The sequence below is a fragment of the Pinus tabuliformis genome, chromosome 9, assembly GCF_031772625.1.
Source record: "Pinus tabuliformis cultivar Carrire ecotype Pingquan chromosome 9, CPIR1, whole genome shotgun sequence".
NCBI lineage: Eukaryota > Viridiplantae > Streptophyta > Pinopsida > Pinales > Pinaceae > Pinus > Pinus tabuliformis.
Genome location: NC_142307.1, coordinates 835,228,424 through 835,300,512, shown reverse-complemented (window position 1 = coordinate 835,300,512; position 72,089 = coordinate 835,228,424). Strand labels below are relative to the sequence as shown.

Sequence of the window (72,089 nt, the reverse complement as noted above, 5' to 3'; positions counted from 1 at the left end):
GATTGACTGGCTCTCGGACCTGGGCACCCCAGCAACCAGGGCCACCCAGTTCCTTAGAACACAGAGTGAGGCCTGGCAAATAAAGACAATGCTAGCTAAAGCCTTGAGCATGCAAGGGGCAGCTTTGAAGGATGCTTACCAAGCGAATTCCATCACCTCAACCAAGAATTCTGCTAGGCTCGATAAGCTGGAAATCATCATGAACTCCATCACGGAGGAACTGAGAATGCTGGTTCAGAGCATGGAAGCTTTCATTTGGCTCTTCAAGCTTTCTGTTCGCCAGGGGCTTAATGTTGCTAATGATTTCCCAGAGGACGACTCCAAAACCACCACCATCAAACACCACAAGTCCTGCAGTGCTTCCAAGGAAGATGATGGAGCTGGTCCAAGTGTTGCTGCTACTCATGAAGTCGCAAAAATCAACCAGTAGATCTTCAAGGAGACAGTGTTCTACAGCGAGTTACAGTCTACCCTCTGCTGTTTAGTTTTTCATTTCTGTTATCTTTTGTTCATACAATGTGGCAGAACATTCAAAGGCCTTCTCTGTTAGTTTTGGCTTTAGTTATGTCTGGCAGCCCTGTGTGGTTGGTCGTTATATGGTTCGATCCATGTTTGGCCAAGGTTCTGTTATGGTAGTTTAGTTTAAGCGCAACATGTTTACGGTTCCATAAGGCCTTTGTAAGCAGTCTTTTGTTTTGTCTGGTATGCCTTTCTCTATTCTCTCTGGCCATGGCAGACCCCTTTTGTAACCATATGTAATTTTTGTGATCTAATATATCAACCAATTTACACAAAAAAAAAAACAACAATAATAATAATATATAATATATTTATTATTTTTTCAACTATATATATAATGAATCTACTAAAAAAATATTTCATTATTTTTCTTATTATAAAGAAGATGTTCCCCCAGTCTATATATGGTTTATATATGGTTTATTGTATATGGTTGGAACAAACACAGGCTAAATCCTATGAAGCAATGTTTATGTTCTTAAGTAAGATGATGTTTTTAAATGAAAAAAATATTTTTAAATTGTTTGAATTTTTTACTAATGTGAAGAAAGAAAAAAATAAAAATAAATATAAGAGAAAAGTTTGATTTACTTAGAAGTGATTGGAAAAAAAAAAATTTGTAAAAAAAATTTATCGACAAATTTTTAAGGAAGGATATTGATAATTTTTTAGTGTTGATTCGCCGAAAATACGAAAGCGTTTCTCGAGCGAGATGTCGCAGAGGCCCGGGCTTCCTCCGTCGACGCCGCAGCCACCGTCCGCGACCTGCTGACAAAGAATAGCTTGGCAGAGGTGCGGGTTATCGGTTCTGGTCTTTAGTTTTTATTCTGTGTGGGGGCGAGGTGGCTGCCCTTGCCGCCTCTGCCCCCGTTTCTCGCCTCTGCTCTGTTTTGGTACTTTTCCTATGCAACGGTAGTTGGGTTTGTTTTGGTACTCGCGGGCTATCCTGTTGGAGCGTTGAGGGAACAGGGATGTGGAGGTTCTGACTCTGCATTGTTTCGTGCCGCATCAATGGCTGGTTTCACTGGTATTTTTTTGCTGGCTGCTGTGGATGTTTGGGGCAGTTGTTCTTCCTCTGGTTTCGTCTGCTTCTGGAGGAGAGTTTTGAGGGGGTGGGGAAGGAGTGGCTACCCTGGCGGCTCTCTTCCTCATTTCGTGCCTCTCCTTCTTGTCTGGGCAGCCTGATCTAGAGCATACTGTTCTCTTTTTCCCTCCACAGGAGCATTTATCTCTTAGCGGGGCTATGGTGTCGGATCTTCTTCTGGGTGCTGCACCTCTACTCTTTTTTGCTTTTTTTGTAATAGGTTTGGGTATCCGCTACAGGTTTGTTTTACAGGGGCACAATATTGGCCTTTTGGGTTTTTTTGGGCTCTGTTGTTGCAGATTTGCTGGGGTTCTCATAACCTATTGTTTGTTGCCTCGTCTAAGGACATTCTGGATACTTTCTTTGGGAGTACTGTTTTGTTGGTGGCCCTGTCCACATTACTGCATATGCTTCAAGCATCTACAATATGTAATCTTCTGAATCTTCTGATTAATGAGAATTACGAATTTTCTCCACGGGAAAAAGATTCGTCGAAAACACGAATAGAAATTTGAAAGCTTGAGACGCAGGAGGGGGTAGAGAGAGAATGTCTCTCTGATTCAGAGCTTCTGAAGGACATGTCGACTTGCGTCCCTGACCCTAGGCACACCAAGGGCAGGAAGAAACAATATCTCAATTCTACGACTCTTCATTGGCAAATGAAGACTCGACCTAATCCTAAGGCACAAACTAGTGGAGTAATATAATATCTTCGCATCGCTGGAAGATGTCAAGAGAATGATTAGGAACCGAAGGTTCTATTTAGATAGATTTGACTCATGCTTAGCTCATATAAAGAGCCACATTCAATGTGAATTAGATGGCAGGGAGTGGGTAGACACTCCAAGCTCCAATGCGAGGGCTCTGATAAATATCTCTTCTTCTAACAATCACTAGTATTCTCTGTGGAGCAAAGCATCGTGTTATGGCTCTTTGTGATGGCTTCGAGTTTGTTTGGAGGGGCATGCGATATTTCCTTTTGTCTTTCATTTGCATGGTAGTCTGCGAGAAATATCTTGGCCCAAGGCGATGGGTTTGTGGCAGCATGTATGGTGTGTTTACTCGGATGGTCTTGACTTTGAATTTTGGAATGAAGCCTCTCAACCAATTTTTTTTGTATCTGGGATGTCTTATCTGCACTTTGTGTCGTGACTGTGGGGTTGTCCCTTGGCAACAATAAGGCCACATATATTGAATTTTTTTGTTATGTATATTGTTTTTTTGAAGGTTGAGAAGGATTTTATGCAATCCAAATTATGATTATGGGTATCTCAATTATGAGTTTATGTACATATTGTTTTAGTGAATTGAGGCTCCTCTGTTTAGGTAATATGATGGAATTTGAACGAAAACTAAAAAATCCTTTATGAAAATTCTAGATTTTTTGTAATTCTATATATATAAATAATTTAATTTATTTATGAAATGTAATTCGGAAAAATCCATAACAACATCCATCTCATATTAACATAGATTTATAACACTTAATTTAATTTAAGTGAACAATGAAATATAAAATAGGAGAAATAACCCTTTATAAAGAATGTCTTGAACTTATTGCATTGACACATCAAAGGAGAGAAGCAACTTATATATTTTATATGATTATATTTATATCATGAAATTTAGTTTACAAAGTAATTGTATGTTAATGTGTTAGAATTTACATGGATATATTTGCATCAAAAAATTTAGTTTATTAAGTAATTGTATTGCGAAATTAAGTTAATTAAGTCACGTGTCTATTTATCATAAATCACCTTTTTATTAAAATATAAGATTTTGTTTTACTTAAATATTCTAATTATGTAATGTGTAAAGGGAATAATTATATTATAAAAATGGTAATGCATTATTCTTGTGATAAGATTTTGCTATAAGTTAATAAATACTTTGGTCTTTTCAGGTTTGATATGAATACCATTGTTATAATATACGATGAGATTTCATGGCAGACAATTATTTTACTAGTTGCAGATATGTATCACAAATAAAGGAAAATTATTTATTGTATAAGTTAACATTTTATAATTATCAAATTGCATATTTAATATCAATAAACCATAATCACTTATTATAAAATTCAATTTATTATAATGGTATGATGTGTATTTAATATTATTAAACTTTAAACAAATAAATAAATGTTAATTTGTTATTTAATAATATTTATTTATAGTTTATTGGGTGAAGAATAGATGGTGATGGGTGTAAGTTTATGGGCAAAAGTCTAACCATATTAAAAGTTAAGGGTTGCTGTGGCCTAGGCCTCAAGTGATTTTGATAATACATATACTATATTTTAAATTTAGTTTCATTACTCTAAAAAACTATAAAAAATGATCATAAAAATTAATTATTAAAAAAAATTAACTATTTTTTTTAAATTATTTTTAAAATCATACTGTCAATTATTACCCAATTTCTAAATATTTAATAAAATTATTATTAAATTGTCATTTATTTTCTAATGAAAACTGATCATTAACATTGTTAGATTAAAAATGATTAAATATTAAAGAATAAGTGACTTAAAATACAAGTTGTTTTTAGCGAGATTTTTTGAAAGTTTTTTTGGTGGGGTTTTTTCGGTCTAATTTTTCTAAAATCTAGTAAGAATTTATTGAAATCACAAGTTTGATGGGTAACCCCTGCATATTCAAAGTGCCCTAAAGATTTTTGAGGGTGTCGAATCCATATATAGTGAATAAAACCAATTTAAATAACACAAATCAAAATTTCACTTCAAAAATTTATATAAATTCTATCATCAGAAAATCTAAAAAATCACACTAAAAACAATTTTATTAAAATATAACATTCCCCTTTAATAATAATTATATAAATATAAATAAAATTAATTTCAATATTGAAGTAACATAATTTGATATTAAAATTTTAGGGTTCATATTTCATTGAAATACCTTTATATAAATGTAGAACATGGTATTAAGAATTTGACACTCGTCTTAAAAAAGAAAAGAAATGGACACTCATCATGAAAAGTTGTGCCACTTTAGAATGACTGATTTGTTAAAACCGGCATCATGGACTTTGCATCATGAAGAGTCGTTCTACATTAAAATGACTATGATTAGTTAAAATACAAAATATTTTGCACCATTTAATATATAATTATCACAATACATATCTTCGAAATGATGTATCATAACATTTTAATTAAATTATTTTTAACATTAAATTATTAATTTCCTACTCCTTTTCCAAATAATATAAATTATTAAAAAAATATTTCAAGTTGAAAGTAATTCAGATTTATGAGAATTTTAAATTTATCACAGCTTATATATATGTAATTTTTATTTATTTTTTAAATATTATTTTTCATTCATCATCACTTTATTTTAATATTTTATCATTTGTTTTTAAATGGTCTGAAATAAAAAAAATTAAAAATGTATTGAGAAAATATATATTATTGAGATAATTTTTTAGTGTGAAATAAGTGTTTAAGGTTTGGAGTATATTTTAAAAGTGTTTTTATTTGGGTAAGAGTTTAGTGTTTTTATTTGGGTAAGAGTTTATCTTTCTTGGACATAAGGAAACATGTTAAAGGCTCAATATTCAAAAATATTTGGCATGGGCGAAAGCCTGCCCCTTACAGACTACCAAAAGATAATTACAATTTGGTTGAATGATAGTAATAGCAACTAATGATGAGTATCCTCGCTATTAATGTGACCATTAAATTATCATAAATTTTCTTACTATTTTAATTTTTTTAAATACATATAATTATTTTATAAATTATTAAAAAATACAATATTAATTATTAAATACATGCATTGATTTTAATAATGAGAAATCTCAAAATAATATGATATATATATATATATATATTATTGATGATATTAAAAATAAAGATTTAGAATAATCATGTAAATAATTTTAGCAAAAGACAAAAATTGGTACAATTATAAATTATTTAGAATAATGAATTCCTTTGATTTTGATAATGACATATATAAAACAATGTAATGCATTTATTTTTTTTAACGATGAATTCCTTTGATTTTGATAATGACATATATAAAACAATGTAATAGATTTATTTTTTTTAACGATGAATTCCTTTGATTTTGATAATGACATATATAAAACAATGTAATGCATTTATTTTTTTTAACGATGAATTCCTTTGATTTTGATAATGACATATATAAAACAATGTAAGGCATTTATTTATAAATTATTTAGAATAATGAATTCTTTTGATTTTGATAATGACATATATAAAACAATGTAATGCATTTATTTTTTTAATAATGGTATAGAGAAAAAATGATTTTACCATAATTAAGTAGTTGTATTGATTTTAACAAGATATAATACAAAATAATAAGGTAAATTGATGTTATTCATAATATGGTGAAAATTATTTAATATAGTATTTGAAATGATATAAAGCAAATTGATTTTATGTATTGATTTATTTCATTTTTAATCATGGCGAAGCAATACCTTTTTTGAGTAATTTAGTCGAGAAGATCAAACGTAGGGGTTGTCACTATAACACCAAGAGTATATCTAACAACCTATAAGCCATCTATACTAATAATTTATGACCTACCAAGAACAAATTAAATAGTTGTATTGGTTTTAGAAGATATAATACAAAATAATAAGGTACATTGATTTCCTTTATTACATGGTGAAATTGATTTAATGCATTAATTGAAATGATACAAAGTAAATTAATCATATGCATTGATTTATTTATTTCTTTCTCTTCCTCCTTCTTTCTTCTTCTTCTTTTTGCTTTTGTTTTTAATCATGGTGAATTTGTAACTTCTTGGAGTAATCTCGTTGAGAAGATCAAACCTAGTAGTTGCCACTATAACACTAAGAGTATATCCAACAACCTAGAAGTTGTTATACCATTATAACACCAAGAGTATATCCAACAACCCATAAGCTAGATACACCAGTAATTTATGACTTAACAAGAACAAACACCAAGGGTATATCCAAGAACCAGTAAACAAGATATATTGGTAATTTATGACTTAGTAAGAATGAACACCAAAAGTATATCCAAGAACTAGTAAGCCAAATATACCAGTAATCTATGATTCCACAGGGGTGGAGGAGTGTACTCCTTGAGCATTATCACAGTGGGCCAAAGATGTCCCCTCTTGGTATTTGAAATTGGGTGGAAGGGATAACATCCCATTGTTCCAACCATTTGATCATCCCACGAAAAGGCATAGCCCATATTATTAAGGGAAATGCCTTTAACGATCCAATTTCAAAATATATATTACAAGTTGAAGTTCATCTATTGACATTTACACATTAAAACAATTATAACATTAAGAAGCAAGTTGTGTCGCCCTAACTCTCATTGACATAATCATCACTTTTCTTCTTTATGCTCATGACATAGTCTTTTGGTAAGAAGTTCTTACAATCTTGGTAACCAACCAAGCATCCTCCATGATTTATGTTCCAAGATGGGTATGATTGTTAATATTTGACAAAATAAAAGTCATGATAATTAAATCCAATAAGATCACATATGATAGTTTCATATATGACAACAACAACTTAGGGAAGTGCTTCACACAAATATATTGAAATTGATATCCATCACAAACTTAATTAGAATTATAACATCACGAAAAGGATAAATGGAAGGCAAAAAAACTTATTATAAACTAGAAAATAATTGTAAATCATAAAATATTTGGATATGGGATAAAATATTTTTTCTTTGAGATTATCATTATCTCTATCATTTTAATTGATGCGAGGTTTGGGGATGCAATATCTCCATGGAGTTGTGGAGAAAGATTAAACAAATCCACAAGCATAACTATAATCTCAAAATTAAAGGAAATACACCTTGTCCTATCCTCCTCATCAAAGCAACCCTTTCCATAATTGAGAGTATGATTATTACCATGCATCTAATGTATAAGAAGAAGTTATGCAACCTGGAAGATGAGACGCTTCCGAAGCTTGCTTCAAACTCTACCCAAAACCACATTTGCCTCAAGCATGGATGGCATAAGGATGTCTAATCTGGGCTAGACCATTAGGGAATAAAGCATAAGATCATTTTGTAGAACAAGGATAATATTGAAAATATTAATATATCAAAATTTCAGGAGAATTATGGCGTGATAAATAATTAGATATTAAAAAAAAGGATATTATAAGGAGGTGATCAACCCAAATCTTGAAAATCAAAAGCATCTCTCTATCTTGACTAGTGTACGAAAAAAATAAACATTGCTAAAATAAAAGCAAATTCTCATGAGTTCCATAGTGAAATTGGATGTTGGTCAATTCGCAAAACACCATGGGATGAAAGAATATCACCTTTGTAACACTAACAATATCTCTCTATCTTGACTAGTGTACAAACAAAAATAAACATTGCTAAAATAAAAGCAAATTCTCATGAATTTCATAGTGAAATTGGATGATGGTCAATTCCCAAAACATCATGTGATGAAAGAGTGACACCTTTGTAACACTAAGAAGGTTGAAGATGGAAATCACTTTCTCTTAAATTGTCCAACATATACTCAAATTAGATCTAAATTTCAAAATATTTGTCACACTACCAACCTCCTTAAACTTTTAACACAATAATATTACGGTGATCACATAACATTTCTCTTATTGTTTTTTGAGCATAAAAATAAAATTCTAAAGAATTATAAACAAAATCTTACCTTTTTAGGTTCAATAGACCATATTCGGTCTCTATAGATGTTAATAATCATCATCAATGTTAAATTATATAGAGTGCATTGATATATATCATACATCGAAATCAAAACCATGTAATAAAATATAAATATAATTATGAGGAAAAAAATAAAATATTAATATTGGAAAACAAAATAGATAGAGTATGACCTTCACTGCAATATTATATATCTCAATTTAAGGGTTTGAATTGTCTTTGAAACCAACTTCTTTTCTCATCTTATATATCTCAATTTAAGGGTTTGAATTGTCTTTGAAACCAACTTCTTTTCTCATCTGATTCGTATAAAAAGAAGCTAAAGACTTAGAATGCTCTTGCAAATCTATTGCTTTCTCATCTAATCCATATGAAAAGATGAGATAGAAAATTGATTTAGAAGACCATTCAAGCCTTTAACCTTTTTTTTGGCACACAATTAGATGAAAACCCTAGCACTTGTGAGTAAAAAAAAGATGAAGAGGACATATTGAGATTGGTCATTATGTGTTCAATTTATTATTTATTGTAATGATGCCAATACTTTTTTATTATTCACCATTTTCATTATTGAACATTGTTACTTTATTAATATGACCTTAATACTCGTGTAACTTTTGAAGTGTCATTCTTGATAGTACTTTCTAAATTAAAATAGATACTTATTAAATTTCAATGATCAAATTCACTTAATGCATATGCATATACAAATTGATGATGATTTAAAGTCTTGAGATTTGTATCAAACCCTTTGAGGTGCAAACTTTTTTCATGCACTTTTAAAAATGTTTGCACCTAAGGGGATTTGATCCCTCTTGGTGCATGATGGATAAGTTAAAATAGATCTTAAAAGTGAACATATATGAACTCCAAAAAATTACTCATACCCATAGCGATAGGGAGCAAATTAAGCAACAAAATAATGTTGTTTAAAGAACCAATTAAATCCATCTTATATGTGGATTGCATGTACCAAGAGGGATCAAACCCCTAAATGTGCAAACCTCTCTTTAAGTTTTTTCAATTTAAAACAAGTTTTCACTTCAAGAGACTTATCCCTCTTTCAACATATATATATATATATATATATATATATATATATATATATATATATTAAATGTTAGTTATCAATTCATATTAAAATTAAGGAATTATACATTTTTTTAAGAGAATGTAGAATGTAGTTATATGAGACTTATCCCTCTTTCAACACACACACACACATATATATATTTAAATGTTACTTATCAACTCATATTAAAATTAAGGAATTATACATTTTCTTAAGAGAATGTAGAATGTAGTTATATAGACAAATTAATTTTTTTTCACTTTCATATACTTTTTTTTTGGGTTGTATAATCTATATAAAAATTATTTAAAATGATTATTAAAATATTTTGTTGATAATTGATATTAAAATATTTTTATTATTAATGTATTTTTTAAATACCATATATTAATGAAGAGGGATACTTAGGCCTTTGGGGCACCCAAAATCTTGAAGTTTGACAACTGTAACTTGGATTTACAAAAATCTATCTGTGTCAAATTTTATTAAAATTTGGCCAATTTCCATGATTTTCAAGGCAAAAAAACCAGCTATACAAATATGAAAGCAATTTTTTTTTACATTTTCTTTACAGTGCTAAAAAAAACTTAACTTCATACCATTTAGTTTTATTTTATTAATAAAATGATTAAAATCACTCCAATACATAATTTATTAAAAATTTAAATTTAAAACTGATCTATTAATTTTTAAAATTAAAAAAAAAAAATCAAACACAATTGATTAAATCGCAAAGATTCTATAATTATACATTTGGATCTAAATTATTTAACATAAGATTAACGTAAATTATGGAAACTGCAATCTCAAATCTAGCTGGAATTTCTATGATTTTCAAGGGGAAAAAAAATTCTTAAGATTATATAAATATGAAACTAAGAAAATTTTTAATTTTTTTATAGTCCGAAAAAAAACTTTTAACTTCGCACAATTTATTTTTATTTTATTAATAAAATAATTAAAATCACTCCAATATAAAATTTATTAAAAATTTAAATTTAAAACTGATTTATTAATTTTTAAAATTTTAAAAAAATCAAACACATTTGATTAAACCGCAAAAATTCTATAATTATACGTTTGGATCTAAACTATTTAAAACCGGAATAACGTAAATTATGGAAATTGCGATCCCAAATCTTCGCTAAGCCTTTTTTTGTTCAATTTTTTTTTTTAACACTAGGACAATCGGTAACTGGTGAGAGTTATCCTGGGCAGGCCCAGGATCAAATCCAACTGGCTGCCACTATAAACCTAGGCTAGGTGCAGCAACCTGCAAGCCACACATAGCAAGAACTTATGCCTCAACAAGAGCCGAGACGTCCACTCTGGGGTCGCCTACTCTTCTAGCCAAGACACAACAGGCCATGTACTCAACGAGATTTGAACCTCCGTCTCGTGGGTTTCACCCAACGAAACTTACCGTTAAACCCCATATCACTGTACTTTTTTGTTCAATTTTTTAAAACTCCGCAACTTTCAGAATTTGGGTGAACGTTGAACTCCGGAAACCACCTTCCTTGTGTGGAGGGATTCAAGGTTAAATACTTGTATTAGTTTTAGCAAGATATAATACACCATAATAAGGTACATTGATTTCATTTATTATAGGGTGAAATTGATTTAATGTATTAATTGAAATGATGCAAAATAAATTAATTATATGCATTTTTTTAATGGTGTTGAATTTGTAATTTTTTAGAGTAATTTGGTTGAGAAGATCAAATCTACTAGTTGCCACTATAACACTAAGAGTATATCCAACAACAACTCTTAAGTAGTTATACCATTATAACACCAAGAGTATATCCAACAATCCATAAGTCAAATACACGAGTAATTTGTGACTTAACAAGAACAAACAGAACCAATAAGCAAGATATATTGGTAATTTATGACTTAGCAAGAATGAACACCAAAAGTATATCCAAGAATGAGTAAGCTAAACACACCAGTAATTTATGATTCCACATGGGTGGAGTGTACTCCTTGAGCCTTATCACAATGGGCCAAAGATGTCCCCTCATGGTATTTGAAATTGCGTGAAAGGGATAACATCCCATTTTTCCAACCACTTGACCATCCCACGAAAAGACATAGCCCATATTATTAAGGGAAATGCCGTTAACAATCCAATTTCAAAATAAAAATTACAAGTTGAAGTTCATCTATTGCCATTTGCACATTAAAACGATTATAACATTAAGAAGCAAGTTGTGTTGCCCCAATTGTCATTGACGTAATCATCACTTTTATTCTTTATGCTCATGATATAGTCTTTTGGTAAGAAGTTCTTACATTCTTTGTAACCAACCAAACATCCTCCATGATTTATCTTCCAATATGGGTATGACTGCTAATATTTGACAAATTGAAAGTCATGATAATTAAATCCAATAAGATCACATATGATACTTTCATACATGACAACGACAACTTAGAGAAGTGCTTCACACAAATATCTTGAAATCGATACCCAACACAAACTTAATTGGAATTATAACATCAATAAAAGGATAAATGGAAGGCAAAAAAAACTTATTATAAACTATAAAATAATTGTAAATCAAAAAATATTTGGATATGGGATAAAATATTTTTTCTCTGAGATTATCATTATCCCTATCATTTTAATTGATGCGAGGTTTGGGGATGCAATATCTCCATGGAGTTGTGGAGAAAGATTAAACAAATCCATAAGCATAACTATAATCTCAAAATTAAAGGAAATGTTTGTCCTATCCTCCTCATCGAAGCAACCCTTTTTGTAATTGAGAGTATGAATATGACCATGCATCAATGTACAAGAAGAAGTTAAGCAACCTGGAAGATAAAATGCTTCCTAAGCTTGCTTCAAACTCTACCCAAAACCACCTTTGCCTCAAGCATGGATGACATAACGATGCCCAATCTTGGCTAGACCATTAGGGGATAAAGCACAAGATCATTTTGTAGAACAAAAATAATATTAAAAATATTAATATATCAAAATTTAAGGAGAAGTTGTGGAATGATAAATAATTAGATAAAAAAAAGATATTATAAGGAGGTGACCAACCCAAATCTTGAAAATCAAAAGTATCTCTCTATCTTGACTAGTGTACAAAAAAAATAAACATTGCTAAAATAAAAGCAAATTCTCATGAGCTCCATATTGAAATTGGGCGTGGGTCAATTCCCAAAACATTATGGGATGAAAGAGTGTCACCTTTGTAACACTAAGAGGGTTGAAGATGGAAATCACTTTTTCTTAAATTGTCCAACATATACTCAAATTAGACTAAATTTCAAAATATTTCTCACACTACCAACCTCCTTAAACTTTTAACTCAACAAAACTACAGTGATCATGGGACATTTCTCTTATTGCTTTTTGAGCATAAAAATAAAATTCTAAATAATTATAAACAAAATCTTACATTTTTAGGTTCAATAGATCATATTGGGTCTTAATGGATGTTAATCATCATCATCAATGTTAAGTTATATAGAGTGCATTGATATATGCAATATATCAATATCCAAATCATGTAATAAAATATAAATATAATTATGAGGAAAAAAAGAAACTATTAATATTGGAAAACAAAATAGATGAAGTATAACCTTCACCGCAATATTATATATATCAATTTAAAGGTTTTAATTGTCTTTAAAACCAACTTATTTTCTCGTCTGATTCATATAAAAAGAAGTTAAAGACTTGAATGGTCTTGCAAATCAATTGCTTTCTCATCCAATCCATATGAAAATATGAGATAGAAAATTGATTTAGAAGACCATTCAAGCCCTTAACCTTTTCTTTTCACAAGATTAGATGAAAAACCTAGCACTCGTGAGTAAAACAAAAGATGAAGAAGACATATTGAGATTGGTCATTATGTGTTCAATTTATTATTTATTGTAATGATGCCAGTACTTTTTTATTATTCACCCTTTCATCATTGAACATTGTTACTTTATTAATATGACCTTAATACTCGTGTAACTTTTGAAGTGTCAATCTTGATAGTACTTTCTAAATTAAAATGGATACTTATTAAATTTCCACGATCAAATTCACTTAAAGCATATGCATATACAAATTGATGATGATTTAAAGTTTTGAGATTTATATCAAACCCTTTGAGGTGCAAACTTTTTTCAAGTTTTGCACTTTTAAAAATGTTTGCACCTGAGGGGATTTGATCCCTCTTAGTGCATGATGGATCCAAAGTTAAAATGAATCTTAGCACGGAACATATATGAACTCCAAAAACACACTCACACCCATAGTGATAGGGAGCAAATTAAGCAACATAATAATGTTATTTAAAGAACCAATTAAATCCATCTTATATGTGGATTGCATGTACCAAAAGGGATCAAATCCCTAAATTTGCAAGCATTTCTTTAAATTTGTTCAATTTAAAACAAGTTTTCACCTCAAGAAGTTTCTCAGTCTTTCAACATAATATATATAATAAACAAATAATTATACATTTTCCTTGTATTGATAAAACATTGAAATATATATATATATATATATTAATTTTCCTAAGATAATGTAAAATGTAGTTATATAGAGAAATTATTTGTTTTTTTTGTTTTTTGTTTTTCTTTCATATACTTTCTTTATATAATCCATATAGTAATTATTTAAAATGAATATTAAAATATTTTATTTTAGATCTAAGACTTTTGTGATCCATAATGTAGATATTAGTCTTTCGGATTAATCACATCGTTAGGATTTGGTCGATGTTTCGAACCAACTAATGTGGTTCATCCTTAGGACCACATTAATTGATTTGAACCAACTAACGTGGTTCATCCACAGGTCCACAGGACCACATTAGTTGGTTCGAAACCAAATCCTAACGATGCGATTAATTCGAAAAACTGATATTTATTATATTAAGCAAAGTCTTTCTGTAGAAATCACATAAGAGGAATTTTTGGCCGACGGGTTTCGAACCAACAAGTGTGGTTCATCATCATGACCAAATGAAGAGGCAGACCATGGGAAAGGCTTAAATAGAAAGCAATGTAAAGACATAATTTCAAATAACTACTATATTTGAACAATAATATTTAAATTATGATATTAATTTATTAATATATTAAAAACAATATTATAATTGCTATATTAAACGGCTAGTTTTTGAAAAAAAAATTTAAATAATGATATTATTTCATTAATTTATTAAAAATATTAATAGGCAACCATTATATTGAACGACTAATATTTGAAAAATAATATTTAAATTAATTTATTAAAATCAAATATTACCAATTTTAGAAAAATCATATTTAAATAATGATATTAGTTTATTAAATTATTAAAAATATTAATATGTAACGGCTATATTAAACTAGACAAATAATATTTAAAATCAAATATTACTAGTTTTTGAAAAATAATATTTAGATTGTGATATTAGTTTATTACTTTATTAAAAACATATATTAATAAGTAACAACTATATTAAACAACTAGTTTTTGAGAAATAATATTAAATTATTTTATTAAAAAAAAGGAAAAAAAAAGAGAATCAAATTTTGAAGGAGAGGAATCAACCAGTCACGACCTTAATCTAGACAAGATCATTTGATAAATAATTAATGGAAGTAAAATAAACTGAATTAAAAATAATTAATGGAAAAGTAAATAAAATAAAACAAAAATATACACAAGTCAAAAAATATATATATAAATAAAAATGGATATATATATATATATATATATATAATATATATATCCAAAGAAAAGTAATCAATAAACAAAATGGGGTCAACAATAAAATATGGCGCTCAGGCCCATTAAACAAATAACAAAAATACTAAAAGGAGTTAATAACGAATAGGATTATAAAATACATAAAAAACACGAAGGAAGAAAATAAACTCTAATGAAGAATTAATCAACAACAAATACTATAAAAAGGATGCCAATACCTTTATAGATGAACAAACAAACAAAATAAATCCCAAAAAGAAGCCTAAAAAACTAGGAGAACAGGACACGGACCCAACTTCAAATTATTGGGTCTTTTTTCAATTTCTAGGGCCTCTCTCAATTTACGATGATGGAAATGACTAACCTTAACAACGACTTGGCCTCTTCAATGCATATGTGATGATGCTTAGATTTATGTGCATGCTCTGCCAAAGCAAAGGAGCAAGTTCTTCCAAGCTTGATATCAACAACATGCTCACGACATTCCATCCTTGATGTCAACAACATGCTCACGAATCCTTTGATGTTTGATGTCAGCACCATGCTCACGACCTTCCATACTTGATGTCAGCAGCATGCTCACGAATCCTTTGATTAATTGAGCGACCACTCTCACCAATGTAATTTATGTTATGTGATTTCTACCGAAAGACTTTGCTTAGTTCATTATGGATCAGAAATTTATAATATTATTTATAATTGATATTAAAATATTTTATTATTAATGTATTTTCTAAATACCATATATTAATGAAAAAGGATAAGAGGCAAAGAAATTGCCGCGATGAAAATCTTGTAGTAAGAGTATTTGAATCATGTTTTTGATAATGGAAATGGATTCAACACCATCAAAAACCTATGGGGCACCCAAAATCTTGAAGTTTGACAACTGTAATTTGGATTTACAAAAATCCCTACCAGATTTTATCAAAATTTTCCCTGAATTTCCATGATTTTCAAGGCAAACAACTATATAAATATGAAAGCAAGAAAATTTTACATTTTCCTTATAGTCCTAAAAACACTCTTAACTTTATACCATTTATTTTTATTTTATTAATAAAATGATTAAAATCACTCCAATACATAATATTTTAAAAATTTAAATTTAAAACTGATCTATTAATTCTAAAATAAAAAAAAAATCAAACACATTTAATTAAACCTCAAAATTTTATAATTATACGTTTGGATTTAAACTATTTAAAATAAGAACTGCAACCCAAATCTTACCGAAATTTTCATAATTTTCAAAACAAAAAACAATTTTAAAACTATATAAATATGAAACCTGGAAAATTTTACATTTTCCTTATAATCCTAAATAAAACTCTTAACTTCATACCATTCATTTCTATTTTATTAATACAATAATTAAAACTCTTAACTTCATACCATTTATTTTTATTTTATTAATAAAATGATTAAAACCAGTCCAACACAGAATTTATTAAAAATTTAAGTTTAAAACTGATTTATTAATTTTTAAAATTAAAAAAAAAATCAAACACATTTGATTAAACCGCAAAAATTCTATAATTATACGTTTGGATCTAAACTATTTAAAACAGGATTAACGTAAATTATGGAAACTGCAATCCCAAATCTTCGCTAAACCTTTTTTGTTCAATTTTTTAAAAACTCCGCAACTTCCAGAATTTGGGTGAACGTTGAACTCCGGAAACCACCTTCCGTGTGTGGAAGCATTAAAGGTTAGTGATGGAGACTGGAATTTGCGATCCCTCCCACTGTTTTCAAATAATGCCAAACAATTAAGATGCCGCATTTACTAAAGATAGGCTTTATTATTATTATTCCCGTGAACAGTCCACCTCCCTCAACGGGCCAATAATTAGGTTACGCACCCTCACCTTCTCCTTGTTATTCACAATAAATAAATGTGCTGCCGCGTCCACTCCTCCCTCACCAGAATCGAAATGAAAAATTTCGGGGAAACCAAAGAAAATTTACACATTCCGAAGAATATGAGTTTTTCATTTGGAAATTCAAGAGAAACATACGGAGTCTTTAACTGCGCGTGTGAGAACTGACGGGCTTTAACGCCTGATGGTGCAAATTTAGAAGAGAAGTAATGTGTGTTTTAGTTAAGTTCTGGTTTCATTTGGTTTGGCTACACAGAACTTCTACCTACCACAAGCCGCCATTCTCCGTTTCATTTATTTTTTTTCCATAACACATTTGATCTTCAAGGGTTTTTTTTTGTTTCTCTCCGGGGCCTCTTTCATTTCACATTATTTCTTCTGGCCTGCCTGTCGCTCGCCTTTTCTGTTCTTTTGGCCATTCATTCAGGGAGACATTCTTTGTGTTGGTATTCTTGAAAGTCCTTTTTAAAAAAACACATATTTCACCCCTGCTGGACCCACTCAGGCCTGTGTTGTTTGACTCATTGGGTGGACCTGAGGGACATTTTTCTGTTGTCTTCTGTTGTGTTGTTGGTGTTGTGTGTTGGTACACACTGCAGTGTGATGTGACCATGGATTGCTGCTCAAAAGACATCATGGGTATGGTGGTGTCTCCACAACAGCAGCCAGAGTACCAGCCCCCGCCGTCACCACCGCCACCCAGTGAGGACGCATCACCCGCTGTGACCAACAATATGCAAATGCAGGTCTTTGGTGGTGGTGGGGGAGATGCTCACCAGGTTTATCCAGAGGCCCTTGCAACCCACAGAGAAGTGGTTGCAGACAGAGACTTGTTTCTTGCCACGCTCATAAAGTTCCATGCCGCTCTCGGAACCAGATTATCGTATGTATTTCTATCTCTTGCTCTCGATATTTCATGTTTTTCTTTCACATATATATGCGTTTCTGTTTTGGGGCTTTGGGTAGCGTTCGTTCCTTCGGTTATTTACGAGAAATGTGGAGGGACGTTTGGGTTATTTATTTGGCTAGTAACGAGAATAGAAGGCTTCTAACATTTTCTTAGTGTCAAGCTCATTTAAAACAAAGCGAAGTGGCATATCCCTTGGCCAGGATTTCATCCCTGCCTGAAAATTTCGTTACACCTTAATATGTCTAGTTCGTTAAACCTGCGGTCGACCTACTGAAGGTTTCCATATTTCGTCAAAAATCTGCGGTAGACCTACTGTAGGTTTCCATTTCGTTAAAAATCTGCGGTAGGCCTACTGAAGGCCTCCATATGACCTCAGCCTTCCATCTACGCTGGCAAAGATTGAGTGCATGCAGTTCCAAAAGAGTTTTCCCGGGTTTAAAATAATGGAAAAATAGTATGATTTTTTTTATAGCATGCTTATGGTCAAATAGTAAGTTTTTTTAATAGCATGTTTATGGTCAAATTGTATGATTTATTTTTTATTTTAAAATAACATGTCCATTGTCAACACGAGTCAACAAACATGTGGACTTTGTGAAAGCAAGTTTTTGGCTAAGCTGCAACCACTGGGAATATCTATTCTACCAATTTCTCCGAGGATTTGACCTGGCTGCAACTGCTGTTGTAAGCACTTGTGTATAACAAACACAAATATAAGCAAAAGCCTGTCCTAGTTGAGACTGGAACCCTAGTGGGGGCTTTTAACGGTGCCCCTCTTTCACTTACCTGGCAAGGCAAAGTTGTTTTTCTTTTAGATTTTTGTGCTGGTATTTTCACCCTTCTAATAGAAGTGGTCTAGAACGAAAGTTGCTAGACTCAACTCCAAGAATGATATGCTGAGGCCAAAGAGCGAGACTTGACAAGGACTTGGGAAAAACTCAAGGGTTGGTTTGTGAAAAAAAAAACAAAGAACTCTTAACTTCAGAAAAAAAACATAATATTCAGTAATAGGAAGGTTTACAATGCCCATATAATACCATTTTTTCAGTAATAAGTTGTTTCAAAGTTCATAGATGACACTACATGCCATAATATGTCTTATGGATTTTGGAAAGTTGACAGGTCTGTTTGTTGTCTGCTGCGAAATGAGTCAAACAAAATGAGTGCTTTTTTTTGTTATTCATGACTTAGCTGGACCCTCTAAGTCAATCTAACTCATTATTGACTTGTGGTTGGAACTTTGAATCATCATCTCAAGTCAAAATAGCAAGTATGACAAATAATATGTTTATGACTCCATTCTCAAAGTGCAGAGTCAAATCTAGGAGTTGACTTGGAGTGGAAAGAGAGTTTCATAACCACTAATCATGCCAATAACCTATTAAGTTTCAACTCTCCATTAAAAATGGACCACAGGTCCTTTCCATTATATTAATACTGGATAAGCTTCCTATACTCTTACTTCCAATCAAAATCTCTAAGTATTACTCATCTCCTATTGGGGCTTAGAGGAGCTGACTTGACTTATTGCCCTCAAGGGATTGACTTGGACTCCAAAGAGTTTGGTAACACTAGTTATCCAGTAGTCCACATACTCAGTATGGCCTCATTAAGTTTCAACTCTCCAACACAATTGGACCATAGACCCTTTGTATTATAACAACATTATATAAGCTCACTATGCCCCTATTAATATTTCAACACTAGACATAGCTGTATAATTTTTGCATGACATTATGTTCATAGTCGATAGTCTCATTTGTAGTGTGCATGCTCACTAGTCATACTCAGTATGGCCTCATTAAGTTTCAACTCTCCAACACAATTGGACCATAGACCCTTTGTATTATAACAACATTATATAAGCTCACTATGCCCCTATTAATATTTCAACACTAGACATAGCTGTATAATTTTGCATGACATTATGTTCATAGTCGATAGGCTCATTTGTAGTGTGTATGCTCACTAGTGTTATGTAAGCATCTAGTTTTGCCATGACTTAATGGTGAGAACCTCATAACAACTAACTAGCATTCTTGTTAGATTTGCTTTCATTAATCATGTCAATACCCATATGGTGGATCAATCTTGACCATTTCAATTTGTGTGCTTAATATAAATAGTGTTGAAGTGAGCAGATTGGTAATCCTTATCAAATTGCAATTAGAGGATATTGTCATTGATTGTAAGGCCACTCATAATTTTTGGAAGCATAGGTTGATGCAACGAAAACCCACCCAAACTAAATATTTATTTATTTATTTATTTTTTTGGAACTTCCATATATCCTTTTAACACATGATGGAAGCTGTCAACTTGTATCTTCTACATTATTTGACAAAGACTAGAAGCCAGTAACAACAACAATTTTGTTATGTCCTTTCGCAATTGGTTTATTTTTTTTATTCTACAATAGAGGTGGATAATATTTGTATTGGACAATGTGTTAATACAAAAAAAGAGTGTTATCTCTTAACAAAACTGACATTACTAACATACAATGTGTTTTGAGTACAGAGAATTCCAAGTCATCCTTCCAAGAGGGTTCGAAAAGGTTTTGCTAGTGCAAACCCTAAAATAGACACTTGTTATTGATATTGTTCTACACAACATGATATACTAATACAGAAAATGATCTCTGTGAGCTTCATCTTGATTGATATTGATGGGATGAGGTTCTTGGTTTGCTCAAATTCATATCTTCAATCATTTTGATGGATTGTTTCTTCTTCCATGAGATCATTAGGGGATGAATTTATTGACAACCTGTAATTTGAGGTAGTTGAATGGAAGCCTAACTAAGGTTATATATCATATTCCTAAACGTTAAGCATTCAACTTCTAGTACTTGAACGTGCCTCTTTTGCTAAACAAGAGTGTCCATAATACTACATTTTGAGATATCCATTGATGTTTGTTCTCATGAATGTTGGTGGTCACTGAGAATATAGATGTCTTGTTGTCGTTTATGAAATCTTCATGCTTGTATAACAACCATTACATTTCTTGGACTTCCCTATGAGCCTTGTCTAGAAACTTTTGTTGTAGCCCATACAGGAGATAGGTATAAAGCACACAAACGAACAATTCCAGAAAATTGAGCTAGACTTTCTCAACAAGCAAATGCAACAAATCAGATTAAGATTCCAACTCAAAAGGGAAGATACATGATAACCTTGGAGTGATACTCGCACACATGAGAACAAAGTGGTCATGGGTAACCACCCCAAATATTCTTTGTTATAGTCTAATAAAAGCTAGGGAATGGAATATAGAGCATCCAAACATAAGAGACTGCCTAGGAAGAGGAAGGCCTTTGAATCCCAAGGCATGGAGCATAATTTGAAACCAATACATGTAATCTTTTTTTTGTAATAGGAAAGAGTAATATATTTGTATTAATCCACGCTGGGTCACGGGAAAAAGAACGGGAGATTTACATTTCATATACATTGCGTAGATTGACTGTCCAAGTTCATTTTCCTCTCAAAATTGCAAAATACGACTGAGCGATTACATATTTACTAGAGTAGACCTTACAGAACTGCCGTAGTAACAAAATACATTTAAAATTCTTCATGAAAAACAAACAAAATAAGCAGACTAGTCATCAAAGTCAACTGGTCGGTTGAGGTCAATGCCAGTTGTTTCTTCAACTCTCTGAGAGTTCTGCATTGCCAATTGAATTTGTAGATTATCAATTTTACTTCGCAGGCTGGCATCTTACCTCATCTTCCAACTGTCGGTTTTTATGTTCTTCTCCATGTTCCTCTCGTGCATTTCACAAGCCTCTTCTCTCTGTTGCTGAAGACTCTTTTGAATTTCTACCAAGCCCGCTCGTAGAGTTGAGTGTTCTCTATCGCAGGACCCACAAGCGGGAGGGGAGTATGAGGTCAAAGGGGGCACTTCTCCCACTTCATTTCCGAATGGCTCACCATCCTACACGAGTGTGGGCGTCATCGGCCCCAGGAGCTAGAGTCCATATCGTCGAGAAGAAAATGGTGCACAGTGGAAATTGACTCAGAGGGATGGTTCACAGTGAGGCTTTGGGATCTTTCCCAGTGACCCAAATGATGAGGATGAACGGAGAACCCAACAAAACCCAAAATGATCACACAGTAGTAGAAGTTTTCAAAATGGGACTTGACAATGTGCAATTGACACTCACTAGCACTTGACTCTCCCCGCTTGACCAAAATAACTAGAAAATGACACTCTCTAGATTGAGGGAAGGGGCTACCTTCAACATCCAAAATTATCCATTGACAACCCCATCTTTGCCAAAGAGTCCTCTCTCTAGCGACCCTTTGGACAAAGTCAGACACATTCCTATTGCAGAGGTTAAAACCGTTGTTCAACAATTTATAGAACTTTTTGAACAAAAGCCTCGTGTGATTTTGAAAGACGACAAGCTTACCTCCAGGATCCCAATGCTCAGCCATGATTGCCTTGGTGTTTGAAACGACCTTCACCTTAAGCAATTTCACCTTCACGCGAGTGAACCATCTGATCCATACCAGGGGAAGTAAATGCGGCTCTATCTTTGAGGAATTTCGCATAGTGATAACTTGAGTATTCCTTCTATAGACCCAGGTACAAGGAACGACATGCAAATTTCCCAAACTTAACTTGTTCTCCATGCCAAGTGTCCTGACCTGCTGAGGATTGCAACCACGAGTTGAGTGAGAAGGAAGTGAAGTATTCAGATGATGCCAGATGGGAGGGGAGAGGGGGCACAAATAGGGAGGGAGGATGTGATGGGGGCAGGGGGATCGGGAGGAGGGGGGGGGGGGGGGGGGGGGGGTGAGGGGGTGGGAGAGGTTGCCGGGAGAAGGGGGGGGGGACGCTGAGGGGGTGGGAGAGGTTGCCGGGAGAGGGGGGGTCGGGTGGAAGGGGAGGGTGATGTGGAGGCGGGGGGACCAATACATGTAATTTGAACAAGGAGAAGAATTAAATTTCAACTAAACACCAATGCAGAGCACTAGGCCAAGGTAAAAACTACTAGGGAATGAGCCCACTAATTGGAGTAAAAACCAAGGAACGCCAATATGATTTGAGTAGAAATGCGTACTTGAGAATGAAATTGAATTGAAGTTGACCACCACTAAGAGCTCTAACTAAACAAGTCGCCTCCATTCTATGCTTTTTTCCCACCTATTCCCTACATTAATTCGTTGCTTGCTTCAAATTGTTGTTTGAGCTTAATTATTGGCATGCGCGATGCTTCTATAGAAGTGATGCTCTTTGCATCCCACCTCCCTCCTGTTCTAGTACGTTGTCTCGGGGTGTCCTCATGCCTAAATAACTTTAGATGAAAACTTAGGGGATAGCTTGGAAAGATATACCCCCATTTTTCTTTAGGATTCCTTCGCTTAATTTTGAGGCCTTGTTTGCAAGGGTGTCTACTTCTTGATTGAGTTCTTAGAGCTTGGAAAAAGGTGACCTCTTTTTTATTGAAGGGTCTCCTTTTTTATTCTTGCAATGAGGAATGTAAGTTTGCTATTAGATGGTGCTTTCGTATTGTTCGTAATATTGATATTTATGCTTGAGTCCCTGATAACTTTCCAAGTTCCTCACTCTAACTATGCCACCACCTGTTTTTACCTTACTATTTAAGATCACATTGAAGGCCTTGACTGTAATGCTATTCTTAGGAAATTTAGAATCCTCTAGGGTACATAGAGAGCTCCAATGATCCTTATTTTCTTTACAGTTTTTTTTTAGGACAGAAAACACAACTATTTTCTATTAAGTAGAAAAGAGTTTACATATTACAAAATATTCCACCAATAAAGTATGAACCATGTACAACATTGTCTGAAACCATAAAAATAGTACCAAATCTAAATCCAGGGCTAATAAATGTCATGGGCATTCGACATTGACTAGCAAATGCAGATATTTCCAGAGTCGATAATTTTGCCCTCTGAAAATGCGGAGTGGAATATGTGCCCCAGTTTTTGTTGAAGTCCTCTGTTGGATAGTTTGTTGGCAATCAAGTTTTGCTCATGATAGATGTGGGACTGAGAGATGTACAACCCTGTACCTAGTCAATGGCCACCTTTGAATCGTCGAATATCACCATTCTACTAATGGAGAGCCATCTTGTGCAAAATAAAATGCCCCAAAGTCTAAGGATCTCTACACAAGTGTTAGTACCCTATCCACAATTCCACATAAAATGATAATATAAATCAGGATGAATAACAATGTATATCCCACACCCACAGTTTCCACTATCATATAAACATTAAAAATATTGAACTAATGCCTCAGTTCTTCTGTGTGATGCCTGGTAGGATCAAATTTTGTGTTTGTTGAGAATATTCCAATTGATATGAAGAACTGTCCCAAAGGGTGCAAATACCTCCTCAAGCTCCTTTAGAACTTACCATGTCTAGTGCATTTTTCAAACTTTTAGCATTTCCATTAACTCAAGCGTAGTCTTTTGGAGTAGGAGGATAGTTGGCATTTTTATTTATTAAATCTCTCATGGCTTGTTTAAAATTACTACCATACCTCGGTAATTCCAGTAAACAATATTCATGATTTTTGCATAAGTGGGTTTGTGATTTCCACCTTGCAGTAGAACACCAACTCTTGGCTTCTTTACACTTTGAGTTCTAGTTCCCAATGATTTATCTATGGTTTTTTGGATGCTCAAGATTTTCTCCTTATTTGCTACTTCTTCCCAATGTTCCACCAAGACGCGGGTGTGGGGAGACGCATAGGGGGACGTGTGGGAGTACCCTCAAATTTTAGGGAAATTTCGGGGGTGCGGGGGGGCGTCGGGGTATATAATTTTTAATTTTATATATATTATATATATAAAATTCAAGTTCATATTCAATAATGAAAGCATAAATAGACTAATAGTAATACATTGATCCACACATAAAATTTAAATTCATAATTGAATTAAATAATGACATACATTGATCCATCCTCATCATTCATTTTGATACATACATCATTCATATGACATACTCATCATTCATCCATACCATGAGATTCAATAATAAAATTCAATAATGAAATATTCAAATACATTGATCCATATCATTCATCATTCTATAATCTACATTGATTTAAAAATTAAATTCATCATTCATCATTCTAGAAGAGCTCGATGGCGGGCAAGAGAGCAGAGCTCAACAGCAAGAGAGTAGAGCTCAACGGCGGCAAGAGAGGACAACTCGATAGCGGGCAAGAGATCACAACTTGACGACGTCAAGAGAGCACTCAACAAAGCTCGATGACGGGCAAGAGAAATATGGAAATGAATAGGTAAGTTAACCTAGGTAAGTTTTAACTTTTTAATTTTTAGTTTTGTTTCATTTTTTTTTTTAAGTTTTGTTTCATTTTTTTTTTTTAAGTTTTTTAATGCATGAATTTTCATTTTTATTATTATTAAGTGCTATTAGACAAATTCGAGGGGGGATGCCCAGAAGCACCCCTTTTGGGGAGTCATGTCTCCCACACTGGGGAAACGCACCCCCTCGCATCTCCCCAAAAGGGGTGTGTGGGGAAACACACCTCCAAATGTCCCCCCGTTTGGGGTGCGTGCACCCGACCCCACTGCTTCTTCCCTTTTTTCTTTTGTCATCTCTTTGCTTGATCTTTTCAACTCTCTCTTCTTTTTCCTAGTCTTTATCATCTTCTTCGAATTGTCCTTGTTAAAATACTTGAAGAATGTTGGGGTTTGTCTGGGGTATGATCGATTTCCTCTCAACAATTTGAGTCCATTGACTGATGAGGAGGGATTTGTATGAAGTGGGAATAAGGACATGGTTGTTGTGACTAAAGTTGTGATCACTTCTGCTAATGAAATTGGTTCTCCCTAAGAAAGCGATTCAAACTTGTTGAATGATGAACCCAATTTTCCTTCCTAAGGTCGGCCTATGGATGGAGTTGAACTTCCTTGGATCTAAATTGAAGTGTCAAGCTTGGGTATCATTGTGCTTGCTTGACTCTTATTTGTAGCTTGTTTTGAATTGGTAGGAGTCGATTAACTTGAAGACAATGGGGCCAACTATGGTACAATTGAGGTGGTCTTTTGCCTGGAACCCATATTGTTTTTAGCCATGTGCCATTGATCTTCCTTTTTAGGCATAGGTTGGGATGAATATTTTTCTTGTAGTCATTTGCAGAGTGTCCTTATTCATGGTAGCTTTTGCATTCGAAAGGCTATCAGTCATAGTCCAAAGATTGAATATGCTTCAAGTTTTTGAGGGTTAGAAAGATCAATTTTGAAAGGTCTTTCTTGAAGTCTACCTTGATGCATATCATGGTGCAAGAAAACATTCCATCCTTGGGCTCAGTGTTTGTTTGTATAGCGCCCCAAAGAATTCCTAATGCTTTAGAGCGAGTCTTTATTCTAACAATGAGGGGGCAAATGCGGGAGGCAGATCCAAACTAGAGCAATCATTTAAGTTTAGGGTTGAAATTAGGGGTCCATTTTTTCATATACAATGTACATTCCTTTAGTGCCAAAGAAGCACAAATCATTTTTTAATGTGAGATATATCCCTTCTTGGCTTTAAACAAGTAATGAGTGAGCTTGCCTTTTAATAAAACTTTCTAGTTCTTCTAGACCCAAATGGCCATAGATCTAGGTGAGGGCCAAATCCCAAAAAACTAACCAATCAACCCATGTTAAACTAAAGAAAGAGCTATATGTTGAGAGGTGGAAATAGGAAGAGGAACCTCTTGAATGTTGTTTAGCCTTTTGACAGAGTGAGAGGGTTGCAATTTTGTGGCTTTCTTGAGGGTTGTGATGAAGGGATGAAAGGCTAAAGCCACTACATGCAGAGGAGGATGATGGACCCTTCTAGGGTCTAGATACATGGAATGTAGCTATAGTAGAATCCCTATTGGTGTGTGACAGAGTGCTTTAGGATGTTTGCAAAGGGATACTTGCTACAAGGATCTTGTGACTTCATTTGAGTTGATGTTGTTTGAGGGTATTTTTTAACCATTTGATATGCTTTATTAGAGTAAGTTTGGAATGTATTGGACGACTTCATTTTTACAAGTCATGTTTTACTCACGCAATTCATTCATATATCTAATCATTGAAGCAAATTTATCGAGTGGTCCTTGTTACCACTCAAACCAGCAGGGGTTCCTAAAGGGGCAACTGCTAGGTCAAGGGAAACTGTGGATGCTTAGCCCACTGTCACCACAGCTAAGTCTCCCTGCTCTTTGCGGATTTTCACCGATGGGGGGAGTCCCGGTAGTGTAGGGATTCACTTGTAAAGTATATGTCAATGGATAGGTGAGAAGTGACCCTGAAAACCCTTTCCCAAGGATGGAGTGAAGAATGGAGCTTGCTTGCTCTTTAAGCAAGGGACTTGGTCCACCAGGGATAAGGGGTGAGGATTGGAGGGTTGAGGGAGAAATGATAGGCTTATGAACAAGTTTCTCAATCCCTATAATCCTTGGGAAAATTGGATTCCCAAATGGTCCTTGACAAATAGTCTTTATTGAGAAGTGGGACCATAGTCTGCTGCTGTGGAGGCCCATGGCTCTTTATGTAGAGGCCCATGGCTCTTTATGCACACGCTACATGTGCTAATGTAGACCTATGGGGGTTAGGATCACATATAGGGAAACCAAACCCAATTGGAAACCACCTTTAATCCTGCATATGATCCAATGCGTCCCCTAGGCTTCCAGTATAACCCGTCATTAAAATAATTGGGTAAAAAGATTACAAATCATGGATAACAATGTGGGCACTTTGTAATGGCACGCCCTTTTGTAGTGGGCTTTGGCATGTGCTAGTGTCTCCAAGCTCCAAAGGGGGTTAGCCATGTACCTTATTAGGTGGTTTCAGATCTTAAAGGGGATAGTATGTCCAAGGTACATCCCTTTAATGGGGGTGGCAAGTGACAAATAAGTGGAATGGGATAGGGAATGAGAGGGGCAATCCTGGGCCACATAGTGGGGCACAGGGGTATCTAGATAAGGGGAAGCCCACTCTTGGGTATGTAATGTATAGGAGGGAGTAATTGTGGTACATGAGGTGCCCTGACCTTGATTTTTCCACCCTTCTTCATATATTTTTTGCCTTTTATGAATTTTCTTTAATTAACTGCTCGAGGCTCAAAAGACGAGCATGATGTGTAATGGCATGCCCTTTTGTAGTGGGCTTTGGCATGTGCTAGTGTCTCCAAGCTCCAAAGGGGGTTAGCCATGTACCTTATTAGGTGGTTTCAGATCTTAAAGGGGATAGTATGTCCAAGGTACATCCCTTTAATGGGGGTGGCAAGTGACAAATAAGTGGAATGGGATAGGGAATGAGAGGGGCAATCCTGGGCCACATAGTGGGGCACAGGGGTATCTAGATAAGGGGAAGCCCACTCTTGGGTATGTAATGTATAGGAGGGAGCAATTGTGGTACATGAGGTGCCCTGACCTTGATTTTTCCACCCTTCTTCATATATTTTTTGCCTTTTATGAATTTTCTTTAATTAACTGCTCGAGGCTCAAAAGACGAGCATGATGTGTAATGGCACGCCCTTTTGTAGTGGGCTTTGGCATGTGCTAGTGTCTCCAAGCTCCAAAGGGGGTTAGCCATGTACCTTATTAGGTGGTTTCAGATCTTAAAGGGGATAGTATGTCCAAGGTACATCCCTTTAATGGGGGTGGCAAGTGACAAATAAGTGGAATGGGATAGGGAATGAGAGGGGCAATCCTGGGCCACATAGTGGGGCACAGGGGTATCGAGATAAGGGGAAGCCCACTCTTGGGTATGTAATGTATAGGAGGGAGCAATTGTGGTACATGAGGTGCCCTGACCTTGATTTTTCCACCCTTCTTCATATATTTTTTGCCTTTTATGAATTTTCTTTAATTAACTGCTCGAGGCTCAAAAGACGAGCATGATGTGTAAGATACAACAATGATTAACCCCTTTTGGGTAGGGCGGTTCATTGCCTTCGAGGGATTGGGACAATCATGGGTTCCTGAATGATAGAGGAGGCTCATCTAGGGCTTATGGAACCAAGGTGATGGCCAATGATTGGGGTAGAACTCATGTAATGGCTTTTGCCCATGTGCTACTTATTTTTGTCCCGACCATCTTTTGCATTTTTTGGTATAATTTCCTGTTAAATGTGGCCATTTATGCTTTTCACTTTTTCTTTTAATTGCTTCAACCTCTAGGGCATCATTCTAGCCTTGACCCAAGGTGGGGGAAAAGATGAATGGGGAGGCTAGCCCTATTTGGACCCAAGTGGGAGAAAAGATGAATGGGGGGTAATAGTGAGTGGAAAGGGAGTAATATGCGCGGATAAAGGAGAGGGACCACGCACCCAAAGTCACGGTTTCCCAAATAGTACCACCCTAGAACCAAATGGTCAATAAAGGAGATCCCACGAGACTAAGATCCAAGGGTAGCAACCAAAGAGATCAAGGGGACAGGAGCTCAAACTAAGCCCACTCTTTCCGCCAAATCTCCCCATCAATCCATACCTAGAAGTATCCATGATAAGTAAACCCAATACTCAATTACCAAATGACAAGACATACCTTTAGATTCGGGAGGCCCACCTTCAAACATACGATCAATACAGGTGGGTGAGGGACCAAATGGCTAGCTCAGGTGGTAGAGAAATGGCATAACGAGCTAGTAGGAGGCATCAAGGGGCTGCTGGTTGAGGCTCGCCATGGAGAAAAATTTCTCCTGGGGATATCACCCACAAAGTGGTGGGTAACAGTCCCATTATTTTGCCTTGGAACAAGAGTGGCTAGTTATTTTGAGGCATTGTATGCATATTTAGCCATAATGTAACACTTTTGATGAATTGATACAAATTCCAAGTCTATACAACATTAGATGTTTTATGGATTCTTCAATGTGTTGAAGATATGGCTCAGTAGTCGAAGAGACAATTAGAAGCAGATCACATCAAAGATTGACACAGGTGGAGGCACATCACATTAAAGTTCAACACAAGTGGAGGCACATCACATTAAAGTTCAACACAAGTGTTTGGTGGGAAAAATCCTATCTAATTAAACAATGAATTCATATACACTTTGAGTGATTACAATTATGTGAGAACAACCTTATAGAGGTGCTAGGGCTAGATTACCTAGCCCTATCCCTAACAACCATTGTGAGCCATGAATGACTTAATAATGGTGTACAATCAACGACACTAATGACTACTAAGGGATCACTAAATGAACCACTAATCACCAATTTGGGCTATAATGACCCATTAAGAGAGTCATAAATGACATTTAGGGCCATTAGGGCCACAAGTCAAGATTGGCCAACATATCTCCAACATTTCCCATAGGGTTGACTTGGGGACATAAATAAGTAACTTTGGCACAAAAGATATTTGACCAAGTAATCTTTTTCCTAAGTAACATATCTTGAGGGAAACCTCCTTAACACTTGTCAATTTGAGAATGGTACCCAAGCTAAACCCTAGATTCTCAAGGGCACAAGGCCAACTTAATAAGTTATGAATATATCATATATAATAGTAATAGCTTATCAATAATTAGCTCACTAAGAGCAACATGTCACAAAGTGGGATTTGAACTTTGGTGGGGAGAGTAACAATTATTCCTCACAACCATTTAAGCTACACCCAATTGACCCACCTAATAAAACTTACATCCTAATACAATATAGTTGTGCTTTACTACCCATTAAAGCATTAGGTTTTGAATCTTATTCTTTAGCAATTTACTTGTATAGGGTTCGTGCTTAGGTGGTAAGTTAATCTAGGGATTTTGACAGATGCCATTGAAGAATGCTTTTCACTACAAATTTTGATAAATTGCTACAAGTTCCATGTCTATACAACATTATATGTTTTATGGATTATTCAATGTGTTGAAGATATGGGTTAGTAGCCCAAGAGACAATTAGAAGCACGTGACACCAAAGATCGACACAAGTGGAGGCTTGTCACATCAAAAGTCAACACAAGTGTTTGGTGGGTACCACCATACCTAATTAAACAATGAATTCATATACACTTTGAGTGATTACAATTATGTGAGGACTACCTTATATAGGTGCTAGGGCTAGATTACTTAGCCCTAACCTTTATGACCTTGTGGGCTAATTAATGACACACTAATGGTGTACAATCGATGAGATTAGTGACCACTAATGAATCACTAAGTCATTGGATCACCCTTAACTTGGGCTCTAATAACCCATTAAGGTCGAGTCGTAAATGACATTTAGGGCCATTAGGGCCACAAGTCAAGGTAAGTCAACATATTTTCAACATTCCCCCTTAAGGTTGACTTGTGGACATAACTAAGTAAAGTTGGCACAAAGGATATTTGGCCAACTCGTCCAAAATAATAAATTTGGGGTTTAAAATGGGCCTCTTAAGGAAAATATTAAAATAGTAAAAGCATGTGCCATGTCACACTAAGTTAGAGGCGTTATTTAGTGAAAGTTAATATACATTGTCTCATTAATGATAGTTGCTAAGTAAGTTGGGTTATGATGGAGTTACGAGATGGGGGTTAACAACAATAATGAAAGGCTTATAGTCTCACGTGCACACAATAACTATGTAATATCATTATATTAATTAGTTGTTTATATATATATATATGTATATATATCCCCTATGGAATACATATCCTTAGGAAACTTGTCGAGTCATTCTAAGGATTGTACCTAGGGTAAACTAGATTTATCAAAAGGTTGGGTCTTCGCAACATAGGGCTCAAGGTTGTTGCAACAATATACCCATTAAGAGCTTAACATATTACTTGTGGGAATTGAACTTATGTAAGGAAGATAACAATCATTTCTCCCAACCACCCAAGATAAACCCAATCCACTAGTTAACATATGTGTGTGTGTGTAAGGGTAAAATGGATGTTACTTAGGGTAAACTGGATTTGTCAAAAGGGCAAGGCTTAGTAACGTAGGGCTCGTCATTGCAACAATATACTTGTTGAGAACTTAACATGTCACTTGCGGGAAGTTAACTTGGGTGGTGAGAATAACAACCATTCCTCCAAACGACTTGAGCTATAACAAATAGACAATTTGTTGATATATATATATATATATAGGATAACAATCATTTTTCCCAACCACTTGAGTTATACCCAATAGACTATTTGTTAACATATATTATATATGATTTGTTGTTACTATATATATATATATATATATATAAACTAGCAATTCGATACCCAACTTGCGTGGGGAAGGATGACAACAATTCTTCCCAACCACTTGAGCTATATCTAATAGATAATTTGTTAACATATATTATATATGATTTGTTGTTACTATATATATATATATATATATATGAAGAGAGAGGGAGAGAGAGAGAGAGAGAGAGAAGATACCCAACAATAGTTGGTCCAACATCGACAACAAGGTGGGACTATGCACCCTTATATATATATTCGAATCAAATATGGGGCAAGGTGTTGTCCCCTAGTGAATATGTAGGTAGGGGTTTCTCCTCCGACTGTGGAAGAGGGGTCAAAGCAAGTAGGAGCGATAGCAACAATAAAGACAGATAGTAATAGAACCTACCTAAGATGCTTACCTTAATTGAGTTTACCTCTCCCTATAACCAGATTGTTGAGCGCCATAACCAATCACAGTTGAATTTCTAGAGCCATAAGAGGTAAAGGTAGCATCTTAGCCAAAAGATACAATTTACCTTTTTTATCTTGAATTTGTGTTCAACCTTTTGGGGATTTATATATTGCTCAAAGATGCCTCAACAAATTGAAAATTATATATATATTAACAACAAATTATATAATATATATGTTAACAAATTGTATACCTTGTTTATCTTGAATCTTTGTTCAACCTTTTGGGGATTTATATATTACTCAGAGATGCCTCAACAAACTGAATCTTATATATAAAATTAACAATAAATTATATAATATATATGTTAACGAATTGTCTACAATTTGTTTATATATATATATTGTTATTAATCATATAAATTATATGTTAACACATTGTAGACAATTTGTTAACATATTATTATATATATTACTATATATAAATATAATTAACAACAAATCATATAAAGTATATGTTAACACATTGTAGACAATCTGTTAACATATAATCTATATATATTGCTATATATAAATATAATTAACAACGAATTATATGAAATATATGTTTGTGTGTGTGTGTATATTTTTTTCCACGTGGAAAACACCTTTATATTCCGTATGAGTAATATACATGTTCATTCTCAACAACAAGGCTTGTAGCCGTTACGTCAAAGTTCATCATGTCATTTGCGGGAATTGAACCTGGGTGGGGAGGATCTCAATCATTCCTCCCAACCACCCAAGATAAACCCAATTAACTTTATATATATACATATATAAAACAAGAAATATAAGTAATTTATGTATTATATCACTGATAAATATATTATATAATACATAAATTATTTGTTTGCAGGTGGTAGAACAATTGATAAAAAGCATGTTCGCAAGCTCTTGTGTATCCAAGTGATCAAAAGTTCAATCCCCTCGGACATGTCTCACTAGTTGAACTTAAAATAATACATAAATTATTTATATTTCTTGGTTTATATAATATATACTTGGTAGTTGTTATATATATATCAACTAACAAATATATATTATATAAAACAAGAAATATAACTAATTTATATATTATATAACTAAGAAATATATTATATAATACATAAATTATTTATATTTCTTGGTTTATATAATATATACTTGTTAGTTGGTTTAGAGCTGGTCTATAGATTGTGGCTCATTGGCGGTTCCTGGCTCGTGCTTCCTTGGTTGGCGGTGCACAATTCCTTGTTGGATAATGGCTCGTGGTTCATTGTTGGATGGTGGCTCGAGGTTCCTAGCCCATGGCTCCCCGTTGGACAACGAATTTGTGACCTCTTGTTTGTACTAGGTTATACTGTGGATTTGCACTCTATTTTAGTAAAAAATGAATAACATCTTGCAATTTTGGCATAGTATAAATGGCTCTGCAGAACATGATCAAATCTTTTGTAATTTGTGATGTAGTAATAGGAATCTTAGCTACTCTTTCATTTTGTCTGAAAAACTCATTAGAAATTTGTAATATGAAGAAACTCAATCTGTGGTTTTGGGTTGGTTTCCCTTCAGGGCGACTAATAACACATAGTCCTATCCAATGTAATGTTCCAAAGCAGTAATACAAAGTCGAGCTTTAAACAACGAGGTCCATGATCAAACCTAGCGGCTACCACTATAAGACCAAGAGTATATCCAATAGCCCATAAGCTAGATATACTAGGAATTTATGGCTTGGCAAGAGTGGAGACCCCATGAGGGTGGAAGAGCCTACTCCTTGAACCTTATCACAATGAGCCAAAGATGCCCCCCTATGGGATTTGAAACTAGATGGATACATTATGATTTTGAGCAATGTGAGATTTATTTGTTCAAGGAATTGCAATAATGAGAGTATAAAGTACTCTATATTTAGTATTTCAAGAATATTTATCATATATCAAGATGATATTATTGAGATATTGACCAAGGTGAGTTTATATGTATTTAAATATTGTGAAGTAATGATATGACATAATTAACTTTGACTTCCATAGATTCAACTCAACGATTATCCTTGACCCAATTCCTACAACTTTATTGGTTTTTGAATACCATTGCATGCATGTAGATTTTTCTTATGTGGTCCACTTTAGACCCCAACTTTACTCTAATGATTTAATGCCAACAAATGGTTTCGTTGCTTGGACCTATTTTTCAAAGGGAGGTATTTGTAGGATGAGCATTAAAATTTATAAGTACATGATCCAAAATTAGTGGGAGAAAAGGTTTTAATATTTTGTAGCTCAAGAGTTCAAGTTGGGCAAATGGGACCCTCGAATGTGTCAAGAATATGTACTATACGATGGGCCTTCTAAAGACCAATATGTGATGTTTTGCTTTGAATTCCTTGTAAGTCTACAAAAGTGGTTGAAGGGACTTGAGGAAGCCTCAAAGTACAAGGATTAACAAAGAAAAATCATTTAGTGGACCTTTTTGGATCTCATTGTGCTCCAATAGGTAGATCACAAAATTACTTGTGTTGTGGATATTTGGGTTAAGAATTTTAGAATCCTGTAGAAGGGTATATTATAAAATTCGCTGCAAAAAAATTACCAATCTTTTTCTAAAGGAAAAGCCATGTTTAAAAAAGGAGCTTGGGGTAAATTGGTCGAGAAAATCCCTATTTGGATAAAAGTATTTTTGGTTGAAGAGAGAATGTTTCCATTCACCCTTATAAACATCGTTGAGTAATTGTAAATTGGTTGAGAAAATTCCTATTTGGATAAAAATATTTTTGGTTGAAGAGGGAATGTTCCCATTCACCCTTATAGACATCGTTGAGTAATTCCTCTACACCATGGGGGGTGGTTGGACTGGTGTTGGTGAGTTGTAGAATGTAGGAAAAGAGTGGAATTGGGGGGAGAGGGTATGAGATTAGAGACTAGTGAGAGGGTTGAACGAGCTTTGAGGAGATCAACCATTATAGAGTGATGGTGGAAGAACTAGATGCATGTTGTGAGGGAGAGAAGTGAGTAGTTGCAGAAGGAAATTAGTGATGATGGTAGTAATGAGAGAAGGATGAAAAATTTTCAAAAATTGAAAGACAAGAACTAGCCAACTCATGGTTTAGGGAGAGAGGAAGAGTGATAGAAGGAAATCTAGTGAGAGATAGTTGGGGTGAAGGAGTACTGACAGAGTCTGAAGAAAGGTATAGAGAAGTGTTCAAGACAAATGTAGCAATCTAGATTAACAAAGTAGCTTTGACCTTAGATGAAGTTATGGGATAACTCGAACCAAAAGATCTAGTTGAGGCTAATTGCTTTAATGAATTGGATGACATTGTTATAGATGTGCATCAACTATTTCAAGAACAAGGCGCCCCCCAGTTTTAGGAAGACACAGTTGAAGCTCATAGAACGAGACCAAATTTGACCACTCTTAAAGTGCTCTTGAATCATGAGGTATCTTTAATATCTCATTTATGTGTACTTTTTTATTATCTAATCAATTAAGTGACACTAGTAGTAGTTTAGGGAAACCTAACACAACTCATGGAGTTAGCAATCTATTATCAATATCAAGTGGGTCCTTTGCTATGATGATCTATAGGGGTGTTGCATAAGTTAATATTGTTTCTTAGTTTCATAACATTGTGCCTTATCAAGGTGTTGCTCATGCTTAGAGTTCATAGATCCGGGAATATTGTGAAATTTGCGCGACATGTGGACATCCTCCTAGACATTACCCCATTTTGTAAAAGTATTGTTCAATTACTACAACTATTTTGAGTTTTGTAGCACTTCTACTCAATACAAATAAATGTAGGGCAATGGATGCTTTGGTTGGAAAGTTAGATAAAACCACATTTAAGGTAGCTGACAACTCACACTCTCATGGAGGAGCAGGTTGTAGCTGAGGTGGAGTATGTGGTGGATATAGAGGTAGTAGGACTGGTAGAAGAATTAGACTGATTGGATTCTATAATTGTGATGAGGTGGGGCATCTTGCTCGAGATTTTCCCATCCCTAGAAGGCCTTGGTGCTCCTATTATAGAACCAACACACATGCTAAAGAAGAACGCTTTGAATTGATTGTAAAATGGGAAGACAAAACAAGATAGTGAACCATGAATTTAATCAATTCAAAACCTAGATCGACTAATTGAGAAAACGATCAAAACATTATCGTTGTTGCTAGTGGAGGAGTTTAGACTAATGTAGATGTCAATGATCTAGGACTTCCTAAGATTCATAGGGTAGGTATAGGAGCACCTAAATTTGACCTTGTGTGGCAATAGGGATATTTTTAGGGATGTTGTTGAGATGTTCTATAATACTAATATGTTTGTACCTATTTCACTTAAAATTGCGAAAGGACAAAAGGCACGAGGTTTAGAACTAGTACAATTGGCCCATAGTTGCAGAATGAGGCCAAACGAAAAATCCCTGGGTAGTTGAAAGAAGGTGATTTTTGGTTTCAATTACTTTTTGATGTTTTGGATGATCAACATTGTAAACAATTCCCTTAAGTTGTTTCTAATGATTTTAAATGCATACTCCTAGAATTTTAAAGAAATGCTAGGAGTCTTATGCAAACAAGGTGTCACTGTTGGAAAGTCTTTTAACAAATCAAAGCATATTGCTCAATATTTCATGAGCTATTATGAACCTCCCATGAAACCATGGTCTTCCTTCAAAAACGATATGTTTGCTTTTATTTAAGCCCTCAAAATTTATTAACTAATACTAAATAGTTGCTTTCATTGCTCCTTGGAGGCAATGATTTGTTGAGATCTAGTTGAATATGACACTAAGTCCATATGGTAGTTAATATGAAGGCGAGGTGTTGCTCCTTTAGGTTGAAAATACTATCTACCCAAGGCTTTGCATTTGAACTATTATGGGCTCTTTTACTTAGCAAAAAATGGCACTCTCTTTTGTGCTTGGAGAATGTACTTTTTTAAAAAATATTATTTCAATTATTTTTCTATTATTTTCAAATATGCTTCCTTTGACTACTAGTGTGACCTAATCAACCATAAGGCATAAAATTGTTGGCATCAGTGCTAGGAACTCCCCCCATTACCATGTCTTGTTTGCTTGTGTGGCCATGACAACCCATGAGGGGCTAACTAGGGAGAATTGAACCTTGGTGGGGGGCATATCACCACCCCGATCTTACCAACAAAACAAGACCCTTTTGCTTTCTCTTAATTTGTAGAAAGTTCGAAAGATTCTTTATTACATAGTGCAATTCTCTCTTTATTTCCTTGGCTAGAGTTTACCACTTGTATTTAGTATTTGCAACTTTGTACTCTATATATTTATCTTTATTTTAACATATTTTTGTGGCTAGGTGTTCTCTTTGATACTCCCACATCGCCATTCTGATGTGCTGTATTTTCTAGTCCCATTGACCTATTTTGTTAATTTATGGATATCCATATAATTTATTTCTTTCTTTATAGTATTGAGAGACTAGGATGGGAGGGTGTTTTGTTAAATCTTGTAGCGTACCTGAGGTTAGCAATAGGGTCATAAGGCATTTATGGATAAAGACCCCAATCCTTTGGCACACAACCAAATAAATATAATAATGGTTATGCCCACATAAATGTTATACATTGTGTTCGTACAAAGTATTCCTGACTTGTGGGTAGTGACCATTTATGGTAAAATGATTAATTATCAATATCTAATTTGCATTATTATTACAATAATATGTCTTATGGACCCATAATGTCTTGACTTGTTAAGTTTCGTCAACCTCAAGATGGTATTGAGCAGAGTTAATAGAATGTCATAAGTGAGCAGAACTATGTAGAAATCTTTGGATATAACTTGTAATGTTAGGAACATGAAAAAAGGACCTCTTGCTGTGCTCAAATTTTCATGTGTGGAATTTGGCATAGGTGTCGCTGTGGGTATGGGTGCGGCTAGGGTGAAAACTTTTGAACTACAGTTGTGGGTGTGTGAGAATTTTCCTTTGTGAAGGAGGAGGTAGATAGGAAGGTATGACAAGTATGTTTGAGGTTGAAGGGGGGTTGGAAAAATGCATGCTATGGCAACCATGTTTTTGATCAGTAATGTTATATAAGTGACCCATGTCACAAGGACAAAGTTTGGAAATATCTTTCTCATCCACAATTTCCACTTTAACTTGTTGGCCAAGATGTTCTAATTGCTTTGCTGATAAGGCTTTAGAATTAATGAGTTTCTATTGAAGACTCTATAAAGGAAAGGGTGACAATAAATTTCCTAGATAAAACTGGGTGTTATTGCATGCATTTGGGTATTTAAATTGGCAAATGTTATCGTCACATTGTTGCAATTATATATTGAAATCTATTTTGGGACTTCTGTTCCCCAGTGATGTACCATATAATAATATATAATATGACAATTGATTTTTCCACCAAAAATCCCATGGTATCACCCTCTTTTCCCTGGAATATTGAAAGAGAGAGTGGCTCAACTGTCAGCCACAATAGCGGTTGGTAACCTCAAAGGGACTCAACCAAATTTGAACTTCCGACCTAGGATTGCGGGGGAGGCCCCCCCCCCCCAACGCTCCCGCTACCTGCTCGGAGCGCGCTCTCGAAAACGCTCCCTGCCTTTTTGGGAGCGTTTAGTCTTTTTTGCAATTTTTTTTTTGCAGTAATATTCCAAATGCAATTTTTTTCAAAGAAACAAATAAGTTTTGAGTGGGGTAGCCTAATGATCAAGCCTATGGCCCTAGTATTGATATGCGATTCATGGTAATGTTAAATTCTTAAAGTAAAAATTCTCCTTAATCTTCATTTTCATGAGAATGTCACTTACACTTAAATTTTTAACATTACCATGAAATGACTCAGGATGTTTGAGAGTGGTTCCGACCTCATTGGATTTCATATGGAGAAAGTAGAATTTTAGATTTCATTCAAAATCCAACAGACTTATCAGTTTTTTAGGATTGAGGGGATTGCAATGTTTCCGTTGGATTTTGTCATGTATTAGGGTATGGAACTCGTATTTAATCAAGAGCACTGATCCCTCTATGTACCTTGATGTTAGTGACATTGGTTGTCAAACTCCTCTATCACGACCCTCCTAAAAATGTACGCATCACTCAAACAAAATCTTGACTTGACATGCTATGATTTTTCTATCTTATGTTAATGCTTAGAGGGTGATATTAATGACAAACATCCCTATACAAATCCGGAGGTAATGACAAAGATACCTCTGGATATTAATGCTTAGAGGGTGATATTAATGACAAAGATCCCGATTTTCCAACAAGACTAAAAAATTAGACATTTCTCGTGGTGGCAAGAGGCCCAAGCATTAGCAATAGATAATAGATTTACTTGTCTTTTTTAGTTTCTAGTAGTTTTTATAACTATTGACTCTTTCATATTTATTATGATATTTTTTGTAAACAATATATGACAACTTAAGTTTGAAGTTTGAAGTTGGAAATTATAACTCATTCGTAATGTATTATGAATATGATGCTTCATGAAAGTTGAAAGTTGTTTCATTTCATGTTAGATATTATTTGCTGTAATGGTTACACTTAGCTTACAAGTACAAATTTGGTGATCAATGATGATAAATGTTATATATTGAATTTTGAAAGCTTGAAACTTTAAGATTGATGAATCATGAGACTCAATATGTTGTATGTTACTATGTTACTAACTTGTGGATGTGGTTGATGAAGATTATAACTTCTAGATGATTGTTGTTATATGGTTCAATCTATGTTTTTTATAACTAATTCATCATTCTACGTGCTTTTGTTGACATGTATGCAACATGTCTGGGTGCATCGTTCAACAGATTGAGCCAACAATTGGATATATATATAAAGTTGCACTAAAACGGATACGGAAAATTTTCAAAAAATCCGATATGATACAGCAAGGAAACCACATATATGAGACTGTTGAAATGGAGTATATGTGGTTTCCTTGCTGTATTGTATCCGAATTTTTTTAAAATTTGCTGTATTCGTTTCCTGTTGAAATTAAAAAGGATATATAGGAGATGTGGAATAGAAATTTTAATTTTATGTAGTCATTGATACAATGAGATAGAATCGTAGATACACTTTCAGGTTTTGTTCATAAATTTGGTTTTTGGGTTACCAAATTCTGCTAAAGTACATAACTTGATTCTGTTGACACTCTGTTAACTTGTTGTTTGTCACATAAGACATGTGGCCTTTGTCACACACTAAAGGCCTTTGATTGAATATTTTCCTTTGATTCCATATATCACTGGATCATTAATAGTTCAATATGACTATTGGTCACGTATTTATTTTAAGGAGGACAGTGATATTATATCTTCTCCACCATGTTGTATTTTGAAACATCCTTTATCATGTGGTGTGTGTGTAGAAAGAACCCAATGAGTTAGCTCATTTGGTTTGAAAAAACTGTTTCAAGGCAGAGCTTGCTGTGAGGTCTCCTGTTTTAGTCTGGTTGGGTCCCAATGAGTTACCAGTTGCTACTGTGACTGGCAGTTGAACTGTTCTATCATGTAAACTTTTTCTTTGCATTTCAAGTGTATTCGTGTTCTTTAACTCGCTCCCCTGTTTGCTTCTTCTGTCTGCTTTTTTTATCATTACAAACGATTCTGACGATTGGGATATAGTACTTAAAATCAATATGCTGTGTCTATGTAGAATTCCAAAGATTGGAGGCAGGGATTTGGATCTTCACTATCTATACAAGGAAGTGAGTGGGCGCGGTGGGCTGCAAATGGTAATATGGATGGTGCCAGTTATTTTTTTATTCTTTCTTTTTTTTCCACTGTGTTTTATAGTTTTTAAAATGTTGATGTTCGACTTCATATAAATTCTCATTAAAACCAATTTATACAACTCTAACATCCTTTTAAAAGTTTGCTGTTTCATTCTTGTGTTCTTGATTATATGGTCTTGAATCTGCCAGGTCTCCAATTGTTATTTGTCTTTGTATCCTCATACTCCAGGAAAATCATTGACAAAGCAGTACATCTGTATGTAGAATTTAGGCTGCATATGAAAGCTATTGTCAGAAAGTCATTGGTCTCATGAATTGGTTGCCTGTCAAGGGCCTTTGTGAAAGATTGCCTATCAGATTGTGGTAAAGGTAAAAAACGGATTGACATGTGTGTCTAACATCAAAGTGGTTGAAATTGTCATAGGCAGGTAGCAAGTTCCATTCTTATAGGGCTCAATTTTTTTTGGGATGTGGTATGTTAAGACCAACTATTGTTAGGATATCCTGTTTCTTTGTATTTTATAGTTTTTTAATATTGATCTGCTACTTCATATAAATTCTCATCAAAAACCATTTAAACAATTCTAACATCGTTTCTTAGTTTGTCGCTTCATTCTTGTCTTCCTTGATTACACAATCTTGAATGTACCAGGTCTCCAATTGATATTTTTCTTTGCGTAGTCACGCCAGAGGAAATTCATTGAGAAATCAAACATTGTGTGTAGAATCTAGGCTGCATATGAACACTATTATCAGAAAATCATTGGTCTCATGAATTGGTTGCCTGTCAAGGAACTTTTGGGAAAAGATTTCCTAGCAGGTTGCGGGAAAGGTTTAAAACAGATTGACATGTGTGTCTAACATCAATATGGTTGAAACCAGTTTTCCACGGGGATGCATCCCACAGGGTCAGGGGCATGCTCCTCATGCTTCCCACACCCGCGAGACTAATCGGGGGTGATGTGCCTAGCAAAGCATTTTCCCACACCTCTCCCCCATTTAGATACAGGCCCCCCTATGAGAGGGATCCTGATGTCCCCCATGAATTTCCCCAAAATCCCCCATGTGTGTTCCCCATTTCCGCATGTTGGAAACTTGGTGAAGCAGTGTTTGAAATTGCTGTAGGCAGGTTGCAATTTGCATTCTCATAGGGCTCCAGAATTATTAAGATGTGGTGGTTTAAGACAAACTACTGTTAGGATGTCCTACCCACACTTGCTACCCTACTATCAGCAGTGTGCAACTACAAACTCAACCTGATGAAATGTTGTGATTGCAACAAGCAGTACCAAGCAATAAATAATTTCCACCTCAAAAGGAACGTGTGTTCTGCTTGTGATGAAAGATGCAGCATGGTTGTCGTGTAATTCAAATTTCAAAGTGAAGCATGTGCACTGCATTTTGAGAATGAGGGCAAAACATTAGTGTTCATTGTCTGGGTGAGTGTTCGAGAAGAAATTTCCTTGATTGAAGCATCCGACAGTGAAACAATAAATGGAAAGCACTCTTTGGTGGAGCACTGAACTTACAAATAGTTGAAGGTCCCTTAAGTAGCAATGTGGAATGACTAGTGAAGGTGAAAACTTATGTATGATAATTATAGATGGTTGATTGACTTGGCAGAAAGGTTATTACTGATCAATATGCTCTGAGAGGGGATAATTCTGGTTTGATGTATTCTCAGGTTCAAAACATTGATATAGAGAGCAGCAGAATAAAGAAATCTAAGGACTATAGTGACATTACGGCAAAGTGGCAAAATAAATGATTATATCATATATTGATTGCTTTTGAGTTGGAACAAACGGATTCCAAGTTACACAAGTGAGTATAGTTTATTCATTCTTTGTGCATTCTAGCTGACTATGACGTATTGGAAATGGTTTGGTTCAAAAGGCAAGTCAAAGCAATGCTTATTTTTTGGACAATTTTATTTGGGAGGTACAATGAATTGGAATTAAGTAAAAACTGAAGAGACATTGCTTATCAGAGTAGAAGACCATCATGGAAGTCTTTTGTAGGAAAAAAATATAATTACACGTGTTACGGCTGAAACTCTCTCAGAGAGGGAAAATTACTAACCCAAATGGGAGAGCCTAGAGGCAACACTCAGGCAAGCCGCCCACTGTCACCTTGGTGGCCTTCCCTTCCCTTAGCTAGGTCATTGAGTAAAGAAAGGAAGTCTCCAACTTGGCTTGACAGAAACTCAACAATTTGACATTACTCACTCTCAAGGTGGAAGGCCAGTTTAAACTTGTAAATGGTAGATCAGACCACAGATTATGAACAAGCTTTGAATGAGTTATACTAGGTAAGTGTGCTTATTCATACAACAAATTTATTCTTGGTAAATGAAACATGAAGCGTGCTCTATTAACTTTGGAACATGAGATGCTAGCAAAAAGTGAAGTATATTTCCCACGGCACAAAACAATTTGAAATTGGAGTATGAAATGTAAACAAAGAGGAAAGTGCCATCTCATTCATTCAACATGTTCATAAGCGTCAAAGGTCACAAGGATCTTTGTCACTCTCAAGATGTCATCCACCTTGAGTGCACAGTATTAATTCTGATTAGGACAGTAAAAGGAATTGAATGCTATGAGTTTGTTAAACACAATGTTAAATCAATAAATCAGAGTCTGCTGCTGTTATACATGATAAGTATGATAGCAGAGTCATATAGTATACCACACTCACTTATAGCATTCGAAGTACCATCCAGTGATCACAAGATTATCACCACGACTTAGTTATTGTCAAGATTCATCCACATTAATAAGGTCATGCGCAAATAATTAAACCATGATACCTCTCTAACCACAACAGTGATAACCCTGCTTAATGAACAGCAAGATGAAGATTCAAAGTATGGGCACATTTTAAGTGCAATATGACCAGAAGACTAAATCAAACCTTGCTTATGAACCAGGTTTACCGCTGTTAATGATGAAAGTCAGTGCAGCAGAGATTTGTAGTATGTTCCACTTATTATTAACACTTAGAGATTCATAAAAAAGCTGCATTTGAGGCACATCAACTGCTGTAGTATGTGTATTGCAACCATGAAAATTAAGCCATCCAATGGTGCAGTTTTAGCATTGTTTCACAAGACTCCGGGACGGGGGGACGTGGGTGCGGGAAGATGCAAAGGGGGGATGTGTGGGAGTACCCTCAAATTTTAGGGAAATTTAGGGGGGACGTCAGGGTATATATATATATATATATATATAATTCAAATTTATATTGAATAATGAAAGCATAAATACATTGATCCCTACATAATTGAATTAAATAATGAAATACACTGATCCATACCCATCATTCATATTGATACATGCATCATTTATCCATATACCACGAGATTCAATAATAAAATACATTGATCCATATTTATTATTCATTATAGAATCTAGATTGATTTAAAAGTTAAATTGATCTTTCATCATTCTAGATTCTAAATAGATTTAAAATTTAAATTCATCATTTTATAATCTAGTAGTACTAAGCAAAATGACTATAGTAGACACTGGAGTAGTCGTTCCACATACAAGTGCATTGATTTGCGTAAGGTTACGGCTAAGTCACATGACATGAGGACATTAGACACAGAGGACACATAAATACGAGTATTCGACACGAAATGCAGCGACCCCAGAAACAGGACATGAGGGACACGTTATATATATATATATATATATATATTAAAAAATACTGAAATATAGTGCTTGATCCATATAGATATGAATCATGATGATATCTATTTAGTACCTAGTATACACTATTTAGTATTTCGTACTTAGTAATTTACTAGTTAGTTTATTAATTCACTACATCAATGATGTTCACAGTTCAATGTTCATTGTTCATATTATAATTTTTGTTATTAACTTCAAACAAGTTTGATCATGTTCAAACTTCACATAAGGTAGTTTATGAACTATAAATTTATATGTGTTCAAACTTCATTGTTGACCAAAGCGTTAATCGAGCTTTCCCTCCCTTTAGACCTCGAAGGTGTAGTGAGAAATGAGCACATGACGGGGAGCTGGGATTTTTATTTCAACACACGATCTATACGTGGTCACTCATGTATAATTAAGTTAAGTTCCGTAGGCTATAACACAACTTACAAGAAATTTAAGTGCTCCAAACTCTCAACAAAGCATGTGAACGCTCGTCTCCTACATCTCCATGTCCAGGTTGTTGTGAAGTTGTGAGCATTGCACTCGAATCTGATGGAATTCCTCACACTACACAACAAATTGGATTCTAGCGACGAGCAAACTCAACTTTGGTGGCAAACAATGACAAAAACCCAAAAATAAACCATGTTGCAGGTTTTAAATGTCACTCTTCATGGAACACGTGTCCTAGGAACCAAAAACGTTAGGGCACGTTTTCGACATGTCCAAAACACGTGTCTCGATTCGAGGACACGAAGAAAAACGTTTTTGACACGTTTTAGGGTGGTTTTTGTGTTCGACATGTGAAATACGGGACACGAGACCTTGAGGGACGTGTCCTGTCACTTAGGGTTACGGTTAAGATCTTAACTGTGCTCAAGCATTGCAAGAAAGTGATATGTTGAGACAAAATGTTGACCATTTAAATGGATTGTAAACCCTTATCAAATGTGAGAGAGATGAAATATGGAATCGTTTCGTTCATCATGCACTTGAAAGTATTATTATGCCACAAGGTTATTGAATGCCAAGTCCACCATAAGCAAACAGAGATGACAATTTGCAGGCCCCAAACCAAGACATCAATACTTAAAAGACAAAGTTAAGTGCTGGAAACTTAAGACATTTGGCTTAATGAGTAAGTTGTTGCACAAACTTTAACATCAATTCACTTAGGTGTAGTGTTATGACCAAGTCAATGACCAAATGTTGCCACTTAAAATCATGAAACCCTTGTTAATGGAGCAAGATTAGCATATTAAACCATGTGCTTTCCAAGCATGAACAAGATAACTCAAATGAATAAGATATGACTTGAGCAACTTAGAGTTAACTTATAAAAGAGGGTTAGATCCACAAATATAGCAAATTAAATTCAAAGTCTATAACCCAAATTTCATCTAGGCATACTAGGCTACTTATGCGAACCTTTAAAGATATATCATGAGATAGTTGTTAGCATGAGAAAAATCCAAGTTATGCGAGATTTAACAACTAAAATCAAACTTAGATCTCGCAATCTAACTTAGAAGATCAAACCCTTTAAACCTTAGATTGCAAAAATAATACAAAAAAGGGAAAATGATGAAAAGGTTTCATAGTTGAAGAGATCAATAAGACCAATGCCTAAAAGGGCTATGGGGTCTTTAAATCTATTCTAGGTGAAGTCCTTGTAAAAGATGAATTAATGTTCAAGGCACTAAGGAGGATTTCCTCTCAAGCATTTGTAGAATTTCCCACTGTAGATCAACAGACTATGCAATATACTAAAGCAAAATACAAGATCTACTTCTACAACAAACTTGCGGAAGCTTAATCGATTTTGAGCCAGATCAAATAGAACACATATAACTGAGAATCAGAAAGCAATCACACATGAACACAAAAGAATACTCTGGGGAAAGCCTCACCTAAAAACCCCGATCTCTGTATTATCATACAAGTGGAAATATGTCCGGATTACACAAAGCATTAGCTCACAAGTTATCCTGCTCTCAGTACAATCCTTTTGCTGCTCATAGACAGTCAAAGGCTTCTCACAAACCTTCTTCTCTGCCCTGCAAGCCTCCTATTTCCTTGTGCAGTTTCTCCTGCGGTCCAATGTTGCCACCCGTGTGAATTCACCTCTCACACAATTCACCAAACTCAGAATTAACTACACAATCTTGAAGGGGATAATTCCTTCTGCATGGATGAGTTTCCTATATAGGAAAATCTTCCAACTGATAGTACATTGTCCCTTCCTTTAATCTCAACTAGGTCTTTCTCTGAACTGACATGCATGTGTTATTTATGAGAGAATATTCAGTTATCTGGAGAACACTAGTTGCATGTATGCATGCATTAACTGACTGAACTCACAATTAGTTCCTCCAACTGTTTGGAACTAATTTAACTGGACTTAACTCAATTAACTGAGCTAACTAATTACAACTCAAATACAACTCATCCTTATCTCCTTAATTAAGGGATAAGTTCCTCAATCAAAGGGATAACTGTTGCATGTCTTCTCATAGACTTCATGTTTGATTTTCTCCAACTAATTAACTCAAGATGAATTAATTAATTATTTTTCAAATAGCTGCTAGCTGCTAAGATCAAATTCGAATTTTAATTCTCAATTTTAGTTCAGGGACTAACTAAAATTGGAATGTATTCCGAAATGCTATTTATAGCAATGCTATTTTTAGCATTTCCATTTTTTCATTCCTTGTTGCTATGTCCAACACTGGTACTTGAAATGCTAAAAATAGCAATGCTATTTTTAGCATTTCTATTGTTAGCATTTTTTGTTGCTATTTCCAACACTCCCTCTCAACAAGAAAGGCATTCAACTCGAACCCGATTCTGAACATTTGGAATGTTCTACGTGCAACACTTCTCCCAAGTGTTGTTGATCTAGCAACTCTAGAAACAAAAAAAATCTCCCAACTGACCTCCCTATTGGGCTAGAAACATCCTCTGATGCTGAAGCTTCCTCTGCCGCTGACAACTGCTCCCTCTGTGACCTCTGAGCTACGGCAACACTCCATGTATCTCGCACCGTTGCACACATCTCTGTGCCATCCTGCACTGATGCAACACTCCTATGCCAATCGCATTGTTGCAGCCTGCTAACTCTGCGCTGTCTTGGTATTCCTACACTGTAGCTTTCTCTGCCGCTCCATCTGCATCTGCCTCTACCCACTTAGCCAATCCTGCTACTCCTCGTTGGGACTCCCGTAGCAAGGTCTAATCAAAGAGGTTGGGTACCTCAATGATCCTGCCCCTATTCGAGCCTTCTTGGCACTGTCACTCCACATCGCCCCACCTCCTACCTAGAGGTATGGATGCATGTGATCCTTCCGCCCACTTGGCTCGAAATTTCCCCTACTGGAGGTCTTTGCATGAGTGGATGCCTCCACTCGATCTCCTCTCGGCTTCTCCAGTTGTGGTTGCTCCACAACCTCCTGAGGTTGTTTCACCAATTGTGACTCCTCCACAATTGTCTGAGACTTCCTCTGGCGCTGCATGTTGAAAGGTAATGTACGCTCCCTCTCAACCACCAACTCTCCATCAGTTGCCTTGCTCCTTAAGGCTTTGCATGCATCTTGAACTTTAAGAGCATACAGGGTCTTGACTCATGAATCGATCTGCTTCACCCGTCTCGTGGTGACGTGTCTAAGGAAAACCTTTCCCTTACTGAAGACTACATCATAGCCTTTGTCTTCCAGCATTGCAATCGATACCGAGTTTTTCCTCAGTCCTGGCACATACTTCACATCTATCAAGGTAATGTGAGCTCCACGCTCCCTCTTAAAAACAACTGTGACTGCTCTTGAGACACTATACTTTTCATCATTACCCATCTTTATGTGTATCTAGAGATCTATCTCCTCCAAGGTACTGAAAAAACTCTTATCGCTGGTCATGTGGAATGAAGCTCCACTGGCAAGAAACTAACCTCATCCCGCCATGGATGAACCATGCATGCGATGAGGGTGAAATCCAACTCGAACTGTGAGGCCAGTGCCTCACTGTCTGATCCTTCTTTGGATCCCTTCTTGGATTTCTTCAGTGGACAATTTGTAGCAAAATGGCCCACCTCATGACAATGAAAGCATCGCACTTTCGATCTGTCAAACTTTTTCCCACCATAGGAAGAACTCGATTTGGGATGAGAATCCTTCTCCTTCCCTTTCTTTGCCTTACTCGCTAAGGCGCAATTTTATTCATCCTCCTTGGATGAAGAACCATCTCTGGTGCTTCTTCTTATCTCCTCCTGCATCAGATCCGACCAAAGTCGTTCCCAATCTGGCAGTTTCTATCTTCCATTTACCGAGTCTTGGTAGCTATGCCAGCTCTTAGGAAGAGTGAGGAGAGCAAGACTCACCATGTCATCATCGGCTGTCGTGATCCCTACACTTCCAAGCTCATCCTTACAGGTGGTGAGCTTGTTCAAATATGTAGAGATCGTGTCGCCCTTTTCAGACTTGATTTTTCGAAACTTGTCTTTCAGCGCCAACTTCTTCTCATCGCTACTGTTCTGATATAGATCTTTCAATGTTTTCCACATTGAAAATGGTGTCTCCTTCCCATGGAGACTCGAGACTATGTGGTCTCGAACTCCCTCCAGAAGGATTCTCCTCGCTCTACCCACACATTTCTGTTGAAAATAGCAACAAGAAATGCTAAAAATAGAAGTGCTAAAAATAGCACTGCTGTAAATAACAGTTCTGGTACCAGTGTTGGACATAGCAACAAGGAATGAAAAATGGAAGTGCTAAAAATAACATTGCTATAAATAACATTTCGGGTTAGATTCCAATTTTAGTTAGTCTCTGAACTAAAATTGAGAAGTAAAATTCGAATTTGATTTTAGCAACTGTTTGTAAAATAATTAATTAATTCATCTTGAGTTAATTAGTTGTAGAAAATCAAACATGAAGTCTATGTGGAGACATGCAATAGTTATCCCCTTAATTGAGGAATTTATCCCTTAGTTAAAGAGATAAGGATGAGTTGTAATTAGTTAGCTCAGTGAATTGAGTTAAGTTCAGTTAGATTAGTTCCAATAGTTTGTGTAATTAATTGTGAGTTTAGCTAGTTAATGCATTCATGCAACTGCTGCACTTTAGATAACTGAATATTCTCTCATAAATAACTCATGCATGTCAGTTCAGTCAGAGACCCAGTGGAGATCAGAGGAAGGGACAATGTACTATCAGTGGGAGGATTTTTCCTATATAAGAAACTCATCCATGCAGAAGGAATTATCTCCTTCAGGATTGCACAATTAGATCAGAGGTTAGTGAGTGTGTGAAGAGGCCAATTCACATAGGTGGCAGCACTGGACCCCAAGGAAAACTGCGCAAGGAAATAGGAGGCTTGGAGGGCAGAGGAGAAGGTTTGGAGAAGCCTTTGACTATCTATGAGCAGCGTTGTTCGATTGCAGAGAGAGCAGGATAGCTTGTGAGCTGATTCTTTGTGTAATATGAACATATTTCCACTTGTATGATAATACAGAGGATTCCTTGCAGAAAAAGACCCAAATTAAAAAAAAAATTGGTTGAATCGGAGTTCGGATGAGGGAGATATCACTGATTTAAAATCAATTCTTTTTCCAGAAAATTTCGTGACGGCGGGAAAGATGAAACAGATTGGTGTGCTAGCCAAGAACCTGTATGCACTTGAGGTATGCAAAGCCTTGAGGAGTAAGGCAAAGGTTAGATACTTGGTGGTTGAGAGGGAGAGTAAATTACCTTTCAACATGCAGCGCCAGAAGAAGTCTCAGACAATTGTGCAGAAGCCACAATTGGTGAAGCAACTTCAGGAGGTTGTGGAGCAGTCACAACTGGAGAAGCCGAGAGGAGATCGAGTGGAGGCATCCACTCATGCAGAGACCTTCAGTAGGGGAAATTTCGGATGAGGGAGATATTGCTGATTTAAAATCAGCTCTTTTTCCAAAAAATTTCGTGACGGCGGGAAAGATGAAATAGATTGGTGTGCTAGCCAAGAATTTGTATGCACTTGAGGTACAAGATGCATGCAAAGCTTTGAGGAGCAAGGCAAAAGTTAGATACTTGGTGGTTGAGAGGGAGAGTAGATTACTTATCAACATGCAACCACAGAAGAAGTTTCAGACAATTGTGGAGGAGCCACAATTGGTGAAGCAGCTTCAGGAGGTTGTGGAGAAGCCACAACTGGAGAAGTAGAGAGGAGACCGAGTGGAGGCATCCACTCATGCAGAGACCTCCAGTAGGGGGAAATTTCGAGTCAAGTGGGCAGAGGGATCACATGCATCCATACCTCTAGGTAGGAGGTGGGGCATTGTGGAGTGACAGTGCCAAGAACGCTGGAATAGGGGTAGGATCATTGAAGTACCCAACCTCTTTGATTAGACCTTGCTACGGGAGCCTTGACGAGGAGTAGCAGGACTGACTGAATGGGTAGAGGCAGATGTGGATGGAGCTGCAGAGAGAGCTATAGTGCAGGAATCCCAAGACAGTGCAGAGCTAGCAGGCTGCAACAATGCAAGAGGCACAGGTGTGTTGCACCAGCGCAGGATGGCACAGAGAGGTGTGCAATGGTGTGAGATGCATGGAGTGTTACAGTAGCTCAGAGGTCACAGAGGGAGCACTTGTCAGCAACAGAGGAAGCTTCAGCATCAGAGGATGTTTCTAGCCCAACTGGGAGGTCAGTTGGGAGATTTTTTTTGTTTCTAGAGTTGCTGGAGCAACAACACTTCGGAGAAGTGTTGCAATGTAGAACATTTCAAAGGTTTAGGATCGGGTTCGAGTTGAATGTCTTTCTTGTTGAGAGGGAGTGTTGAAAATAGCAACAAGAAATGCTAAAAATAGAAGTGCTAAAAATAGCACTGCTATAAATAGCAGTTCGGGTACTAGTGTTGTACATAGCAACAAGGAATGAAAAATGGAAGTGCTAAAAATAACATTGCTATAAATAACATTTCGAGTTACATTCCAATTTTAGTTAGTCCCTGAACTAAAATTGAGAAGTAAAATTCGAATTTGATCTTAGCAGCGGTTTGTAAAATAATTAATTAATTCATCTTGAGTTAATTAGTTGTAGAAAATCAAACATGAAGTCTATGTAAGGACATGCAACAGTTATCCCATTAATTGAGGAATTTATCCCTTAGTTAAAGAGATAAGGATGAGTTGTAATTAGTTAGCTCAGTTAACTGAGTTAAGTCCAGTTAGATTAGTTCCAATAGTTTGTGGAATTAATTGTGAGTTCAGTTAGTTAATGTATGCATGCATGTAATTGCTGCACTTCAGATAATTGAATATTCTCTCATAAATAACTCATGCATGTCAGTTCAGTCAGAGACCCAGTTGAGATCAGAGGAAGGGACAATGTAGTATCAGTTGGAGGATTTTTCTTATATAGAAAACTCATCCATGCAGAAGGAATTATCTCCTTCAAGATTGCGCAGTTAGATTAGAGGTTAGTGAGTGTGTGAAGAGGCCAATTCACAAAGGTGGCAGCACTGGACCCCAAGGAAAACTGCGCAAAGAAATAGGAGGCTTGGAGGGCAGAGGAGAAGGTTTGGAGAAGCCTTGGACTGTCTATGAGCAACATTGTTCGATTGCAGAGAGAGCAGGATAGCTTGTGAGCTGATTCTTTGTATAATCTGAACATATTTCCACTTATATGATAATACAGAGATCGAGGTTTTTATCTGAGGCTTTCCCCTGAGTATTCTTCTGTGTTCACGTGTGATGGATTTCTCATTCTCAGTTATATGTGTTCTCTTTGATCTTGCTCAAAATCGATTAAGCTTCTGCAAGTTTGTTGTAAAAGTAGATCTTGTAATTTTCTTTAGTATATTGCATAATTTGTTGATCTACAGTGGGAATTTCTACAATTTCTTCCATTCCACGAATTCTGTAGCATTAGCTGCTGCTGCCTTGGGGACTTCTTGAACAATGAAGTCCTTTAGACCATTGTCCTCTAATACTGCTTCCATGCGATCCTTCCAGGCTATATAATTCGAGCTACCATCAAGGGCATACTCGAGTCTTAAACCGTTAAACGCCATTGGTGAAATTTGAGATGTGATAAGAATTCGATTTCTATAATCAAGAACTTCAAATTTCGAACTTCTCCCTTCTTTGTATATTGTTCTTCGCTTTGATCAACTTGGCTCCGATACTATGTAGAATTTCCCACTGTAGATCAACAGATTATGCAATATACTAAAGCAAAATACAAGATCTACTTCTACAACAAACTTGCGGAAGCTTAATCGATTTTGAGCTAGATCAAATAGAACACATATCATTGAGAATGAGAAAGCAATCACACATGAACACAAAAGAATACTCTGGGGAAAGCCTCAGCTAAAAACTCCGATCTCTGTATTATCATACAAGTGGAAATATGTCTGGATTACACAAAGCATTAGCTCACAAGCTATCTTGCTTTCAGTATAATCCTTTTGCTGCTCATAGATAGTCAAAGGCTTCTCACAAACCTTCTCCTCTGCCCTCCAAGCCTCCTATTTCCTTGCACAGTTTCTCTTGGTGTCCAATGCTGCCACCTGTATGAATTCACCTCTCACACAACTCACCAAACTCAGAAGTAACTGCGCAATCTTGAAGGAGATAATTCTTTTTGCATGGATGAGCTTCCTATATAGGAAAATTCCTCCAACTGATAGTACACTGTCCCTTCTTTTAATTTCAATAGGTCTTTCTCTGAACTGACATGCATGAGTTATTTAAGAGATAATATTTAGTTATCTGGAAAACACTAGTTGCATGCATGCATGCATTAACTGACTAAACTCACAATTAGTTCCTCCAACTATTTGGAACTAATTTAACTGGACTTAACTCAGTTAACTGAGCTAACTAATTACAACTCATCCTTATCTCCTTAATTAAGGGATAACTTCCTCAATCAAAGGGATAACTGTTCATGTCTTCACATAGACTTCATTTTTGATTTTCTCCAACTAATTAACTTAAGATGAATTAATTAATTATTTTTCAAACAGCTGCTAAGATCAAATTTGAATTTTAATTCTCAATTTTAGTTCAAGGACTAATTAAAATTGGAATGTATCCCGAAATGATATTTTTAGCATTTTCATTTTTTCATTCCTTGTTGTAATGCCCAACACTGGTACTTGAAATGCTATTTATAGCAATGCTATTTTTAGCATTTCTATTGTTAGCATTTCTTGTTGTTATTTCCAACAGCATTGACCATGCCTAATAGGCTTCTTAAGCATGGATGGGGGGATGGTCGTCTATGAATCTTATCCATGTACGATAAAGGTGAACTTAAGGTTTGGCCAAGGAAAGAGGGAAGAATCCTACATAATGCAAAGGAAACAAACAATAATGGTCTCAGGGAACAAAGCAAGATAAATATACCTCGATTGCCCGCTTAAGTGAAGCAAGTTGACCTTCTTTGAGCTTGTAGTAGTTTCTTCATCCAACACAATTGAGAAATATCTAACTAGGTTCGATCTTCATAATCGCATATGTAATAGTGATTTTATGTATTTAATGAAAAGAGAAAAATAAATTTATTATTATTCTTTAGTAATGGGTTTCATGCTCAAGGGAAATTTATTTTTAGGTCAAGCACCCATTGACTGCTTCTAGGTTTGTCACAATGTCAATTGAGTCATTGTCATATATTGAAGACCCATTTGGGCATGTTACATATTGTAAAGAAAATTTATTTGAGTCAAAATAGAGTCAAAAGACCCTCCAAGATCTCGCCATAGCACAAAGATCAAGTCGACCTACATGAAGGGACAAGTCGGCCTAAAGAGAGCAATTCATATCCCTCAGAAGCCTATAAATAAGGATCTTGGCCTCATCGTGACTCACTTAAGCAAGTTCTATCTTCTCAAGATAGAAGCTGGAAAAAGGACGATAAGGAAGGAGAAGAAGAACTAGATTGAAGTTTTTGGGCCTCTCTTTCTCTCTCGTGTTAGGGTTTCTACATTTTTTGCGCAGAAGAATTTGCCGCGCAGGTCAAAGTTGCAGAAGAATTTGCTGGGCAGGTTGAAGTTGCAAAAATGTTTGATGGGCATATCGAAGTTGCAGAAGAATGTGTTGGGTAGGTTTAAGTTCTAGAAGAATCTGCTGGGCAAGTCGAAATTGCATAAGTTGTTGGAATCAAGGTTTGACTTGGTCTTGGAGGGTCTTGGTCAAGGGTCATATGTCTTGGAATTTGTTAATTGAAGTTCAATAAGAAGAGAAGAATTCTTGTGGGTTTTCCTCTCAGCTGGAGAGGTTTTGGTCTTGGCTGATCGCCTACATCTTGTGTCCTATTGTCTCATTGATTTTATTGTTTGGTAGCTGTTTGATGGTAAAGAACACTAATAATAATCAAGTGTCAGAAGAAGCTAATCAAGTTAAGTAAAAATACATCACAAGCAATTATCAAATTAAGAGAAATCACCTAATCTAGTTGCCCCTAGATTTCTCAACATGGTATTAGAGCTAAGGTGTCAAGAGAAGAGCAAGCAACTTAAATGACACTCAAGGGCCAAAGCACTAGAAAAACATCTAAGAAGCATCAAGAAGAGTTTAATCAAGAAAGAGAAACAAGGCTTATGCCCAAAGAAGGAAGAATAAAGAAGAGCAAAACATTTCCTAATCTGTTTTTGGGCTATTTCTCCTCCACATGTGCGAAGGTTAGGGCATCATCTTGCAGCAGTAGAAGCCAAAAATTGTAGTCACTCAAAGGAGCCAAAGTTTTGGTTAAAGAAGGATTGTTTGGCAAGCCGAATTGTCAAGAGGAGTCAAGGTCAAGTGAAGTCAAAAGGAGGCAAGTTTGTCCATATTCCAGCCACACGTGTGACCTAGGGTTTCTGTAGGAGAAGCCGAAACTAAATTCCTGCAACAACAAGTCGAAAATATGAAGGGCTAAAATCTGAAGTTGTAAGAAGACCTCAAAACCCTAGCTCATCCATAAGAATAACTACACATTGAAGCATCTAAATTTCTCTACATTCTAGAGAAGCAGGAAGAAGTGCAATCATCATCATCAAGGAATCAAGGTGATCTCCCTCTCATTGAAGGATCACTTTTGAAGGAAGACATCTTCTATCATCATCAAAATCAAGAAGGCATCAAGTTGAAGATATTAACATCAAGGAGTATCTGCACTTGACAAGTAAGTATCTTTATATCTATATTTGAATATATCATAATGACTTCATATTGCAAGGAGAGCAACAAATTGGTTGGGTCATCAAACTTTCTTGCATGGAAAAAGAGGATAGATTTGATCCTCATAGAAAATTAAGTTGTTGGTCATGTTAAGGGTTTAATTGTCGTACCAACGAAAGAAGAAGCTCAAGCTCTACAATGAAGAAATAGCCTCATACTTTATGAGGGTGTCAAAAATAAGAGACCAACTCCAAGAGTTGGGAGAAATAATGTCTGACAAGGAGGCATCAAGTTGAAGATATTAACATCAAGGAGTATCTGCACTTGACAAGTAAGTATCTTTATATCTATATTTGAATATATCAAAATGACTTAATATTGCAAGGAGAGCAACAAATTGGTTGGGTCATCAAACTTTCTTGCATGGAAAAAGAGGATAGATTTGATCCTCATAGAAAATTAAGTCGTTGGTCATGTTAAGGGTTTAATTGTCGTACCAACGAAAGAAGAAGCTCAAGCTCTACAATGAAGAAATAGCCTCATACTTTATGAGGGTGTCAAAAATAAGAGACCAACTCCAAGAGTTGGGAGAAATAATGTCTGACAAGGAAATGACTATCATAGTGCTGAATGCACTACCAGAGGAATGAGGCAACTTCACATCAAGCATCTATGGGAAGAAGGAAGCTACTCCATTAAATGAACTATGGTCATTGTGCAAAATCGAAGAAATCGGGCTGAAGGCAAAAATTGATGTAGGATCAAGCGAGCAAGCTCAAGTATTTGCTTCCATGGCTTTTAGAAAAAGGGAAGTTTGGGAAGCTTGGTCCTCAAAAAAGAAGAAGAACATGTTGAAGGTTTAATGCTATGGCTATCATGAATATGGGCACTAGAAGAGTGATTGTCCAAAGCTCAAGAAGGACAAGAACAAAAGAGGAAGGGAAGAAGCCAATATCACTAAAGAAGTGGAAGAAGTTGAAAAGAAGAAATCCAAAAATGAGGAGGTAAAAGGTCTCTACTATGATATTGAGATAGTCTTTCTCCCCTAGTTATTTTCAAGTTTCTGTTGTAAAAGTATAACTATCATGGTAGGAATCATTAGAAGCATGATAGGATGAATCATGTTAGGAGATGGCATCATAGAAGCATATGATTGAAAGCAAGAGCTCGTGACATCATTGCAAAGAAGCATGAAAGATAGTTGAAATAGAAGTCTATGGCTGTCACCTATAGAAGGATGCAACTCTTGGTAACCTCATTAGAAGCATAAATAGTACTTATGGGAAAAAGAAAGTCGTCTAGTATAGAGCTCATTATATGTCATTTAAAAGGAGCATTTGCAGGATGAGGATGATCAAAATCCTCCGTTGGAATCTGCATTGGAAGGTTCACCTTATAGAAGAGGCAAGTGTCTCATCGAGAATTCCAACATGTATGGGATTCATGGGATGATGGTATGATGTCAAAAGAAGTGAAGCAGGGCAAGGGATTGAAGTTCTTTCAATCAAGGAAGCTGGTGAAGGAAGTCTGGATGACCAAAAGAAAGAGATGAGGTATGTATTCTTGTACTTGCTAAAATAGAGTCATGTCATATGGTTGCAGATATCATGAATGAGTGCTCTACCTCAAGACTATGATCAACAGAAAGGATTTCCTCCTGTGAAAGGATGCATGAAGGAATGGTTCACACATTGACTAGATGAAATCAACATAATATGCCCTCATGTGGAATATGAGGTGGTTGACAAAGATGAAGGAACTATGATTGGAAGTTTCTGGGGAAACAATGTGTGAATAAAGAAAGGAAGAGATTATGAAAGATGCAACTATGGAGAAGCCAATCGACATCCAATGACTAAAATATTTGACTATGATATCTGATCCAAAATGGATTTTGGATAGACTCCTAAGTCTAAGTGTTCCTCACTGAGGAAAATGAAAGCCCAAGGGAGTTCCTGGAACTAGCCCCATTACAAAGATCGTCTTATTCTGAATCTCGTGCAACTTGAATGGGCAAAAACTGACTTAGGATGTAGAAGTTATCACAAAATGAAGCTGCCCTTTATTCTTTGGAAAAAAGGCAAAATCCCCTAAAATGGGTCCAAAAAGAGCCTTGTAAGTATGGTAAATCTACTAAAAGATCAAAACCATCGCAAAAGGAGAAGTTTTAGAAATATCGGACTACACTATCGGAAGGCAAAAACACAAAGAAATGACCAAAAATAGGCCTATCGGAGGCTTAAACCAACAATGAACAGGAGCCGTTGGATCTGGCCGATCAACGGTCCAGATCCGATCGGCAAATTGCAATCGGCGGTGGCAGGCGGAGGATATCGAAACATGTTATATGATTATTGCGATCGCGATATCGCAATTGGCGATTACAACAGAGCGCTTACCAAACGGCTCAGGGCTTATGCGAGATGCGATTGCTACAAGTCGCGTCGCAATATCGTATTGGAGCTACACAGAGGAGTGCCATATATATATATAGATATATATGTATGTATGTATGTGATGCGATAGTCGGACTCGATAGAGTTATAAACGATATGCCATAAATTTTGAAATCCGCCCAAAGGCATTTTTTATGTATTTTTGCATATTTCGTTTAATAAACGAAAAGCAAAGGAATGCGCCGATGCGATGAATCCGGACCCGAAGGGGTTCCTAAATGCAAATGTATATTATTTCAAGTCCGCATAAAGCCATTTTTGCGATATTTTCAATGTTTTTAACATATTTTCTAAATACAAAGGGAAGCCATGGAATGGGCATTGCGACTTGCGATAAGCGATTTCAGATGGACCTGATAGTGTTATAAAGTAGAATTAAGGACTTTTGAAGTCCGATAAACAGAGATTTGGTGATTTTTCCCGTGTTTTACAACATTTCTTTGTGTAAACAGGGAACAACTGTTTCTGGGGGATTTCAAGCGCCGATGCACTCTTCCGTTGTAGAATAGGTGGCCACCTCCCCTAAAGGTGTTAGCAATGATTATTTAACGCTCAGAGAGGGGATTTGAGCAGACAAAAGCAGGAAGCCAGAGAGCCCGAGAGGGAAAATGAACTGACAATGCCGATTTGGCTTAAAAAGCCACAAAATGACAGAGACAAGGGTTGTTGAAGGTTGTTGTTGAAAGCGAAGCCAAAGTAGGATGTTAAGGCAAAAAAGAGCAGAAAGAGGCAACGCAAAAGGAAAAAGAACAACCAAGGGAGTCACTTGGAAGTCAAGTGAAAAGCCAAGAGAGCTCTAAACTGATAGAGGGCCAAAGAAGCAAGAGTCGAAGAGCCAGAGCTAGAGCCAGAGCGAAGAGCTAGAACCCAGAGCCAAGAGCCAGAGCTTCAAGAGCCAAGGAATGACATGGTGTCTGAACCCACTGTTTTTGTGTAAAACAGTAGGAGTTGAGCCAAGAGCTTGTAAAAAGGTCTTATACCATAATCCCAGAGAGCCTAGTCAAGTTGACTAGAGCTCAAGGAGACGTAGCCCAAGAGTTTTGGGTGAACTCCATATTAAATCGTTGTTCTGTGTCTTTTGTTTATTGCTGCGTTAGTTATTATTGTATGTATGTACATATCAGCGTAATAACAGATTTTAAAGCACATTAATTTACAACACCTGAATAGTTTAAGACAAACATAAGCATACACCCATATTTTCAAGCATTTTTAATTCTGCATTGGTTAATCAATAAGACTTGGGAATATTTAAAGCTTTGGAAGTGGGAGAGGTTCTTGTAAGTTAGACAAGAAGCCTAAGAGCCCCATTTTCAGATCAATATCTCCATGGGAAAGATATGAAGATCTTGATAAAGTTTGGAAAAGAAGGAGACCCTTGACATTGTACATATTGGAGATGTGTCAAATATATGTGTGGGATGTTAATATTGCAAGCAAACATATGTCATGATGAAGGGCCATCACAAAAGATATTTTTTGATTTGATGTTCTTTTTTATTTTTGAATAACATCTAGATGGCTTAATGCAGGGCTACCAAAAAAAGAGTTGCGGATGCTGTCTACAACTAAAAACTCATGTGGTGGGATAGAAGATCCTAAAGGAAACACGATGTGGACTAGAAAATCACTTTTCGATAAGGGTAAGGATGACATGATTGACTTAAGGAAAGTGATGGATGACCGATGCCCTACAAGATGAAGGCTCCATAATATTGAAAATAAAATTCATGGCATTGAATGGAGGAGTGCCACAGGCTGCTGAAGGTCCCATGATCTCCACCAATGAATAAAAAGTTGCTACTGGAAACAAGTCCCTAGTTAAGAGGGAGCCTGGAAACAAGTTTCTAACTTGGTAGAAACTTGGAAACAAGTCCTTGGCTAAGGGGGAGCTTGGAAGCAAGTCCCTAGGAGCCTGGGAATCCAAGATAAGAATTATCCTGGTGGAACATACTCTAAGAGAGACAATGATGAGGGTGTCTATAAATCATTGGTCTCGCCAACATTGTGCTCTGATCTTGTGGAGAGATAGAGCTGTTAGTCAAGGCCTTGCTATGTGACAATGCTGGATGATATGATGCTAAACAAATGGGTTACCAATCCGACTCTTATGAGGATTCTTTAGATTGAGAATGTCCAAGTACCTTGTATGGATTATGAATACCTCCCTAGTTAAGAGGGAGTGTTGAAATATGTAACTAGGTTCGGTCTTCATAATGGCATATGTAATCGTGATTTTATGTATTTAATGAGAAGAGAAAAATAAATGTATTATTATTCTCGAGGCATGGGTTTCATGCTCAAGGGAAATTTATTTTTAGGTCAAGCACCCATTGAGTGCTTGTAGGTTTGTTACAGAGTCAATTTAGTCATTGTCATGTATTGAAGACCCATTTGGGAATGTTACATATTGTAAAGAAAATTTATTTGAGTCAAAATAGAGTTAAAAGACTCTCCAAGACCTCGTCAAGGCACAAAGGTCAAGTCAACCTACATGAAGGGACATGTCGACCTAAAGAGAGCAATTCATATCCCTCACAAGCGTATAAATAAGAAGGAGCTCAACCTCATTGTGACTCACTCAAGCAAGTTCGATCTTCTCAAGATAGAAGCTGAAAAAATGACGAAAAAGAAGGAGAAGAACTAGATCGAAGGTTTTGGGCCTCTCTCTCTCTCGTGTTAGGGTTTCTACATTTGATGGGCAGAAGAATTTGTTGGGCAAGTCGAAGTTGCAGAAGAATTTGCTGGGTAGGTTGAAGTTGTAGAAGAGTTTGTTGGGCATATTGAAGTTGCAGAGAATGTGTAGGGCATGTCAAAGTTCTAGAAGAATCTGTTGGGCAAGTCGAAATTGCAGAAGTTGTTGGAATCAAGGTTTGACTTGGTCTTGGAGGGTCTTGGTCAAGGGTCATAGGTCTTGGAATTCGTCAATTGAAGTTCTATAAGAAGAGAAGAATTCTTGTGGGTTTTCCTCTCAGTTGGAGAGGTTTTGGCCCTGGCTGATCGCCTACATCTTGTGTCCTATTGTCTCATTGATTTTATTGTTTGGTAGCTGTTTGATGATAAAGAACACTAATAATAATCAAGTGTAAGAAGAAGCTAATCAAGTTGAGTAAAAATACATCACAAGCAATTATCAAATTAAGAGAAATCACCTAATCTAGCTGCCCCTAGATTTCTCAACACTAACAAGCCTTAAAAAAATATCCTAGAACAACACTAAGAAAAAAAAGGTGCACACGAACTTAGTAGGCAAATCTTTCAATATTCTCCAACAAATTGAAATGAGAAAGTTTGCTTCTTTATATAGATAAAGAGTCTTCTCAATACAAGGTGCTAATATAATATGCTAACTAAAACAATGAGCTCAGGTCAAATCCATGTGCAAATGCAATGTGCAGTGATAAAACTACACCCTCAAAATCATTAAATAGAAGAGCGCCCTCCTCAAAAGTGGTAAAGGGTGTAACCATAAGTCACATATATCGTCGAAAGGACTAAGTGCGCTCTCCTTGCCTATTTCCCATCAGGCTAAGGATAAGTGCTCTATCTTAAAAAAGTGCCAATTTCCCATCAAATGAATGTAGAATAGTCAACAATAGGTTTGAGAACTAGGGAACTCCTCCAACTAATTGCATGAGGTGAGGAAGAAGGCATGTCAAGTTTAACATCCTTCCAACAAGCATGATGTCATGCTACACATGTGGAACATCCAAGGTGAGCATCCAAAGCTAGGTGGCACATGTGGCTTCTCAATGTTGGGAGTGTTACTGCTCAAACTAGCAGGAGACCTAAAGGGAATCCCTAAAGGGCAAATGCTAGGCCAAAGGCAACAAATGGAGTCTTAGCCCACTGTCATCTCAGCTAAGGCTCCCTTTTATTTACGCATTTTCACCGATGGGAGGAGACTCAATATGTATGGAGTCACTAATGGATGATAAGTCAATGGATATGAGGCGACCCAGACCCTTTTCCAAAAGGTTTTGAAGGATGGAGCTTGCTTACCTTCTAAGCAAGGTACTATGTGCTTGTAGGGAAAGAAAGAGGATTTTGGGGGTTGAGTGTATGAGAATAAGATTTGAAAGGGAGTTACCCACACCCTAAATCCTTGTTAAAGTTAGTATCCTGGATGGTTCTTGAAGAATGGTCCTTTGAAGGAGCAGGAGCACACGGGGCCAAGTGGACCCGGTCTAGGGTACGAGGATGGTATGAAACAATCAATGATATTCTTACCCAGACAAGGTGGGAAGGATCAAAGAAAGTATTTCACTCAATGATGTTGCTTTGACAGTGGGAAGTGCTAGCCTTGGGGATGGCAGGGCAAGTTTTGGTCCCGGAGCTTGCTTACCTTCTAAGCAAGGTACTATGTGCTTTTAGGGAAAGAAAGAGGATTTTGGGGGTTGAGTGTATGAGAATAAGATTTGAAAAGGAGTTCTCCACACCCTAAATCCTTGTTAAAGTTAGTATCCCGAATGGTTCTTGAAGAATGGTCCTTTGAAGGAGCGGGAGCACACGGGGCCAAGTGGACCCGGTCTAGGGTATGAGGAAGGTATGAAACAATCAATGATATTCTTACCCTAGACAAGGTGGGAAGGATCAAAGAAAGTATTTCACTCAATGATGTTGCTTTGACCGTGGGAAGTGCTAGCCTTGGGGATGGTAGGGCAAGTTTTGGTCCCGGAGCTTGGGCTTGGCTTTTCTCCCAACACCATCGTCAAAATGTTTTCAAATTTGGAGGAGGGCTAGAAGAAAGGCTAGCGCAGGAGACCCTAGGAGATCGAATTTTTCAGTGGCTAGCTTGTCGGGAAATTGATGCCCTAGGCACCCCAATGTGGCTAGATTTGGGAGAAGGTGAAAGAATAAGTGTTTTGGTGACCACCCTTGGTAGATCAGTGCCTTAATCCTTGGGAGAATGGAGTCTATGTTGATTATGTGAGATTTCTTGGTTCCCAGTTAAGGAGGCCTCAAAATTACTTCACAAACCCCTCTAGGTCAAGTGGAAGCAATCTTGCAGCTTTTATACTTCAAATGTACACGAGGAATGGTTTATCAAGGTTAGATTTACCCCTAGGAGATTTCACTCATACTATATGGTCAATACATGGAGAGAATGTTATAATAGAGACAATCCCACAATATTAAGCAACAATTTGCATGCAGCAATTAACCTTAAAACAATGAAAATCCCATCCAACATACGTGACAAAAGTAACAAGAATAACATCAAAAATTCGTACTTAAATGTAGTAGATTATGTCCAACCATTCACACATGACAATAAAGAAGCCCCAAGAGAAGATAGACCAATAACCATACATCAAAATTCATCCTTAAATGCTCCAATTCATCTTGTAGAAAAAAGTGCGAAATTCTCTAAAGAAGAGAGAGATCCAATCCAAAGTGATGATGATAAATGATCTCACCTCACTTGGAATTATACACATCTAAGGAGTTTGAATTAGCCTTCTTGGCCTACATAAGCCCCAAAAATAAAATAATGTTCTAATAATACAACTTTTGGTGACAAGTCCACCAAATTAGCTCAGGAATGAAAAGATAAGCCTCTGAAGAGGTCAAATAATAATCTATGCATGTCGTAGGGCCCTCTAAGAGGCGTAATGAGGTCCATGGGCACCACAATGAAGAATAAGACCCTCAAAAGCAGTGGACAAGGGGTTGGCCCCTTTTAATAACCTGTGGTGCTCCAAATGACATGTGGGGGCACACAAGTGTCCTCATGGGTCTCCAAACAAATTGAAGATGCCTATAGGTCGCCCTCGAGGGCTAGGATGATGGTGTAGGTGATGCTACATCATCGTGGAAGTCCTGGATCATCTGCCAAGTGCATGGTGTAGGTCTGGGGCCGATTGGGCATGATGGATTAGGTGCATCCTCCTCATCCAATAGGTGAACCACGAGCAATCTCTGAATGGATGTGGGGATCCATGGAGTGTACTCTACTGCTGTGGACGCCCATGGCTCTCAACGCTCACCTTACATGTGCCAATCTAACCCTCTAGAGGGTTAGGACGCCGTATAGGGAGACCAAACTCCAAATGGAAACCATCTGCAATCCTGCATAAGATACAATGCGTCCCCTAGCCTTCTAGTACAACAAGTCATTAGAGAAATCAAGTAAATAAGATTACCTAATCATGGAACATAGGTGGGGACTTCATAATGGCTTGCCCTTCCGTAATGGGCTTCGGGATGGGCCAATGTCTCCTAAACTCCATATGGGTTAACCAAGCACCTTATTAGGTGGTTTTTACCTCTAAAGGGGATAATATAGTCAAGATACATCCGTTAATAGGTGGTGGCATGTGACAGATAGGTGAATGAAGTAGGGGATGAGAGGGGGCAGCCCTGGGTCACATGCTAGGGTATAAGGGTAGCTAATAAGAGGGAAACCCACACTTTGGGTTGATATTGTGTAGGATGGAGCAATCATGGTACATGAGCTGCCTCGACCTTGATTTTTCCACCCCTCTTTATATGCCTTTTGCCTTTAATGATTATCTTTGATTAACTAACTGCTCGGGGCTCAAGGGGTTAGAGCATGATGTGTAAGATATAACAGTGGAATCCCCATTTTAATGTGGGGTAGTTCATCACCCACTAGGGGTTGGGGCAATCATGGGTTCCTATATGATGAAGAAGGCTCGTAGAACCTGTAGGAACCAGGGTGATGGCCATGATAATGGGGTAGAGCTCATGTGTTGGCTTTTTCCCACGTGCTAAAATGTTTTTGTCCCAACCATCTTTTGCATTTTAACTTTCTTTTCAGTCATATATGCTTTTAACTTTCTTTTCAGTTGTATTAACCTCTGAGCTTGATTCCATGCCTTGACCCAGTGTGTGGGCAAGGGGCATGCTAACCCTATGTGGACCTAATGGAGGAATGTGGACCCAAGCGGCAAAAATGATGGATGGGATAATAATGAGTGGAAAAAGGGTAATATAAGCGGATAAGGGAGTAGGACCACACAACCAAAATCGGGGTTTCCTGTGAAATACCATCCCTAAAACCAAATGGTCAGTAAAAGAGATCCCATGGGACTAGAATCCAAGGTTAATTCCTAAAAGGGGTCTAGGGGACAGAAGCATAGACCTAGCCCATTCTTTCCGCCGAATCCCCCCATTAATCCATGCCCATAAATGCCCATGATAAGCAAACTGCAATACTCAATTTCAAAATGGAAAGTCATACCTTTAGATTCGGGAGGTTGACCTTCAAACATACGATCATGGTAGATGGGCGAGGGACCACATGGATGGCTCAGGTGGTGGAGAAAATGGCACAATGAGCTAGCTGATGGCTGCAAGGAGCTGTTGGTTGCCGACTGAGGACCATCTTGGAGAAAAGTTTTCTCCTAGGGATATTACCCATAAAATGGTGGGTGACAGGGAGCTCTTTAATAAATTTGTTTTGTCATGTAATAAGCACCTGTAACCACTGTATCAACCTTTAACCATGTGTAACCACTTCCTAGCAGTCATCAACCCTCTCAACAAACTTGCCATGTGTGGTCCATGAGGGTAATCAAGCACGTATGTGAGTGAAGTTGTTGCATTGGGCAAGGGAGCCATCCTTAAGTGGTCCATGTGGCAACTATGATAATGTGGCATCCTTGTCAATGCTTGATGCGCTACCATAGATCCCAGTGCACTGACACATTCCCTAGAAAAATGGCACAATTTCCAACGTCAGTAGATATGGCCAAACACAGATACATAGATCCCAAGGTAGCATCATGAATCCCAATGTAGTGTGATAGATCTCAAGGAACAATGCAAAGATTCCAATGCGAGGCATCCACTTGTAGTGGTGGGTCTAACCTCTTCTTGAACCATTAAGTGGTGCACACTTAGTGATTTATCTTAACATAATAAAGGTTAACTTTAGAATTTGTTTAGATTTTACCATGGGCAACTCTTGTACATGTGAGAAATACTAGGACAAAGAGTATTTCCTAAGTCCTTTAGTGGAAGATAGGTGATATGATGAATAATTGTGGAAAGGGGAAAGAGAAAAGGAAAAGCTTAATGTGATGATCCTCAAAGTCATTTAATATGATGCTTAGGTCTTATCGCATTGATCAACTAGCTTTTAAGAGCTAGGATTTTGTGTGTATAGAAGCCTTTGAGAGGAAGCTTTAGCATTGAGTTGCCTTTCCTCAACACTGTTTCTTGCTACCCCTTTTCCTTTTTTCTTTGTGTGTTAATTTCATTGAACAAGTCCCCTTTTTCTTTAGATATTTATAGACAAGCATGGGACTAGGGGTGTTGGCCTCATAGTAAGGTGGCATAGCTCAAGCTTTATTATTTTGGCTTTTAACTTTATAAGCTCTCAACATCTAGCCTTTTTTGGCTTTATTGATTGACATAGGCTTTCTCCATTAGACCTTTCTGGTGACATTTGACAAGTCAAACATGAATGTCAATTGTTTTTTGTTTTTGTTTTCTCATAGACGGAATAGAATGAAATATGGAGAATAGAAAGTGTTAAGTATGGTTAGGATGTGGAAAACGCTACATCAATCAATTACCTAGTAGTCAAACCGAGCCGAGAAATAACAACACTCATAAAGGGAAACTATGTCTCTCATGGAATTATGAGGCAAATAAGAAACTACATATGTTATGAAGTGTTATCGGATCTCATTTTGATGTTTATCACTTCCATAGCCGACGAAGTTATAACACTACATCCACGTATCAAACCAGTGCATGGAATATTAAATATAGCATAGCAAAACCATCATGTGTCATCCATAAGTGCATTTTGTCATCTGAAGAGTGAGGTAGAAGCTCTGATATACTATGGTGAGCTAGCACAATCACATATCTGAAGGAGAAAGTGAGAGAACTGTTTCAGTATGGAGGATATGAGCAAGAGAACTCATGCAATCAGCAACACAACACCATTGTGAGGGTGACTCTAGAGTAGTTAGCCCTTGCGGGGTAACAACCTGCAGTGCTGTATGTGATCAAATATGGAGTCTTATCTGTGCTTTCCTACTTCATGTGTGTACATTTGTATGTGCATGTGCACGCGCGCGCGAGAAAGAGAGAGAGAGAGATTATGTTTAGCCTTTACAGTCTAACCTTGCCTGCAAATTAATTTGAGATATCTTGTGTTTTGGTGTTCCAAAATCTTATTTTCTAATGTTGTACCATATTAAAGAGGCAAACTGCTCATAATGTGTTGATGGGTTTGTTAACTGATGAGAATGGTCACAGGTGGAGCCACCTACCATGGTTTGATTCACTGAGAGCATGTTTCTTGCAATTGGGGCCAGGGACAAAACCTGGGTGGCCTGTTAGCTTTGCCGAATGTTTGCTATGGGTGGTCTGAGAATGTGAGATCTGTGTTTTGTATGCTGGCCATATGGAATGCTGTAATTTGACTTTGTCATGTTAGCTTAACCAAATGTATAGCTTAGCCAAACGTATACTTTGGGCGGTATGAGAATTTGAGATCTGTCTTTTGTAAGCTGGCTACATGGAATGCTGTGATTTGACCTTTGAATGGCTTGGCACACTTATAAGAACAAGCTGATTTTAAGAAGTTTTCATAAACAAAGTGCTCATAATTAATCCATAAAGGATTGGAAACACAGTCTCCATCATCTAATGTTAATGTAGGTTGGGTGTGGATTTTATTAATCATTACCCAGTGGTTTGATGAATTATTTTGTAAACATGAATTGCCTCAAACAACTGCCTATTAAAGTAGCAACTTATGTTCAAGTCTGTTTTAGTTCAGTCCTAGGTTTTGTCATTAGTGAGGAATAGGGAATGGTCAAGTTTCGTAAGTCTAATTTCCTTGAAGACATATGAAGTTTGTATCTCATGTTCTTATTAAATAAGTTACTGTCATCTCTTTCTTGCACTCCTAAATGGCATTAATGACCATTAAGTCAAGCTTAAACATCCTTCCATGAACATCTTTTCACTCCCTGCCAAGCTTGACTTGGGGATAATGAAGCCAAAGGTGGAACAGTCATGTAATTGACCAGGTAAAAATTTGGTCTCAGCCTATTTTGAATGATAGAGTAAAAGAAGTAAATTAAAATCACTCGGATTAGTGGACAACTCAGTCTTGTACATTGTCAGGATCATGGTTAAATGTATGCAAAGAAAGCAAAACTAATATACTTGGATCTATCTAGGCATAGTTGAGATTTACAGAATGCAGAATCAGTGGATTTTATTATGCCACTGTAATTTCTTCAGGTGGATAATAATACTTAATACGATAATAATTACTAAATCCTTATTCTTAAATTATGTTCAAAATTCTTTTGCTGTCATTTGGAATGTTACTGTTATATTTAGCCAAATGTGACTGAGCACTCCCATTTCTGTGCTTCAGGTTATTAAAGAAAGAAAATGGAAGGAGATAGCCTTGGCACTTGACTTTCCTCCAACAACAACAAGTGCTTCATATGTTTTACGCAAGTTCTACAGTAATTTTCTTCACCACTATGAGCAAGTGTATCTGTTTGGAGTTAAAGGGCACCTGGTTCCACCTCCAGGTATCTAATATTTTTCTACGTTACTTGTAATAATGTTGACTGTATATTGCATTGTCATGTTTTGTTCTTAACGAAAGCATTTGTGGTTTGCTTCACAATTAGCTCCCCCAGCAAACCCATGTCCACCTGCTCATTGCCCAGAGGTTGAGCATATGCAATCAACTTCAGAAGATCCTGAACCGGAGATGAGGAAGAGGAAAATAGATTCTGCTCAAGCACTGGGAGGTCATCTCTAAATTTTACCCGTGGCTGTCAAGAAATATATCAGTTTGGCAACATTTATTATATTTTTATTATTTTTGCTTCTTTTCGTCAATTTCATATTTTCTGAATGCTTTTGTTTATTTTTGTCAACTTTATATTTTCTAAATATTTTTGGTTCATCTTTGCAAAATTTGTGTTCTTTCCTATGGGATTGCTGCAGTGGATCCTGCATCATCAATTGGGAGCACTGTGATGGGGTCTATTGATGGTAAATTTGAGCATGGTTATCTCATTACTGTGATGGTTGGTACAAGGAAAATGAAAGGTGTGCTGTACCATATACCTCCCACTGGTGCCAGACCACAAGGTGCATCTGTATCGACCTTTATGAATAACATCATAACTGGTGCTGAAGCTTTACAAATTGAGAATCAAATTGGTCGTCGGCGTAAGAAAAAAGAGATGTCACGGAAGGATCCAAATGCACCAAGGCAAAACAGAAGCGGCTACACCTTTTTCTTTGCTGAACAGCGAGCCAAGTTGAAGTCAACTGAACCTGATAAGAACAGAGAAATCAGCAAGATGATTGGTGATTTGTGGAATCACCTTCCAGAAGACAAGAAATCAGTAAGTAAATACTTCTGTACATCTTTGTCAAAATAAAAAGATTATATTGTTCTATTTTCATATTGCACAGTGTGAATTGTTTAAACCTAATCTGTTTTTATGTCAGCCTTATCAAGAAAGAGGCCTACAGGATAAGGAGCGCTATAAAAGAGAAATGCGTGAATACAGGGAAAGGATCAGATTCAATGGGGAACAGGTTGTTGATGGAGCAAATCTCCATCAAACTGGCATGCACTTGGGAAGAAATGACAATGTTACAAAGAATGATGTGTGCGATACAGCTTAGGTTTAACTAGACTCTACGACCCCTGCTTAAGTGTGCAAGAGGGTCGGTTTGTCATTTCAGGGTACATATTTATGGTTCTGGTACAGGAAAGGTGGATGTGCAATCTTCCAAAGAAATGAGAGTTGGGTTCCCCTCGGGGAGGCAAGGTGTCACCTGTCTAGAGGGCTAGTAACTTCATTGTTATTCAAGGGTGCATTTCTCTGTATTAAAGCCCCATTGTGTCTCCAGTTACTTGTTAATTGTTTTAGACCTCATGGCCTGTGTTATCTAATTGGGTTTTAGAGCACAATTCTTGCAAAGACGTATCAAAATTTTTGAAGAGAGAGGGTGGGTGACAAGGAACTATATATTTCTCGTATTGCTAATTGCATGAGTCAGATAGATGTGTAAATATGTAGTCTTCTCAGAGAGTATTATCATACAGCTATTTTAGGTATCGACTTCTATGTGTATTAGAATGGTTCAAGTTTGCTTGGATTTACTAAAACATTGTTACGCTCTTACTAAGATGATCTTATATTTTACTCCACTCTGCTGCTGATGCTAGGGGACTGTTTGAGCTTTTGTTCCTGATCCGGTAATGCAAACAAAAGATGAACTATAGAAATTATGCTCATAAATAGTACATTAGTAATTCAGCACTCCGAGGAGGTAAAATATTATGCCCGCAATTACATTTATCCAGACCGATGTTTATAACAAGTTTATTCCTTGCTTTTCAGACATACATGCTGCTAGTTTCAAGTATTACATGCTGGTTACTTTATGATACTATAAATGTTTAAACAAATGTCATTTTTGATCAATGTAGATCCATCCCAGGTCCACATCTATTAAGCTCCAAGAGAGATAGAAAGAAATATTAGTACAAATCTCTTGATGCTTAAAAGAGATTCAGAGTTTAGATGGATTGATGCTGTTATTCTTTTCTTAAATTCTCTTTTTTACATCATGGTTTTTTTATATTTGTTATTCTTTTCTTAATTTTTTTTTAATCAGTATGTTTTTTTTGATGTTTGTTTAATTTGATGTATAGACACAGATGCTATATGTCTCACCCTATCTCTCTCATCTGTTAAGGCTTCAAGAGAGATAGAAAGAAATACTAGTACAAATCTCCTTAAATGAGATTCACAGTTAAAGTGGATTTATGCTGTTATTCTTGTGGTTTTTTATATTTGTTGTTCTTTTCTTAAATTTTCTTTTTTTACATTATGGTTTTTTATATTTCTTTAGCTTGATCTATAAACACACAGGCTATATATATGAAAGACTATATATCCCATTCATATTGGGCTGAGGTCACACATCTTATGCATATCGAGTTATGGTTAAAAAAATATTATACTGAATTGACTTATGCTTGTGTCAAGTCAATGTTAGGCACATGGGTGTTAGAAATTGTGTCATGTCAATGTTAGACATGAATATTACAAATAAACCTCATGGCTCTAAGATGTACTTCAATTCTCTCATTGCAATAAGTAGAATTCCTTAAATATTATATTCTTCTAAATAAGCGCAAAGATTTATTTGATTCCTAGTGGGAATTTTACTGAAATAGAGGTCTGATGCACATATTTGATGTGATAATGTAATGCACTTCCCAAATGTTTTCACTTTGATTGGGTTTTCAATGGCCGTTTGTGTGGAGGTGGGACGACAATATATCTGTTAAAAGAATATTCAACTGACCCTTCTGAAATGGCTGATCAGGCTGTAATTGACCCGACGTATTAAAAGAATATCCAACTGACCCTTCTGAAATGGCTGATCAGGCTGTAATTGACCCGACGTGTTAAAAGAATATTCAACTGACCCTTCTGAAATGGCTGATCAGGCTGTAATTGACCCGACGTAGATGATATGATATGTAAATGATCCAAGTAGATGGCAAGGTGGGCCCCCATCCTTTATGGTAATTTGGTCAAC

General features: G+C 36.2%; 1 protein-coding gene across 1 annotated transcript; it reads left to right on the top strand.

The window, feature by feature from the left end:
• Positions 1-17,002: 17,002 nt before the first annotated feature.
• Positions 17,003-70,686, top strand: LOC149151380 (high mobility group B protein 9-like). Its single transcript, XM_089440082.1, has 6 exons — positions 17,003-17,878; positions 41,141-41,219; positions 68,878-69,040; positions 69,143-69,265; positions 69,465-69,871; positions 69,978-70,686. Exons 1-6 carry the CDS (start codon positions 17,607-17,609, stop codon positions 70,155-70,157), a joined length of 1,224 nt encoding a protein of 407 aa, XP_089296208.1. The 5' UTR covers positions 17,003-17,606; the 3' UTR covers positions 70,158-70,686.
• The last annotated feature ends 1,403 nt before the right edge of the window (positions 70,687-72,089 follow it).

What these genes read in the sequence shown, in the direction of transcription:
- LOC149151380 (XM_089440082.1), top strand. Translation starts at nt 17,607, where the DNA reads ATGGATTGCTGCTCAAAAGACATCATGGGTATGGTGGTGTCTCCACAA. An exon ending in GCACCTGGTTCCACCTCCAG is followed by an intron (nt 69,041 to 69,142) that starts GTATCTAATATT and finishes CTTCACAATTAG; the next exon opens with CTCCCCCAGCAAACCCATGT. An exon ending in TTCCAGAAGACAAGAAATCA is followed by an intron (nt 69,872 to 69,977) that starts GTAAGTAAATAC and finishes TTTTTATGTCAG; the next exon opens with CCTTATCAAGAAAGAGGCCT.